Source organism: Talpa europaea (genome assembly GCF_964194135.1).
Source record: "Talpa europaea genome assembly, chromosome: 9".
Taxonomy (NCBI): domain Eukaryota; kingdom Metazoa; phylum Chordata; class Mammalia; order Eulipotyphla; family Talpidae; genus Talpa; species Talpa europaea.
Window position 1 is genome coordinate 82,810,846 of NC_140076.1, and position 56,833 is coordinate 82,867,678.

At 42.0% G+C, this 56,833-nt stretch overlaps 1 protein-coding gene across 1 annotated transcript; it reads right to left on the reverse strand.

Moving 5' to 3' along the window:
* Nucleotides 1-25,950: 25,950 nt before the first annotated feature.
* HAVCR1 (hepatitis A virus cellular receptor 1) lies at nt 25,951-50,374 on the reverse strand (the record flags this gene model as incomplete). The annotated part of the gene is made up of 8 exons (XM_084242419.1): nt 25,951-26,065; nt 27,492-27,633; nt 30,935-31,046; nt 35,761-35,816; nt 38,911-39,012; nt 41,856-41,939; nt 46,671-47,009; nt 50,329-50,374. 8 exons carry the CDS (start codon nt 50,372-50,374, stop codon nt 25,951-25,953), a joined length of 996 nt encoding a protein of 331 aa, XP_084098545.1.
* Between the last annotated feature and the right edge of the window lie 6,459 nt (nt 50,375-56,833).

Genomic DNA, 56,833 nt, shown 5'->3' on the forward strand with positions numbered 1-56,833 from the left:
TCCATTATATGAATGTCCAATATTTGTTTTTGTTTTATATCATTCTGACTTGTTTTGTTGCATATCATTTTTACAAATTGTCTCTATTTTGTTGTTGAAAATGGCCACATATCATCTTTTCTGGTGACTGCATAATATTCCATGGAATGTATGAACCACATCTTTTAGATCCATTCAGCCATTGAAGAAGATTTAGGCTGATTCCATGTCCTCGCTATTGTAAATGATGCTGCTATAAATATTGTAGAACAGATGGGGTTTTTGGTTGTTGTTGAACTCATATTCTCTTAAAGATAAACACCTAATTTGCTTCCAAATCACACTAAAAAATATTTCAATGGGGACCTCCCAGGTGGTGCAAGGGGTTAAGACGCAACCTATGAAGCTGTCCGCAACCTATGAAGCTGTCCGTAACCTCTGCAGCACGAGTTCTAGCCCCAGCCAGGGAGCAGCCCAAATGGTGCAGCAGACCTCTCCTGTCTTGCCCGCTGCTCCCCTCAGCAGTGTGTTTCAGTCAATCTGCCTGTCCTGTTCTTCACTGTCTCTGGTGACTCTTCTTACCGCCCCCCCTCCCACCCCCCACACACACCTCTGGCCTCTACCCCAGTTCTTGTGTGCATGAATAAATAAATCTTTAAAAAAATATATTTCAATGAGCAGCCTCATACATGACCCTCTACTTGGAGCTGAGAAGGAATTTCTTGGGGGTAACAAAAGGGAGTGTGTCCCAGACAAGTCACACACTAGATTTCAACAAGCACTACTGAAATTCTCCTCAGAACAATGAACTTTATGTATTAGGTAAGGAAGTCCTGGGGATGCCATGTCCAGCACAGTGACTATATTTAACAATAGTGCATTGTATACTTGAAAGTTGCTAAGAGAATAGATCTTTGGAAAAGAGTTATATACCTATCAACTGAGTATAAGAGATGTTTCCTTATACCTTTGCTAACAATATTGTCCCTCTTAAAACCTTTTGCCAAGTTATGTTATTTTGTTCTCCTTTAATTTCTTTGATTACTGATGAGTTTGATCATCTCTTCACATACCTGTTAGCTGTTTATTTTTCCCCTTCAGGGAACTGACTTTGCTCAATCTTTGCCCATTTTTCTGTTGGTGCTCTCTCTCTTCAACATTAAAAGTAATTTCTTCTACTCCATCATCTCTCTGCAAACTTTGTCCATGAAATGAAAATTTCACTGAACTTAAATCCTTGATAGTGATATATCAAAGTCCATCAAGCTTATTCTTTTGGTTTCTACTTTGGGATCTAGTTCAAGAGTTCATTTCATATCCCACAATCACTATAATATTTGCCTATTTTTTTTCTTGTTTTGTTATTTGTTTTTGTTGTTCAGCTATGACTTCAGATAGGCCCCAAAGAGGAGTTTTATAATTTCTTTTCTGGGTTTTATGGAGACTTAACTTTACCCTTCTGTGTTAGCCTCTTAAAGCACTGAATCAACCTTGAAAGGGCACAGAAAAGGGCATTGTCTATGCTTTTTCTATAACTCTATGGTTTTATTGTTGCAGTTAGTCTTAACCCCTGTGCAGCTCACTATTATATATGGTATGAGGTAGGTATCCAACTTTATTCTTTTCTATTTAATAAGCTAGTTTTCTCACTAGTTCCCACAAAATTCTATGCTTTCTTCATCATTTGCGATGCATATCTCTATTATATGTTATGTGCATTATCAGATAGGATACACAAATATATGTGAATGTGTGTGTCCTATGCTGTTTGTTCTACTGCATTGGCGGTGGGGGGGGGGGGTTCTTCTCTCTCATTCTCTCGCCAATGTTTTAATATTAAGAATGGTGAGTCTAAACTCTCCTCCTGCCTGTGGTTTTTTCAACAATAACAAAAATGTTTTAACTATTATATACTTTATATTTCTATGAGTCAGTTGTTGAGTACTAAAAGGTCCTGTTAGGAGGATGGGGGGGTGGGAAAAATAGGTAAAGTGAATCAAAAGATAAAAAACCCCAGCTACAATATATATAATATCCAGGGATGTCATGTCCAGCATGGAGACTATAGTTTACAATATTTTGTGGAATATTTGGAAGTTGCTAAAATAGTATATCTTCAAAGTTTTTATCACAAAAATATGTTACTATGTGGGTCTCCCCGGTGGCACAGCGGTTGAGCGCTGGGTTCGAAGCTGCCCACAGCCTCTGCAGTGCTGGTTCGATCCCTGGCCTCTGGAGAGGGTCCCACATGGCGCGCAGACCTCTCCTGCCGCCCGCTGCTCCCCTCAGCAGTGTGCTTTTTTGGTTTGCCTGCTCTGTTCCCCACTCTGACTCTGGTGAATTCTCTCACCCTCCCGCACTTCTGACTGTACCTAGTGCTTGTATAAATAAATAAATAAATCTTAAAAAAAATAAAAAAATAAAAAATAAATAAATATGTAACTATGTGAAGTGTGGTGATTAAGTAAGTATATTATGGTAATCATATCTACGTATCTATCTATACATACACACACATACTAAATCATCATGGTGTACACCTAAAACTAATCCAATGTCAATCATATCTCAAAAAAACTTGAGAGTGGGGAGGAAGCATGTCAATTTTTTATTTGAATTGGCTTGAATGGCCTGGTTGATTGAAGAGAATTAATATCTTCATAAATGTTATTTCATTTAGTCCATGAATTTGGTATGTGGTTTTCTTATGTTGTATAGTAGCGTGTTTAACTTTCTTCATAAAAATCCTTGATTGGGTTAATTACTACATAAATTATGCTCTTTATTGCTAATATGATTTATAACTTATTTTTATGTTTTCTAGACAATTATTTCTGAGAGGAAGATTGCTGTAGACATCTTAGCGCTTTTTGTTTTGTATCCAATTAACATAGATTACTTTTACCAAAACATTTAATAAAACAAAAGTGAGGGAAAGACCCATGAAAAGCTTGCCTTTGCAGGAACAAGGCTATTTCTTCCTCAGACACAGGAAGGACGGAAACAAGCAAGGTGACGTATACAGAAAAAAAAAAAAAAAGTGGAATAAGTGATGTAAGCAGAATAGCTCATTCCTCAAATTCAAACAGCACTGAGGGGGTTAACTCTCCTTCCGTTAAAGAAAAAAATACTTTTCTGCTAGAAAATCCTGGCCAGTCATGGTGAATCAAGGAGTTACTAAGGAAATAACCCTTTTCAAAAAGAGTTATGTAAGCCAAGAATTGCAAAGCTAAACCTTTAGAGCAAAAAGAAAACAAAGATCAGAATGAACTCTAAACAATGATTCTCCAACTACTTCCTTACCTATAAAATGAGGAGAGTCTGCTAAATGATATCTAAACTTCCTTCTGCCTCAATTTTCTGAAAATATTTATTTCAGAAAATGAAGAAATGGGAGTGGAAAAAGAATTTTAAGTGAAAATGAGTGCCCTGCTTGGACTTCCCTGTATAGTGTTTTCCCTGGCAAAGACTTTAAGACTAGCTATTCTTTAGGGGAACTCAAGAGGAAGAAGTTTAGTCCATAAAAATGCACAGAGACAATTTGGGAGTCAACACTTTTGGAGAGGAACTGGATTGCTTTTACCAGGGTCAGTTTTGTGGGCACCAAATTGGTTCTTTCCCTGCCATTGTCTCCACCCATACTCAGATATTGAAGTTATTTTCAAGGGAGTCCATGTGCTCTCAGTTTTCTGGTTTGGGAAGAGAAGAGGAGAAATGAAGAAGTGAAACTTCTGGAGTTGCAGAGCTAAAGGAAGCTTGTTTTTTCAGACCCTTTGCTGCCAATATTTTAGTCTAAGTTCCTCTTTTTTTGGGGGGGGTTTCCATACTCAATTTAAAAAAAAATCTAGTCATAGAGGATAATAGCTCATCAGTGGGCATAAGACATAGGATTCTAGGTAGTGCTTTCAAGTATTAAGAGTCAGAAATATCTCGATGTCACACCTTGAGTTATGAGTACAGCTGGGTTTAGAATTGTATTGAATTTGTTTATTAATTTTCAATATTTGTGAAAAAATACTTGCCGCAAGACATAACTTTATGGAGAAAAGTCAGTTCAACATTTGCTATATTGTCTTTAAACCAGAGGGAAAATCAATTAATATTTAAAAGAAATAAATAGTAAATTGGGGGTTATTATTAAAAATATTATTCATGTTCTTTCTTATACCTAAAATAAACACAGTTATGCTATTCTTAAAATATATGTATTTGAGACAAAGTACAAAGTATTTCTTCACTTACATGAAGCCATTTCTCCATTCCTTCAAATATACAACAGGTCCAATCTCCTCAGCAACTTCTCTAGTGTAACTCAGAAAGAAAACAAAGTCATGCCTTTGAAAAACAACAAATCTTAAATCAAATGACTCTCTCAAAATGTAAAGTTATGGTTAAGAAATAGATGGAGTAATTTCTTAATAGTGAACAAGTAATTTCTTAATAGTGAATACAAGATTAACACTAATAATAATACACAATTGAAAATAACCTGAGTCATATGCCATCAATATGAAGAGCCATACTCAATTATTGATATAATGATTCAACAACCAATATGAACCAATTGATTAAAATGATGTACTTGAATTATAATGTTGTACACCCGAAAGTTACCACAATGGTATAAAGCAATGTTACCTTAATTTAAAAAAAAAATAATAATAAGACAGTCTCCCTGGTGGTGCAGGGTTTAAAGACAGTGCTATCAAGCTACTGCCAGCCACTACAGCACAAGTTTGATCCCCAGCCAGGGAACAACCCACATGGAGCAGCAGTCCTCTTCTGTCTCGCCTGCTGCTCCCCTCAGCAGTGTATTTCAGTAGATCTGCCTGTTCTGCTCCCCATTCTGTGTCTGGTGAATCTCCCACCACCTTCACCTCTGCCTTATACCCCAGTTCTTAAAGTATGCATAAATAAATAAATCTTTAAAAATAAAAAATAAGGGGCCTCCCCGGTGACGCAGCAGTTGAGCGCTGGGTTGCGAAGCTGCCCGCAGTCTCTGTAGTGCCGGTTCGATCCCCGGCCACCAGGTGAGGGTCCCACATGGCGCGCAGACCTCTCCTGCTGCCCACTTGCTCCCCTCAGCAGTGTACTTCATCATTCTGCTTTTTCTGTTCCCCGCTCTGGCTCTGGTGAATTCTCTCACCCTCCCGTGCTTCTGACTGTACCCAGTGCTTGTATAAATAACTAAATATATCTTTAAAAAAATAATAAAATAAATAAATAATAAGAACTGAAAGGAAGGAATCAGTGTATATTTATTGCTATAAAAAGATCTCCAGGGTAGTGAGGAAGATGACCCTCATAATTTTATGTGACTATGAAGTCACAGAAGATCATGTACAACCTCATCCATTTTGTAAGAAAAAACTCACAGATACACAAACATAAACCAGAAATGATATTTTTAAATATTAACAATGGTGTCTTCTAAGCAGAAGAAATACTAAAAGATCTTTTTTCCTTTATATGCCTTTTATTTTTAATTTTTTGAAACAATTATATTCTTATAGTAAGACAAAAATTTTTTAAAGAAAGAAAATATAAAACAACCCAAAAGGCAAGTTTCTAGTCTTACCAAGTCCATCATTTATAGAAGAAAATTCTGAGTAAATCACCAAACTCCTCAAGCCTCAGTTTCCTTAGCTATAAAGAAGACAGAGAGGCTTCCTCTGGCATGGAATATTTGTGATGAGTCAAAACATCCTTGCACAAAGAATTAGCAGCAAACTAAACATGTTTCCAGGAATTCCAGCAATTCCACTCCTTGATATTTACCCAAAAGGGATGAAAACACTTCTACACAGTCTTGTACAGAAATGCCCACAGCATTACCCTCAGGAACCAAAACACAGAATGTCACAGAGCAAAATGCTAGTCAGCAGTAGAAAAAAAAATTCAAGTACTCACAGAAAAATGGGTGAATCTCAGATCTTTGAGGTCTGGTGAGAAATTGAGACACAGAAGACTACATGCCATATTGTTCAATTTATATGCAATTCTAAAAAAAAAAAAAGCAAACTTTAGTGACAGAAAGCAGATCTGTACTCGCTGGAAGTTGGAGGGGTGTGTTACCTCCCAAGAGGGGCCTGGGAAATTGGTGAAGAAAATGCACCTTGAACATAGACATGGCTGTGAGCATTTACCAAAGTGATGTGCTCTTAATCTGGGTGAATTTTATTGTATGTAAATGATACCTCAAAACAGCTGTTTTTAAAAGCCCGCAGCAGAACTTAAAGGGAAAAAAATCACCATCCCACAAAGTGTATGAAAATCTATTGTCAAATGTAAAAAAACTGTAGAAATGTAAGGAATTTTTCTTAAGAGCATTTCTTTTAAACCAAACAAAGTAACAAGGGACAGCCTTGGAAGAGTCAGCTAATGATGATTTCCTTTTGTAAATGAGGGAGTGGGTGTAAGCAGAGAGAAAAAAGCACAATTGTTATCTGTTCCTTTGATTTCTTTTAGCTGTGTATAGTTTTACATAATGGTTTAGGGGAAACTATATACCCTCTGAATTAGAAAAGTAGAGAAAAAAACTTTCCAATCTTCATCCCCAATTCCTGCTCTTGGGAATCTAGCAAAACAGCCACCGGATGATAAATAATTGGAAAAACTTCAAGTCCACATTCTGACACTTTGGAGAAACTGAGTCTGAAGGTCGTTGATTACTTCCCTGATCATGGATGTTAGTAACTAGTAGAGCCGTACTAATCCATCCGCTAAGAGCGTGACCACCCCACTCCACTGCACCCCACCCCAAGAGAACTCCTGGCAGCTAAAATACATGGTAAGAACCAGTGAGGGGGTGGGGCAGCATTCTGGGAGGAGGAAGTCTTTGGAAATCAGAAGTGGGAAAGGTGGGGTGGCCACACAGGAGAAGGAGCTGAAAGGGGAAATGGTGAGGGTCCTGAAGTCAGGACACCCTTTCACAGCTGTGGTTGATTGGCCTCTGGTGCCCCTGGCCATGGGGGTAGGGGTGCTGCACATGACAGCTGAGATGGTGCCTGGGTGACTGCTCACTGTGTCTCAGTCAGGGGTGGGGCACCGGTTTGCTGAGGGCTCCCTAAAGCTCTGCGTGGAAAGGAGCTGTAAGAGCATGGCTGTAGAGCGCAGTACATGGACAACTTACATAGCTCTATCTTGTCTGCCCCATTTCCTAGGCTGCTGGGCTCCTAAGACAAGAGAGTGTCACTCTTTACAGAGGTGACAGGAGGGAGTTGAGAGACATGCAGGAAGCTACCTCTTCACACCACTTCATTTTGGAGGGTGCATTTTTTTTTATGGTATCAGGTTTTTTACTAAATTGTTTTTTAGTGGAGCTATATTGGTGTACAATACTGTTTATGATTTAGGGGTGTAGGCTCACATATCTTCCGGTGCTTGTAACCACATCAAAGTCCCAACAGTTCACCTTAGTCCATTTGGATTCCTCCCTCCTCCCCCCGACTCCCACACTCTCCCCTGTTAGCCTCAGAGTAGGGGTTCTTTATACAGATAACTTCCATTGGCTTTTTTTAAGATTTATTTTTATTTATTTATGCATAGAAAAACTGGGGTACAGGCCAGAGGTGCAGGGATGGGGTGAAAGGATTTACCAGAGACTGAGTGGGGAGTGGAACAGGCAGACTGACTGAAACACACTGCTGAGGGGAACAGTGGGTGGGACAGGAGAGGTCTGCTGCACCATGTGGGTAGCTCCCTGGCCAGGGATCAACTCAGGCCACAGTTGTGATAGTGCTGAGATTTAACCCCTATGCCACCAGGGAGGTCCCAACTTCCATTGGCTTTATAGTAGAAGACCATGCATTTTTAGAAAATATGCACCATCATTACATATCTCTCTTTAAGTTATTAAAGATCAGTGGTATTGGGAGGTAGATCCTGCCTCTCCTAATTGCACAAGGGAATTAAATCTATGCTTAGTGACCAGTTTTTGTCATTTTCTGCATCACACACCTGTTTCATATCCTTTATCTTTTTAAAAAAAGATTGGTTTATTTATGCATACAAGAACTGGGGTACAGGCCAGAGGTATGGCGGCTGGGGGGTAGGGTGAGAGGATCAACCAGAGACAGAGTAGGGAACAGAACAGGCAGGTCCACTGACACACACTGCTGAGGGGAGCAGTGGGTGAGACAGTGCCGTACCATGTAGGTAGCTCCCTGGCTAACTGGGGATTGCACTCATGCTGCAGTAGCTGCCGATAGCTTCACAGTGCTGTGCTTAACCCTTTGCTCCACCAGGGAGGCCCCCATATTCTCTATCTTAACTCAAACCCTCTTCCACTACATTTTTTTTTTTGTCTTTAGAATCAGCTGCATATGGTATAGGATATGTCCTAATGTACTTCAATAAGTCCCCTTTACTATTTAGGTTCACACACACCCCAATATTTTACTCTTAGAGATAGCACTTTAATAACATTGCTCATGAAGTAAATTTTAGGGGAAAAACTTGAAATTAGATCTAATTAAGCACTGAACTCTTACTTCCTGCTTACAGGAAATGAAACTCTGAAAAGTCATACTATGGGACATTTATACAGAACAACTCATTCATTTTTCAGGAAGGGAATAGCATGACAAAGGCGGAGGGGGGTTATTACTGCAGATGAGAAGAAATGTAAAAGATGCAACAACCAAATGCAATCTATGGGTCTAGTATGGATACTGATATGGATGAATCAATAATAAAAAAGCATTGAGAGAAAATTCAAATAAGGACTGGTATTAAAGAGTTACCACTAGGTTTCAAAAATGTAATAACGGTGATTATTCATAAATTTTATATTTCAGAGATGCAGCTGAAATACTTAAATAAGTAAATGACCATCACTTAAAGAAGAATCTTCCTCCCTAAAAATGTCTAGGACTATGAACAAAGAAAGAGTTCTAAAAATGAAGCAAACAGAAAGCGTAGAGGTAAAGAATACAATAAAATAGATATAAAAGACAAACATATACATTTGAGAAGCTGAGAAAATCTCAAACCAGCAAAATCAAAACTAATGCCACCCCACAAAAGATGATAGTCAAATTGCTGAACACTACAGACAAAAGAACAAAAGTGGTGAGAGAATAATGATAACTTATTTATGGGGAAATATCAATTTGAGTAACAGTGGATTTTCCATCTGACACCAAGAAGGACAAAGGAAGTGGCACAACATTTTCAATAAAAAAAGAAAAAAACAGTGAACTATCAATTCTTTATCTGATAAAAGCACCTTCAGGACCAAAGGGGAAAATGCAGACATTCTCAGATGAAAGAAAACCAAGAATTTGTTGCCAGCAGATCTATCATAAAGGGACAACTTAGGGAAGTTGTCTAAACCAAGTGGGAATAGTAAATGAAGAAATCGCAGAATATTAGAAAGGACAGAAAAACATAAAGAGGGAAAATATTGCTAAATTCAGCAGTTCCCCTTATCTACTGTTTTGCTTTCTGTGGTTTTAGTTACCTGTGCTCAGCTATGGTCCAAAAACATTACCTGTAAATGGATAGGGAGAGAGCTAAATAGCTCTCTTGTAATAAATAACTTTTATTACAGCATGTAGGCCTGTATTCTATTTTATTATTGTTGTTGCTGCTAATCTCTTACTGTGCCTATTTCATAAATCGAACTTTACCAACATGTGTATGTATAGGAAAAAAGCAGTCTACACAGGATTCAGTACAATCCATGATCTCAGCACCTACTGGGGATGTGGTAACACATTCCCCATGTATAAGGGGAGCTGCCTTACAATAAATTATAGATCTTCTCTTCAGTTTTCTTAATCTTTTCTTGAATTTTATGATTGAAGCAAAATTGTAACACTGTCTGATGTAGTTCTCAATGAATGTAGCAGAAATATTTAAGTCAATTAGCTTATAAGTGGGGGCAAGTAAAGGGATATTATGTTTTATAATTCGCTTAAATTGGTATAAATAAATAAATAAATAAATAAATAAATAAATAAATAAAGGTGGGAATATCTCCAAACACCTGTAAACTATCCAAGCCACTCTAAATACTTGATGAATTTAAAAGGAGATCTCCAAGAAATTAAAAAAAAAAAACAAAAAACAAACATTGATCTGAATGAAAATCATGTAGGAGTTTGTAGGACACAGCTAAAGCAATGTGGAGAAGTGTTTAAAGTGGTTTGTGCATATATTACAGAAGAAATGTCTCATATCTGTAATTTAAGCTCCTACTTCAAGGACCTAGAAGTTGAACAAAGGAAAGCCAAATTGAGCAAAAGACATCTAAGTCGGAGCTTCCATGGTGGTGCAAGTGGTTAAGCATCAGCACTATGAAGCAATCCACAGCTACTGCAGCACGTGTGTGCAGCTACTGCAGCACGAGTTTGATCCCAAACCAGGGAGGTGACCCACATGGTGCAGCGGACCTCTTCTGTCTTGCCCACTGCTCCCCTCAGCAGTGTACTTCAGTCAGTCACCTGTTCTGCTCCCCACTATGTCTCTGGTGACTCCTCTAACCCCCCCATCTCTGGCCTGTACCCCAGTTCTTATATGCATAAATAAATAAAATTTATTTAAAAAAATAAATCTAAGTCAAAGGAATAAAAAATGAGCAGAAGTCAATAATATTAAAAACAGCCGCTACAGCACGAGTTCAATACCAGGCCAAGGAATTGATCCACATATGGCAAAGCAGACCTCTCCTGTCTCACCTGCTGCTCCCCTCAGCAGTCTATTTCAGTACATCAGCCTGCTCTGCTCCCCACTCTGTCTCTGGTGAATGTTCTCACCCCCACACCTCTGGCCTGCACCCCAGTTTTTGTATGCATAAATAAATCTTTAAAAAAATCAATCCATGTGATCCACCATATGAATAAGCTGAAGAAAAAAATCACATGATCACATAAATTGATACAGAAAAAGCACTTGATAAAATTCAACACCAACTTATGAGTAAAAAATTAAGAAGAGAACATCTCTATTAATAAATAGCCTATTCCAAAAACATAGCAAGCAATCTACATTGTATCATACTAAAAAGTAAAAAATCAAATGCTTTCTCCCAAGATTGGCAAGTATATCTGTATTCAGGATCCTTATTTAACACAGATTTTAAACACAAGGAAAGAAAATGAAAGGCAAACATACCAGTAAGGAAGAACAAAAAATGTGGAAAAATGCAAGAAATCTACAGAAAAAAAAAATCCTAGAATAGGTGAGTTCATAATATGCAAGTTACAAAATAATCATACAAAATTCAGTTGTCTTTCTATGTACTAGCAATGAACATATAAAGACCAAAAATTTAAATATAATCATTTTTAAATTGCTCCACTAAAAGGGAAAAAACTTAAGCATAAATCCAACCAAAATACATAGAAGATTTATATTCTGGAAACTACAAAATGCTGAGGAAAGCAATCAAAGAAGAGCTAAATAAATAGAGAGACAGAGACAGAAGTCCCATTCATGGAATGGGAGACTCAACACAGTAAACATGTCCATTCTCCTTCCCCAAATTGACATACTGATTTAAAGTAATTTCCATATAAACCCCAGCAAGATTTTTGTAAATTTAGACAAGATTATCTTTAAAATTTTAGAGGAAGATTTCCATTCCTAGAGGAGTAGAAACATTTGCAAAAGTAGATTAGTGGGAGGAATCAATTAACCCAATCTCAAGACAGATGACATAGCTACAGTGACCCAGACTGAGGTGCCAAGCAGAGGGGTAGACACCCTGGTCATCAACACCCAGGAGACAATCTAGAAAAGGACCCACACAAATATGCCCAATGGATTTTTGACAAAGGTGCAGTGCAATTCAGTGTGGGAAAGACAGCTTTTTCAATAAATGGTACTGAAGCCATTCGACTCCACAGACAACCTCGACCAAAAATGAATATTCAAAATGGTTCATGAACTTCAGCATAAAGCATAAACTATAAAATGTCTAGGGACAAGACTTAGGAAAAACTTTTCTGACTCTAAAGCTAAGTGAAATGTCCTCAGACTGGACACTAATAGCACAAACCATAAAAGGAAAAAATTGACAAACTGCATTCTATCAAACTTCAAAGCTTTTTCTTTGTAAAAGACCCTTTGAGGAAGAAGAAAAGATAAGCTACAGACTGGGAGAAAATATTTGCAAACTATTTATCCAACAAAGGGCTAGCATCTAGACTACATATAAAGAATCAAAGTTCAACAGCTTTTGCCTGTCAAAAGACAAGCAAACAAACCAAAAATTCCAATCAGAGGATGAACAAAAGACATGATAGAAAAGGCACTGCAGAAGCTATGTGAGTGCAAATAAGCCCATGACAAAATGTGGTTTTAGTTACCGTTAGAGAAATACAGAGTAAAATCACAATGAGGTACCATAGCTCAACTATGAGATCAGTGAAAATTAAGAGAAACAAAGAAAAAAAAAAACAGGTTGGCTAAAATTAAAAATAGTGACAACACCAAATGTTGAGAAGCCTCTGGGGCAATCCTGCATTAGCCATCATTTGGCTGGGGGGAGTGGGGGGTTGGAAATGGTACAGTTACTCCACAAAATAGTTTGCCAATTTCTTAAACTGGCAGGGATGTGGGTCCAAGCCTATTGTCAAGTAACAAAGTACAATACATGTAATTCATTCCATTTTAAAAACCACAACACAAAACAAAATTTGCAATGTGTGAGTATTTGTATTTGCTTAGACAATGTTTTGTGAGGGCATGCAGGTGGTGAGACTAAGCAGAGAGATGGAGGGAAGTGCTTTGCCCAAATGTGCTGAGAAGCAATCTCTGGAGCAGGTGGTGTGGTAGAACATTCTGTAAGACTGGAAATGTCCAGTACTGGCTGCCCTACAGGGCATGGCCATATCTAACTGTGGAGTACTTTAAATGTAGTGACGGAGAAATGGAATTTTAAATTTTATTTAATTGTAATTAACTTAAATTTTTCAAAAGCCATATGCACAAATAATGAGCGCTTGCTCTATAAATCTCCGGAGTGTAATTAGAATAGAATAGTGACAAATTGGGCCTCCCTGGTGATGCAAGGGGTTAAGACGCAACCTATGAAGCTATCTGCAGCCTCTGCAACATGAGTTTGATCCCTGGCCGGGGAGCTATCCACATGGCACAGCAGACCTCTCCTGGCTCACCCACTGTTCCCCTCAGCAGTGTATTTCAGTCGATCTTCCTGTTCTGTTCCCCACTCTGTCTCTGGTGAATCCTCTCACCTTCACACCTCTGGCCTGTACCCCAGTTCTTGTGTGCATAAATAATTAAATCGTTTAAAAAAAAAGAATGAAAAAAAAAGAATGGTGACAAGTTGACTTCCCTGGATAACATCTGGAAAGCCATACCTCATATAAAGAATAGAATAGAATTAGAATAGAATAGAATAGAACAGAACAGAACAGAACAGAACAGAACAGAACAGAACAGAACAGAACAGAATAGAATAGAATAGAATAGAATAGAATAGAATAGAATAGAATAGAATAGAATTTCTTTTTCACTAGAAATCAACTGTATTCTTTTATTGCAGAGAGAAGAATTACGTTTTGCCTTCACTCAGGGGAAAAATACATCTGAAAAATCCCAGGATTTCTTAGAGCAATTACAGTTTCTTGCTATAAACACAACAGAACTTTCTTCAAAGCACCATGGCAAAAAAATAAATAGATAAAATAAAATAACCATATATGGCACAAAACAACTTTGGAATTCAAATGGATGAAATCACATGTTTCCACCACTTTCTCATCTCATAAGCATGGTTATGCTTCTAAAGTCCACTTCTGTATGTGTGAAATGACATTTCCTATCTTTCGTTACTGTGTAAACTGCTCTCCAGGGCACTCCAACAGGGGCTGATCATGCGGTTATTGCACCTTTAATCTGTCATGTATTGTTAGAGTATTTCACAATAAACATGCATTTCTAGCATGATTTTCATAAAATCTATTTTTTGAAAGCTAAGTCTTCGCTCACTTCGAGTGTTTTCTCCATGGAGAGAAAAATTCCATTTTGAGGTTTACTTTCCTCTCAGCCAAATTACTAGTTAAAGTTGATATTAAATTGGCAGGTTTGGGGCCTCCCTGGTGGCCTAGGGGTTAAGTCTCAGTGCTTTAACCACTGCGACCTGAGTTTGATCCCCAGCCAGGGAGCTACCCACATGGCACAGCAGACCTCTCTCCTGTCTTGCAGCTGCTCCCCTCAGCAGTGTATTTCAGTCAATCTGCCTGTTCTGTTCCCCACTCTGTCTCTGGTGAATCCTCTCACCCCCACATCTCTGGACTACACCCCAGTTCTTCTATGCAAAAATAAATTTAAAAATAAATAAATAATAAATGGGCAGGGTCTACAGTCAGAAATGGCTGACCTGGGGTTTCTGGGAAGGCCAGAAGGCCTGACTTCCGGTCACACTTTGCAGTTTATCGCTTGGACACCTTCAGAAAGTCGGTCCTGAGGCATGAGGATGGCACGTGCCTGGGGCCTCCTCAGACTCCTCTGCCCTTGGAGTCCTTTCCTCCTCCTCCAAGTTCTAGAACAACCACAGACAACTGCTTCAGGGAGCTCAGAGGAGTGAAGGAGAGCAAACAAATCAATTAAATTTGTGGAAAATGCTATGAATAAAATAAACAATGGAACAGATTTAATTGTTTAATGTATTTCTCCTTTCCCCCTTTATTGAGCTAAGGCTGGTTTACAGCCCTGATATGATTTAGGGGAACAGGGTCACACATCTTGAGACTGATGTATGTTACTAGCCCCCCTCCACACAAGCACCAGAGTCCTTTACCCTAGACCACTGGGCCCCCTCTCCCTTTGCACCCACCCCATTCTCCCTCCCCAGACCCCCAATCCTGCTGTCAGATTTCCAGGGTTAGTTTTGTCAGTTCCTTGATTGTGTTCCTCTGTATTCCACATATGGGTGAAATCATCCTGCATTTGTCTTTCTCCTGACTTATTTCACTTAGCATTGCTCTCCAGCCCCTCCATGTTGTCTCAAATGGTGAGAGTTCATCTTTTTATTTCTTATAGCTGAGCAGTATCTATGTGTGCATGAACCACATCTTTATCCCCAGCTCTGTCAATGGGCATTTAGGTTGTTCCACAACTTGGTGACAGTAATCAGTGCTGCAGCAGTGAACATAGGAGTGCATCTGTCCCATTGGATTAGTGATTTTATATTCTCCAGGTAGAATTGCTGCATTCTATGGTGGATCCATTTCTAATATTTTGATGAACCACCACACTGATTTTCATACGAGCTGATTTTAAAGGGTCATTAAAATTTGATCAGGAAAGACCTTTCTGGGGAAGTGCCACTTAAGGTAAGAGCAAAAAGAGAGTCACCCATGAAGCAGGCTGGCAGCATGGCCCTGCAGAAGGAGGAAATAATCTTGTGCAAAGGTACTAAGTCTGAAACTTGGAATGTTCTAGAAATAGAAGGAAGGCCAGTGTGACCAGAGAAGAGTGGGTGAGGGGAAAGGGGTGACTCAAAACAGAAGAGAAGTGCCAGATGGTAAGGCAGAGGGAGGAGGGGAGGTTAGAATAAGGACTGTGTCTCCGTGGGTTACAGTGACATGATTTATATCTGAAGTTGACTTTGTCAGAAGTGGGAGAAAATGGCCCTGTACTCCATTAAGCCCTGCTCTTGTCAGCCACTACTGTGGGTGGCACACAAGATGTTTTCACTTTAAGCAGTCCCCGTCACCTATTCAGCAGGAGGACCAAGGCAGGCCAGAGTGACCTAAAACTTCAGTTTATTATTTGCTCTCATGTCTCTAGAGATAGACTGGCTGACTGGGACAGTGTCATGGGGGGGCCCTCATGGGGTGGGCAGACATGGCTGCAACACTCAGGTTTGGGTGCACTGTGCACCCATGTCAGCTCCTCTCACAGCAGTGGACCCTGGGGCTGGCTGAGAACACAGCAGGGCAGGCTAACCCACCCGTCAGCCTCTCCTTTTGCCTTGGGCTGCCCTTATCATGGCAGCTGGGGTCTGGGTTGGTTCTCCAGGGGAAAGCATCTCAAGAAAAAGTGATCCAAGAGGCTCAGGAGGATGCTGCCAAGCTTCTTAGAGGACCCCAGTCTCAGAAGTCCCAGGACCTCAACCTGGGCTGCCATGTCTTGACCAAACATCACAAAGACCCACCCAGACCCCAGTGGGAGGCACCTCGCGAGGAAGGGTGACCATTCACTCATGTCCTCTCTGACATGTGCCTGTCATGACCCACATCCACCCTCTCAGTTCCTCCAGGCTGGGAATCCCGGCACAGCTGAGCTGGTTCCTCTACTTCATGGTCCCCCACAGGCCAGCCACCAGCTGCTGGCAAGGCTGGAGTGTCACTGGAGGTGTCCTGGGACTTGCTGCTCACACAGAGTCTAGGAGAAGGACTGGGCCTCACCTCCTGGCAGGCTGACTGTGGGGCCTTGTCATGTGGCCCTGGCTTCATGGAAGCTAGAGAGAGGGTGTCCATGGAGAGGCTGCTAGCAAAACAGGCTGCATTTGCCTCATCTGTTGTGAGCAACAAGTCCTTAGGCAGGCCCACACTCAAGAGTAGGGGGTCTCCCGGGGGTGGGAACACACCCCCATGGGTCACTAAGAATCATCTTAGAGCCCACCACACGTGTAAGAACCCAGGGCCACCTTTCATCCACCAGGGTGGGGAGCAGGGGGCAGAGGGGTAGGGGGAAGGGCCTCAAAACACTAAATGGGAACTGATAAATATTCACAGATCAGCAGTATTTACCAAGTGCCAACTCTGTGCCCTCTGGGCCTCAGGGGAGGAACAAGACTGGCTCTGCCTCAAATCACAGGCTGATAGCAGAGCGATTCCTTTAAAGAAATTAGTTTGATAAACATGGGAATAAAAACTTACACAAAGTACAGAATGGCAGGAGGATGGGCCAGAGAAGACAATGAACTGATGAGTTCAGTGAGGTCCTGCTAAGCAGTGGAAGCTCTTGTGCAAAGGAGTAGAGGTGAGAAACAGCCTCATTTAGGGAATGAAGGACAGATACCTCAGGAAGGAGGTGGCCAAGGTGAGGGGAGTGGGGCCATGTTTAGAAAAGCTATGCAGGAGGGCGTGCAACAAGTCCTGCATAATAAGCCCTTGTGGCAGTGGCTGGACCCTTGTTGCAGTGGCTGGAGGAGAACAAACAGGGGAAGGCACCAAGGAGGAGGCCCTGCCATCAATCAACTGTGGTTGCCCTAGGCCTGCAAGGGGGAGCAGCTGTGGGAACAAAGGGGAGGTGATGGATAACAGAGAGAGTCACGGGCATAATTAATAGACTAGACTCAGCCTAGAGGTTGGAGCAAGAGCTTTGGGCAAGAATGTAGCAGGAGGGAAGAATCTAGGAGGTGCTTGATTGGTCTGGGGGGTAACAGATGCTACGTCAGACACAGGCAGTCAGGGTGCGAGATATCCCAGTCCGGAATGTCTGGTAGGCAGCTCACAACTGGGACTGAGCATCAGAGAGAGATCCAGGGCTATAGAGATTTGGGGGTTCCAGTAGACTGAGTGTTAAGAAAGAAGTAGGTGGATGAGTCCCAGGGGCCATGAACAGAAAGGAACTAGAGAAAGAGGAGGCAGTCACATGGCTAAGAACACAGGCAGGAGGTAAGAAGGGAGCCCGAACAAAAAGCACCGATCCTAAAAGCAGAAGAAAGAGGGAGTTAAAGAAGGATGGTTTGGCCAGTGGGATCAAATGCTAGAAAAAGGTCAAGTATGATAAGGATTGAGAAACATCCCCTGCACTTAAAGTGAACCTTGGCATGAGGCTGCATAGGAGTGGAGTGGAGCCAGAAGTCAGCCTGCTGGAGCTCAGAGAATAGATGGATCAGAGATGGAGATTTGGAACAGAGAAGTTTGGCTCAGGCAAGAGAAAAGGGAGTTGCTAGAGGCCCTCAATTGTCAAGAAAAAGTGGAAGGACTTTCGTTTGTACTGCTCCCAGGCAGGTGGAAAGAGTACAATAGATCGATGGAATGGAAGTAGCGTATATGACACCTTACAAAGCTCTCAGAGTTCCTGTCTGTGTCCAAAGCACAGATGCCCCTCAATCTAAGTCCTTTGCCTTTGACTGAATCCATGGAAAAACTTCCTCCTTCCACAGCTACCAATTCACACACATCCTTCTATTAATCAATATACATCCTTCTCCTACTCTTAATTTTGTTTTAATATCAGTATAATGCACACACCAGAAAAATAAGAAAATGAATAACTCAATTAAAAACTGACCAGAAGATCTGTGGAGAGACCTCACTAAAGAAGATGTTTAGCACGGTCAGCATGACCCTGAGTTGTCAGGGGATGGAAATGCAAACAGCCAGGTAATACCATTCATGGTATTCGTGTGGCTGAAACCCAGCTCCAAATCTGGTGAGCAACTGGGGCAACAGAAACTTCTACTCAACAGGAACTTCTACTGATGGGGATGCAAATGGTACAACCACATTAGAAGTGGTTGCTAGTTTCTTACGAAGTCACACTTTCCCTTAACATATAGTCCACACATCATGCCCCTTAACCTGCACACATTTATAGAAACTTTATTCATAAATGCAAACACTGGAAAGCTACCAAGATATCCTTCAAGAGGTAAATGAATAAGCTGTGATACATCCATACAGTGAAATATTAGTCAGCACTAAAAAGGATGAGCTATGAAGACATTGCAAAGGAAGAGAACAAAGAATGAGAGGAGACTTATATGCATGTTGCTAAATAAACAAATCCAATCTGGGCCTCCCTGGTCACACAAGGGGTTAAGACGCAGCTTATGAAGCTATCCGCAGCCACTGAAACACGAGTTCGATCCCTAGCCAGGGAAGTGACCCACATGGTACAGCAGACCTCTCCTGACTCTCCTGCTGCTCCCCTCAGCAGTGTATTTCAGTCACTCTGCCTGTTCTGTTCCCCACTGTGTCTCTGAATCCTCTCACCCCCCACACCTCTGGCCTGTACCCCAGTTCTTGTATGCATAAATAAAATCTTTTAAAAAATAAAAAATAAACAAATAAACAAAGCCAATCTGAAAAGGCTGCATCCTGTGTGATTCTAACTCTATGACAATCTTGGAAAGGGAAAACTATGCCAACAGTTACAAGGACAGTGGTTGACACAAGTTTGGGGAAGGAGTAAAAAGAACAGAGGGATTTTCAAGGCAGTAAAGCTATTTTGTAAGTTACTATCAAGATTGATGGATGTCATATATTTGTCAAAATCCATAGAAAGCACAATGGAAAGTGTGCCCCCCAAGGTAAACTGCATGCAACTGTACCAAATGTTGCACATTTGGGAGAGACATAGACGGTGGAGGAGACTATGTGTTTTGGGGAGAGTAGGGTGGTTGGTTACATGGCAACTTTCAGTACTCCGTGTGCAAGTTTGCTGTGCACCTAAAATACTCTAAAAATTTAAGTCTATTTAGAAATGTGTGAGTCTATCACCATCCAAAGTGTTCTTTATTTTTTTTGCAGGGACTGCCAGACAGAGCAAAGTCCATCTCAGCAGTCCACAGCACAAAACAGGGGTTACCTTCGAGCATTTTCTCACAGGGAAAAGGGACTTTCTTCTTTGCTTATTTTTGTAGCTAATGGAGAAAAAAAATCTCACTCTTGGGAGGCCCGGGGACAGTCTGCTGGACAGCTGCAGGCTGGGGTTTCTGAGAAATTTTGCAAAAGTATAGCAGACTCCAGACTTTTTGCTCCCGAGGCTGCCACTCATACTATGCCATCACCATTGTTACCAGACACAGGGCTGATCTGCTGTCACCTGGTGTCAATGCCCTTTTCTCTGCTTGGTTGTCCATCTGCCCCAGTCCAACATTGATGTTTTCCTGTCTAGTGTTACACGTTTTATGTTTTTCAGAGTGTTTGTCCCGCAACAAGAAAACATGTTGTCGACCTCATTCCTCCAGCCCTCCAGGTCAGTGCTTCTCAACCTGAGCCACACACTAAAATCAACAGGATGATTGAAAAAAATGAACACTGTCCAGCCTACCTCCTGAGATTCTGATTCAATTGTAGGATTCTGGCCATGGGTAGTTGACCAAGCTTCCAATTTTCAACAATTGGTTCCCAAGATAGTAAGGCTGCAAATGACTGGTCTCAGATCCCTGAAGTTCACTCAGGCCCCACACGCCAATCCGGCATATAAAGAGAAAGGTATTGCAGTCCCATGAAAAGGGTTTTAAGGACTTTCTTTCTTGACCCCACCCCAACACACACAGGAAGGCTCTAGCAGGCACTCTTTCAGCCAATTGATTCATAAATTTTCAGGCTGTGCATTGAGCATCTACTGTATGCAATCTAGGTGGTGAGAAAGGACAGGATCTTTCCTCAAAAACCTTATCAGCTGAACATCTCTGATAGAAAGAACTGTTATGGGGTTGCCATTTATGGTTGTAGTTTGTACAGCACAAGTACCTCAGCTCAGATCCCATTTGACAAGACTCTGTGCCCTGGTTCAGGGCTGCATCCATCAGAAGGAAGAAGGGGCCTCCTTGCTCTTGACCCAAAGTCACCACATAAGCTACGAGTGGCCCTGACTGCATGCTGAATGACTAGAGCCAAGCACTGGTACTCTGCCTGCATGTGGAGGCACTCCATAAAATTAGACAAGACACCAAAAAACACTGTTCAGAAGTGCCCATCAAGAGGATTAAATCCATCTAGGGGGATGAGGTCCAGGAGTTATTAAGAGGTGAGCTGCATCTTGAGGAGTGCAGGCCCTATGCAGACACAGGAGACGAGTCTCTGTGTCCACTGGAACAGCTATGCAGTGTGTGCGATAGAACAGGGCCTCTGATTGGGAGCAGATGAAGATTGCAGTTAACCTGTAACTCAATCAGATATTGGGTTTTTTCATTCTATCAGCGGCCATGAGGAAGGTGGTCTCTGGATAGACACAGGAAAGGCACTGCTGGCTACTAATACCAAGTCACAGTTGGCAAAACCCTAGAATCCTTGAGAATGCCCAAAGGACTGGTACAATTCCCAGAAGTTCTAAGTATTATTAGACTTTGTCTTGTACCCCAATACCCCAATACCCTATGCTCACATCTGACATCAAGGCCATGACAGACACCTCTTTAACTTTGTTGACTATCATTACCTTTGCAGTGGGTGGACCGATGATTGGGATTTCCTCATCAAACTGTTATAGGACAGCCCCAATATTGAATGGGTTCCTGGCTGTGGGTCCTCACCCAAGCGCTTAAAAGGGACTTACTAATACTCTACTACAGGCACACACAAAAGGTTAATAAAAGGTTTATTTACAAGGGAAAAGGAAATAAGGAAAATGTACAACTCAGGGAGAAAATAGGGAAATAAAGTCTTTAATGCGTCCTACCTGATCCGCCGACCTGGAAAACCCAAAGTCACTCTCAGAGCTGGCCAAACGCAGCTAGCTGGTGGAGAGCCAAAATGGGGGACTCCCCAAAGCCCACGTGTCTGCCTTTATACCAACCTGGCTGCTTAAACCCACCCTCAGGTCCCAGCCACCTTCCCTTGGGTGGTGATGGGATTTGGAGTTCCCAGTGTCTTTGGCTTTGGCCTGGGGTGGGGGTGGAGTCCACAAAGCCTGTATGGAATTAGCTTTAGGACATCCTTTTCCCCCTAACAAAACCTGGTATGATCAAGAGTTAAAGAAGCAGCAGAGTCTGAGGAGAATGTGTCCCCGATATTTCCAAAGCTGTCCATGGTCAACTGAGGAAAGAAGACTGTAATCAGACAGAGAATAAAAGACAAGTGATTGTTCTTATTCCAGAGAGCACTGTGGATCTAGAAGAATCATTTCTGCACAAAGTATGCCATGAAACTAGAGTGTTTCGTAAGGCTTCCTTATATCTGGGAGATTCAGTGAGAATTTCATTTAGCCTCAAAACTAATACTGCAATACCCACATAGGCGAAAGCTTTCAAGTTAATATGCTGAGATTTGCTTCTGGAATAAAGGATTATTACATGTTCTTATTTCTACATAGTCTTTCATGAAGTCTGAGTGTTTGGGTTGAAACGTATAATAATTTACAGTAGCTTGACTCCTGTAATTTAAACAAATAAACAAAAAATACATGGTTAGGACCCCCCATCTCACTGAATCAGATCCTCTAGCAGCAGGGCCCAGGAACATGCTCTCACATCTCAGCAGATCTACCGAGGGCCCCTCCAACCTCAGGCACGCACGGCATTGGTCACGCTCAGCTCCCTCTTTTGCTCTTACTTGTTTTAGGATCATGAACATTAAAATTAGTCAGTATTCATTCAATCATGGCTTAGATGCATTGTTTTCTAAAAATATATGTCAAAACATAGGACAATTTAACAAATAGATCGTGACCTAGCTGAAGGCAGCTCCTCCCCATCACCCCAGGCTGCAAGTCTGGAAAGAGTAGGTTCAGCCAGGCTTGGTGCCCTCACAGCCAAGTTTGGCACCCCGCCCCTCTTCTTCCAAGACCCCTCTCCGCAGGCCCAGGTCTCTCACATAGCCCCATGGAAAGCCCCTCAATCATGATGTGCCCCTACACTTTCTCCTTCCCCTGGGGCTCCTCACCAGTCACCCCAACCAAACCGACCTTTCTTATCTAGACTTAGATCAGTGGCAGAGAAGCTCATGAATGATTAAAATATAATTTGGTAAAATGTGAAATTAAAGTGTTATTTTAAGCAAAAAAAAAAAAATTGGTGATAGTCGGTTAACACGCTTTCTTTACTAAGTCTGGGGCTCTTTGCAAACCTATGTGTTCACGGAACCAGTGTCAGCCACAATCAGGTGAGATCTGAGACCCATCTCGAGCAGCCCTTCTTCCTACTCTTCCTCGCAGGCTTGTGGAAGCCACCCTCTTCCAGTCCTTGGAACACACATTCCCTTAAGACACAAAGTTGGGATCTTGCCGGGACATTGTCTATGTCAAATATTGTCAAGACATTGTCACAGTTAGTATTACTCTCTTTAACTCAAGCTTCTTCCTGCCCCAGGGCCTTTGCATTTGGGGGACCCTTTCAAGTGGCTGTGGCTACAAATTTGTTTGGTTTCAACTCAAATGTCGCTTCTTTCCCAGAGGCAGCCCCTGATGAACCCAACAAAAGCTGCACTACTCCCCACATCCTCCATACCCCCCACCCAGCACCCCACCCCAGCCCACTCCACCCAGGCACCCTTGATGCAGCAGTGCTGGAGCAGGGGTAATGTTGCCTCTTAGGAGTCCTTGGGTTTTGTGAATATTTGCAGCTGTCACAGCTAAAGGGGCACAAACCGTCCTCTGGCTGGAGAAACGAAGTTTGCTGCCAGACCCTGCAGCGTGCCCAGGATGACCCCATGGCAAAGTCATCTGGCCCCAGGTGCCTGGGTGGAGAATCCCAGCACCGACACTGTAGTGCAGCTTCTTCAGTGTTCGTCTGTGCAACAGGGGGAGGTTTCAGAGTTTCTCCTCCTAAACTAGAGCTCCTCGGGCACTGGAGATGAGACTGGTGTTTATTGCACCCCCAGCACCCAGAGGAGGGGCAGGCACACTTGCTGGTCAAATTACATCCCATCTGCCCTTGTCCTGGGAAAGCTGTAGATACCTGACCCAGACCAGCCAAAGAGCCTGTGGAAGAAAAGTTGGTTGTCGAAACGAAACCAAAAAATCTTTTTTATTAGTGAGTGTTTGTACAAAAAGACTGAATCCCACATACATTCACATGCTCAGAAAACAATCTTCACCCATGAAGGATTGGTTCTGCCACTTTCTAAACAGATACAAAAATATCCTAATTCTAAACAGACCATCTCAATTACATGGGTGTCCTGAAGACTCAAGAGGAATTGTGCAGAGCAGAATCGCAGTCATCTCAAAGGATGTGTTTATGGTAAAGAATTTAATATTAGCTAAATGCCTCTCCTTGCTTTCCTCTATTCCCACTCTACCTCCCAGCTATTGACAAATGTTTCCTATAGTGTAAAATGATAGCCAAATTACCCAATATCAACTTTTCCAAAGAGGAATGTTATTTAAAAAAAAAAAAAGTACATAAAGTAAGAGATTTAGGAATGCCACACCATTGAAGTGATTTACTGAGACCTGATACTAGATCAGCTATTGCTACAAATGCTACAAAGGAAAAACAACAAATTTGCATTTCTCTAGTGTTTTTCACTTTTCAGATTTCTCCCAAGTATCAATAATTCAAATAACCACTCTACATGAGTGTAGGTACAGAATATTCTCTCCAACAGAGAGATGATTTGCCCTAATGTTATCCAGTGTTACTGATAAGAGTAGGATTAGAACTCAGATTTTATTCATGATTCTGTGTATCACCTACATTTCATCATGTCCCTGTATACTGTATCTCCAAATGCCCTGGGAGTGTCAGTTGTCAAAGCACATTAACATCTCCAGGAAGGAGATGGAAAACAGAGCGAGCGTCATAAATCCAAAGTCCCCAAGTCACAAAGCAGCTAACACAGTGAGCAAGCAAAGAAGGACTAGGGGGCAGAGGAAATATGACCCCTTTAACAGAGCCCTGGTTTCATATAACGCAGCTCTCTCTAGAGAAGTCACAGATCTGGTTTGCACATAAAATCTTCACATTTATGCAAGTTGCCTCAAATTTAAGAGCAAATGTCATAGTTGCCACAAAAAAATTAAGACCAAATTATGGGGTTCAATTTGAGAACCTGCATATTTCATGCTCGTATTTGCCCACAGAACCTTTTTGTAGAGGTGCCATTAATTTCCTGGAACTCTCTGAACAGTGTCAGAAATGTTACTATAGAACACAGGCGGCCTGCCCTACAGACCACTACAGTGCAAGTAACTCTAAGCCCCCAGCAAGAGTTATTTCAGGATTTACTCAAATTGAAACTAGTACCCAGCTGTGTTAACATTTCCTTATAGAAAGGTTTCTGGTGACTAAAAATATCCTTTACATTTAGCCTTTGTTAAACTCTCTTGGCAAAATCAAAAATTAAATTGTGAATAGTATTAATATTGATTCAATATGAAAAGCTCTTGATCTTTCAAAAAAAAATCCTATGTTTTTGTGTTTAGAGAATTTGGATGCACAGTAACACTATCAGACATTATTTCAATAGCAAAACAAGTCTTCTAAGACAGAAAACCTTTTGTATCTACTCCTGCCCTTTCTTTTATTCTTTTTGAATAAAAGAATATTTTGCCTCATTCTAAAAATTAGTTCAGACAGCCTGACTGTTGTGTACATAAGTGTGGGGAACTGGAGCACAGATGTAGCAGAAAGAGCATAAATGTGTTAAATCACATGGCAACTGATTTTCTCCCACTGGTGTCTACTTGGTCAACTGACTACTTGAGTTTCTTCCAACTGCTAACATACCCCTCCTGGTCCCAGGGAAAGCACCTAATGCCTTGTATTCTCAGAGCCATGAGTAAGCCATATCCACCTATTATGGTAAAACCACATTCACTTCTATTTCTCCATAGGGAAGCAAAAACCTCTACACTTTCATTTGGCAGGACCTAAGAAATATAGCATCTGGAGTTACAAGATAAAAAAAAAAAAAAAAACAGGAGATAACAATGAAATACTTCCAAGTGAAGTTAAGTCCCAAATCAGATGTGCTGATTTTAAGTCCTATCTGTAGTTCTTAAGAGTTGTGATAACTGGTTAGAAGTTCTTTTCCCATCTTCCCGGTGTCTATTCTTGATGGGTCCAGGATTCTGGGGTCTAAAAAAAATTAAATTCGAGTGTTCTTTTCAGGTTTGGGAGAAGTTCAGCAACCAGAAAGATTGATCCAGCATTAGTATAAAAAGTTAGGCTCTGTTACCAGTGAGGTGCAGCTCCCTGATGAGCTCAGCCTACTCAAGATGGTATGTTGATGGTATGTTGATTCCAGCCATGTTGACACACCATTGGAAACTGACACAGAAAAATGGCTCTGAACTTTAAAAGGAGTCTGACATGGTGATCTCTGCTTGTAGTCTTCTGCACTTAAGGCCATGAAGTCTGAGAACCACTGAGTCTTAATCCACGACATAAGGATTGTCCTCAACAATGTAGATATTGTCTGCTGCTCGGTTACGCATTTCAGCTGCATTTTGCAAAGCTCCAATTGGAGGGCGATTCACAAAAACCATGCTGCAGAGAGAATGACTCAAGTTAGGGAAACAGACCACATCCAGTTTTAGCAGAGCATTTGTTCTCAGGTAGGGCAGAGAATTTACAACACCTAGAGTCACTCAATTTATGAAATGAATTGAAGCTTCCAGAGTGGCAAATATTATGTTGCAGGAAAGCTGTTTAATAAGCAGAAAACTGGGCCTCCCTGGTGGTACAAGGGATTAAGAAGCAACCTATGAAGCTATCCACAGCCACTGCAGCACAAGTTCGATTCCTGCCCAGGGAGCTACCCACATGGCACAGCAGACCTTTCCTGTCTTGCCCGCTGCTCCCCTCAGCAATGTATTTCAGTCAATCCTCCTGTTCTGTTCCCCACTCTGTCTCTGGTGAATCCTCTCACCTCCCACGCCTCTGGTCTGTACCCCAGTTATTGTATGCATAAATACATAAATCTTAAAAAAAAAAAAAAGCAGAAATTCCAAGCTGTATTCAAAAAACTCAGACTAGTCTCCTGCAAAAGACTCATGTCATAGAAGACAAAAGGTGAAAATCTAAGGCAGATGTTAAGCATCCAACAAAGGAACTAAAACAAGTTTTGTTTCTATAACTAAAACAACATGCATATCCTCAAAGGTGGCTAAGAGAGGTACTTGGCTATGTTTTCCCAACTGTCAGGGAAGGTTATTAAATCTATTTAGTGGTCCACATCCTGTGTTTAAGATAAGCATAGAATGCAAAATAATTAAAGCATACTGGACATAGTAAAATAGTAGTGTTTCACATAAGTATGTATTGGATAATGGTGTTAGAAATCTTACTGTGTCTTAATGTCCAAATGCAAAAGCCAGGATTTAGGTGATTTTTCTAATCTGCACACTCACGTAAAGTGTGCAGAAAGGTCATGAGGGTTTTGATACAGCTACTGTTTTATCATTTGTATATGGTGACTGTTTAGATTACCTAAGTCTGCCAAGAAATGACGTAGGTCATACTGAGTCATTATTCATCTCTGGTCTTGAAATGAACCAATCATACATGTGTGAAAATAGTTTAAATGTCAAATAACTCAAAATGTGTCAGGTTTCATAAAGCTGCCCGCAAAGTGATGTCAGATGGAATGCTCGTTTGTATTATGTCTTCTTCTGCTCTTTTATTCTTTTATAACATTTTCTACAATAAGTATTTTCCTGTATAATTGGGTGATAAGAAGTAGATCTTTTAGAAAGCTAGCAATGAAAGGACAGAAAGCAACTAAAAGGAGAATGACTATATTTCATGTCTTTCTGCTATGAGGAGTAATTTTTTCTCCCATTCTGGGAACCACATCATCAAAAACTTGTATAAACATGGGTTTGGGAATCTGAAAGTCCTAAGATTGAGACTTTTACCTGTGGAGTGGTATAAACTTGGATGTAACTTAACATTTCCAAGCCTGTTTTCTGACCTGTAGCTGAGAGTAACAATAGTGCCCATCTGTGGGATTAATGCTGTGAAGGGAGTGACTGCGATCACAGAAACCCATGCTTGGCTATTGTTCTCTGCACATGCTGTGGTTGGCTCATGGGCCTGATCAGACACAAGGAAGACTATGTGTGTGCAAACAACAAATGGCAGAGAACTAGAATCATGGATGGCAGGATGGATCTTGAATCAGAAAGACCTTGCTTAATGCCCCATCCATTCCTAATGGAGAAGGCTACTGGGATTTGGAAGGAAGGAGTGGTCTCCTATCATGTGTGTAAGTGGAGACCACAGTGCCAGGACACAAGTAAAGGGAATTTAGGTTTAAGTTGGGTAGTAGGGTGGATTTATAAAAACTATAAATTTGGGGGCCTCCCCTGGTGGCATAGGCGGTTGAGTGCCACGCTGTGAAGCTGTCCACAGCCTCTGCAGCACAAATTCGATCCTGGATGGCCGGGGAGATACCCACATGGCGCAGCAGACCTCTCCTGTCTCCACCACTGCTCCCTTCAGCAGTCAGTCTGCCTGTTCTGCTCCCCACTCTGCCTCTGGTGAATCCTCTCACCCTCCCGCACATATGACCTGTACCCCAGTTCTTTATGCATGAATAATTAATCTTTAAATATATATAAATAAACAATAAAATAAAATAAAAACCATAAATTCAAATTCCTATGAGGCCAAATGACTAAAGTAAAGAGCAGAATGGGCTGGGATTGGAATAGGGGATAATGGAGGCTGTTGGAGAACTGGAGGCACTTGTCTCACTTCAGGCTGTCTTCAACCTGGAGTTGTCTTCATGAAACTTTGCAGAGCTCCTTCAACTCCTTCTGGCTCAAACATCCTGCTACTCTGGTCTATATTTCCCCCTGTTATTTATCTGGAAACACTAAAAGAAACTTGCTGATTTGCTTATGAATGTTTGGTCTGGGGCCTCCCTGGTGGCACAAGGGTTTAAGTAAGGAGCAGCACTATGAAGCTATCTGCAGCCACTGCAGCACAAGTTCAATCCTCTGCCCACCAGGGTGGTGACCCACATGGTACTGCAGATCTCTCTTGTCTCACCCACTGCTCCCAACAGCAGTGTATTTTAGTCAATCCGCCTGTTCTGCTCCCCAGTCTGTCTCTGGTGAATCCTGTTACCCCCTCCACTCCCACACCACTGGCCTTTACCCCAGGGCTTGCATGCACAAACAAATAAATATTAAAAAAAAAAATCTGTCTGTATTGTTTTATCTCTTTGGACTATATTAGGCATTCAATAAACATTCAATATACAAAGCACTGAATGAAATCAAAGAAAAACCAAGCATCTTATTCAAAGGTTCCAACAAACAAGAAGCTGATTTAGTTCTCCTCCACTAGGATTGAACTGGTCCCTCAGTAGTGGCTATGGTATAATATCTGGGAATTACAAATAACTAAGGATTTCACTAGAAGGTGAGGTCAGCAAGAGATGTGCTCTTTATATGAGGGATTTCAAGCAGATCTGAAGAGATAATTCTCCAAAGAAGACACACAAATGGCCAACAGGCTCATGAAAAATGCCTATCGCCACTTATCATGAGGAAAATATAAATGAAAACCACAAAAAGGTAACATCTCACCATGTCTGAAAGAATAGAAACAACAAATGTTGGTGAGGTTGTGAAGAAAAAGGAACCCTCCCACACTGTAGGGAGGAAGTAGACTGGTTCAGGCCCTGGGGAAAACAGGAAAGTTTCTCAAAATATTAAAAATGGATCTACCATATGATCCAGCAATACCACTCTTAGGTATCTATCTAGAGAACACAAAAAACACTAATTTGAGAAGATATATGCACTCCTATGTTCAGTGCAGCACTATTTACAACAGCCAAGATTTGGAAACAACCTAAGTGCCCAAAAACTGATAAGCTGACAAAGAAGATACAGTCTTTATTACATAATGGAATAATACATAGCTATAAAAAAGATGAAATCTTACCACTTTTGACAACATGGATGGAATTAGAAATAAGTCAAGGGAGAAAGATAAATACCTGATGAGTTCATTCATATGTGGACTACAGAGGAAACAAAAAAATGACCAGACAAAACCAAAACAAAACAAAATCTAGGAATTGACTGCAGAGCTGAGGTCAAGGGGTAGAGATGAGCGAAGTGGAAGAAAATCAAGGAGGGTTATTGATATTTGAAGATCTGTGAACCTGAACTCCTAAAACTTAAAAAGTGATGTAAACCAATATTACCTCAATCAAAAATTTTGTTTTAATTTAAAAATTTGTATAGATATATTCTAGATTTTTCAGGATTCAGAGCTAAAGATGGAAAGTTCAGGGGGAAAAGAAAAAAGGGACAGCGAATTTTTTTTTTTTACTAGAGTAGAAGCATCCAAAGGCATTGACACAAGCCTTCTGACCTACCTGAGTTGCTGCAGCTTATTCCTCAGGCATAAATACTCTAAAGTGGGGAGGAGGTGAAGAGAAAATAAACATGTCAGCCAAAGAGTTCATGAGATATTTGTTCAAACGAGAATGTTATTTCTGCTATTATTGTAACATGAACAAAACCTATACAGAGGTCAGAGGCTGAAAAATAAATTAAGAAAGACATTAAAAAAAAAGAAAAAGTAAGGGATCCATGCCTGGTTAAGTCCTTTGGAATCTGTAGGACCTATGCATGCCCCTTGCAGTTAAGTGTCTCCTGTTCATTCATGGTTTAGGATGTCCACCCAAGCACTCTGGCTTGCTTTAATGAACTGCTAACCCATTCTGTTTAATTTTAAAATAGGAGGCTGTGGTTCTTTCATAGGTGGCAGCTTACACATACACCACACACATCACACCACATACACACCCCACACAACGCCAGACACACCACACTACACCCACACATACCCACACAGCATACACACCAAAGACACCACATTATCCACACAAAAACACACACACTACACCCACACCATACCATATACACCACACTAAACCCATGCACACACACTATACATACCAAATGCACCATACCACACAACACACACAGTACACCCACACCACGCATGCTCACCATACTACACACACACACTTACAAAGCACTTTGTTCAGTCCTAGCCCTTTGCCTCTTCTGTTAAGGGGGTGTTAATCTCACATAACCCCTCATGGGGCTGGAAAGGGGACAAGAAAAGTCTTCCTCATTACAACAATGTGTTGTCTTCCAAATCCAAACTCTACCTGATAAACTATTACTTAGGATTCAGTTTCTCCTATGGAGAGTTTAAATTTCATTTGTATTGTGACAAGTCAATGATTTTAAGGGAAAAAGAATAAAGTTAAGAGCCAGGGAAGTTACACAAAACCCAATTCACAAGCTGTATGAGCTACTTGAATGCAGGCAGCTGGTCCTGACCCTTGCCTGTCCCCAGGGGCACAGTCCTGAAATGACTTACTTTTGGCAATCTTGACAAACAAAAGGATGAGCAATACCGCGATGATTATACTGACAATGATGGTGATCAACTTAGAGGTGATGGTCCAGGAATTCTTTGCTGGCAACACACGCTGAGGAAAGATCAGAGGATCAAAAAAGCATCTTGTTAGTTATGGGGAAGAAATGCTTCCCAAAGAGCACATCCACACGTGTTTGTCTTGCCTGGCCCTTGGCTGCTCCTGGATCCTGAGGGTAAGTAGGTGGCGAAGGATGTAACCAGAGGGTAGAGTCCCAAGACAATTCAAAATACAAGATGTGCTTTGGGCTGGTGAAAATGCTTTCAGATCTTGCTTGGGTGGTGTTTGCATACATGTATAGGCTTGTCAGACCTCAAATTGAACACTTCAAGTGGGCACACTGTATTACATACAAATTATACATATTTTCAGAAGTCTATAAGCGACTTCCTTAAATAGACCCTTTTATGATATGAAAAAAGAAAAAAAAATTTTGTTCATCTGTAAGTTGGCTTGGTGATGTTGTCTGATGTTTTCCAATATGCATCCAATCATTGAATTTGGGACTTGAATACAGACCTTATTTTCACTATAATACAAGATTCTAAACTCTGATTATATAAATGGACCTGAAAGTGGCCACTCACAGACATGACCCTGAATAACAATTAACTTAAATGCTGTGCAACTGAGTAAAAATGAGACTTTTATTTAATCTCCTAGGGCAGTACATAAAGCACCACTGCCTCCTGGAATAAGCTCGAAATATGCCAGGCATCATGCTTGAACACTTTCCATGACTTAGGTCTAACCCCCAAGCATTCCCACAGGGTAGGGACAGTGGAAGATCAGAGAGCGGGTCAAGGCTGTCCTCATGTAGAAGATTAATCTCTGGAGTTAGAAACACAACTCTTCTACTTAGTAGTTACTGTGTGACCTGGACAAGTTATTTAACCTCTCTGAATCTCTGCTTCTGTGCCTGTCCTCTGCAGCTTAAATCAGGTTCTTGGGAAAGGCCAAGTCTATTAACATTAGGAGGAAAAGGAAGAGGCTAATTTAGCATTTGAATCATCCTAGTTTAAGGGCAGAATGGCAGGGGTCTGGGAGGAAAAACTATCGCAATCCCCCTATCTACTGGGGTAAAATGGCTAGAAGGAACACATGTTGAGGAAGCCGACCTTGCTTTCACTTTTTAAAACATTCTGTTACATGAAAACTGCATGTTCATTTTGGAACGTGCAGTTCAGTGTAAAGATAGAAAAACAAAAATGAATCTTGACCCTAACATCCAAAAATAACCACTATTACTGTTTTTCCTTATACATTCTTCCAAAATGTTTTCCTTCTGCTGTTTTTCTTAATATATTAATATATTCAGAAGCTTGACTACTACCTCACATCATGCACAAAAACCAACTCAAAATGGATTAAAGAACTAGACATAAGACCTGAAACCATAAAATATATAGAAGGAAATATAGGCGAAACACTACATGACATGCACTTCAAAGACGTCTTTACAGACGCATCACCCAAAGCAGTGATAGTGAAGGCAAAGATCAACATCTGGGACTACATCAAATTAAAGAGCTTCTGCACAGCAAAAAAGACAATAGCCAAAACTAAGTGAAACCCCACCAACTGGGAGAAAATTTTTGCACCCAACACTAATGATAAAGGACTGATCACAAAAATCTACAAAGAGCTGATGAGACTCAACAAAAACAAACAAAATAATCCAATCAAAAAAATGGGCAGAAGAGCTAAAAAGAAACTTCTCTGAAGAGGAAATACAAATGGCCACCAGGCATATGAAAAAATGTTCAACATCACTTGTCACTTGCAATCAGGTAAATGCAAATCAAAACTACAATGAGATGCCTTCTCACACCAGTGAGAATGGCACATGTTAAAAAAAACTAGCAACAACAAATGTTGGCGAGGATGTGGAGAGAAAGGAACTCTCCTACACTGCTGGTGGGAGTGCAAACTGGTCCAACCACTATGGAGAGCTGTGTGGAGATTCCTCAAACTATTAAAGATAGAGCTTCCATATGATCCAGCAATTCCACTCCTAGGTTATTTACCCAAAGGACACAGAAACATTAATTCCAAAGGGCACCTGCATCCCTGTGTTTATAGCAGCACAATTTACAATAGCTAAGCTTTGGAAACAACCCAAATACCCAAAAATAGATGACTGGATCAAGCAGATGTGGTACATATACACCATGGAATATTACTCAGCTATCAAAAATGATAAACACATGCAACATGGATGGAGCTGGAAGGGATCATGCTCAGCAAAATAAGCCAGAAAGAAAAAGAAAAATACCAGATGGTCTCATTCGTAACAGGAATCTAGCAAACCTAAATATGGACCAGGAAAAGAATAACTATAAGAAAGAAAAAAATCAAAATCAACAAATAACTATGAAGCAGAGACACTCTTTGGGAGGGTGGGGAAAGGAGGGATTGGGGTCAAAAATCGGGGTTGCAATTGTATGGGGAATACAAAAATAAAAAAAAGTAAAAGAAAAAAGTACAAAAAAATAAATAAATAAATCTTTTAAAAATATATACTAATATATTCAAAATAGATTAACAGAATATATACTATTTTAAAAGTTTTTTCCATATAACGTTAACAGTCACTGTCTTCCCAAGTCAGTAAGTGTACTGCAGTAACTACATTCTATGCAATCTACGGGCCTGCTTTGCAGGCTAATGATTCCCTGATTCTTGTTGGTAACATTTCAAAATTACTAATGGCAGCAATGAATATTCTTTTTTATACAACTTCATGTCTTTTTTCAACATTCTCCTTAAGACAGAGTCCAGAAAATTGACCTACTAGGTTGAAATACAAGCCAGTGTTTTTCAAGAATCCTGGAGGCATCTTGAAGTGCTCAGTTAAGGCACAAAAAGCCAATGACTTCCCCCTGCCTGTCCTGGACTTGCTTCTAAATTGCTTCTACTTGCTGCTAACACCTATCTGCAGGTAACTGAGGTCAAAAACACCCTCACTTTCTGAATGGTTGGTGATTTTCATACGCAATGTAAAAGTCACACTACACAGTGACATGGCCCTTGCATTGTGGCAGCCTGGATACTCAGTAGGCAACTGCAAATCCAGCCCACAGCCATCAGAGCCACCAGTGCCCATGCTAGACAAGGGCTTGCTGCCACTCCTCCAGCTTGGCCTTCTCACTGTCAATAAGGCCTTTTGCCCCCACTCTCAATAATCCCACCAGGCCTGAACGGATGCCCCCTTACTATGGCACCTTCTCACATCTCACTGGTTGTGATCAGAAGGATTATCTCATACTTCAAACTGCTTTTGCTTCCAAGAGTTATTTACATATCATTAACAAACAAACAAAAAATGGAGTTTCTCCTAAGGGAGCCAAAAGAAAATGTCCTATTGAAAAATTGGCCCAACTTATTCATCAGGAGGAAACTTTGAGAAGCATCATGAAATGAGGGCCCCTTAGATTTTTCTCAAGCTTACTGGGAAAATGTGAGAACATCTTACAGAATCACAAAGTGGTGTAACAGCTGGATACCTTAACAAGTCATTGCATAGGGAGTGCCCTCAAAATCTCCATATAGGATGACATATGGCTTCTAAAAAGATATTAGGGGCATACAGGCACCCTTTCACTGATGTATTTTTGTTGCAATGGCCTCCACTTTACAGCAATTCAAAGCATGTCATTTCCTTAAAGACAATTGAAGTTTTCCTTGGTGGGCTATATTAACTCATTCTCCTTAAATTAGTTCATTTTTTTTTTTTTGCAATGTTTGGCCAGGAGAAACCTATAGTATGGTGTGTGTGTGTGTGTGTGTGTGTGCACGCACGCATGTGTGTGTAAAGTAAAATATAAGTAATCAAGCATCTGATTAGTTGAATCTGGTCCACTTAGGGAACCCTCGTACACTGTTGGCAGTATAGACTGGTCCGGCCCCTATGGAAAACAGTATGAACATTTCTCAAATATTAAAAACAGATCTACCATGTGATCCAGCAAGTCCACTCCTAGGTATCTACACAAAGAATGCAAAAACACTACTCAAAGGGATATAGGCCCTCCTATGTTCATTGCAGCCCTATTCACAACAGTCAAGTTATGGAAACAACCTACATACCGAAGGACAGAGGAGTGGATTAGAAAGTTGTAGTGCATAAATATACACATACACACACATATACATACATACATAATATACATCATATATATATATATATATATGTGATGGAATACTACTCAGCTATGAAAAAAAAGATAAAATCTTGCCATTTGCAATGACATGGAGGGAACTGGAGATTATACTAAGAGAAATAATCCAAAGGAGAAAGACAAATACCAGAGGGTTCCACTGATATGTGGAATATAAGGAAGTAAAACAAAGGGTCAGACAAAACCAAAGCAGTAATAAACCCCAGAAATATGACAGTAGAAATGAGACAACCAGAGGGGAAAGGGAGTAGAGAGCAAAGTGGGGTGGAGGCACAGTGGACTATAGTGGAGGACTTTGGATGCCTTCGTGTTTGGTATGGTGTGGTAACTTGTATCCAAAAGGTGTGATCCTATATCTTGGGATAATATACATATTGTTACCTCAATAAAGAAATTGATTCGCCTATGAATTAATTAATTAAAGCCTCCCTACTTAACAGTCAAATTCTTTTCTTTCTCTTGTTTGTGTTTTTTGAGACTAGATCAATATGTGGGTTGGTTTTGCAGAAGTAATCTCTAAATGTAACTTGCATCCAAGGAGATATAGAAGAGAATCTGGCTAATAAAATAGGAAGGAATATGCTTACAGTTTGATTGGTATGCCAAGGGCCATCTGAAGACTGTGTCACAGTGCCATTCCCATCTGCTCAACAAGAAGGAAAATTAATTAAAATTACAAAAAATATTGAATTTCCACTGCAGACACTAAATATATTCACATTGCCTTCTGGCAATGAATGAAAAGTTGAATAATAATGTGACCAAATGCTGCGGGCATAGCAAGAGCCCTATCAGGTGGCCAGCGGTTATTCATTTATCCTTCGTGTTGTGCTTCTTAACCATTTTTCATGGACCCTTCATAAACAGCCCCTCTTTTCTTCTTTATGGAAACACGTGCATGCACACAAAGTATTCAGGGAAGTCACACAAGCCTGGAGTGGGAACTTTTAAAAATGTCACCTAAAGGTAGGGAATCATGGCAGCTGTGAATGTATCCATCAGTGCCCAGAGGCCATACACACCCAGAAACCAGAACCCCCTCATACAGAATGGACACTTCATTGGTGTTACAATCAGAACATGAGTAAAATATAAACGACTGGTTCCTACAACTCCTATTTTCTATGCCGTGTGTCTAGAAGAGGAACTCTAGAAGGTATCTGTTGTAGCAACCTCAAAACCGACAGGCATTATACCACCTCAATCCCATAAAGGATATGACGCCTTTCTATCTTGAATGTTCCCATCGCAAGGGTGTTTTTGAAAACCCTATGTGTAACACAGGACATTTGAGTTGACCTTCTTAGGCAACCACAGGTCAAATACAGAATTCTCTTTTTACAGAGACTCTCCCCTCTACTAAGCTTTTGACAGCTCACAGCAACTTCTCCCAGACCATTCTCATAAATGAGGAAACAGCTGAATGGGAAAACAAAGTGCCCATTCCAGGACAAGAAGCTCTGCTCAGGACTGCCACATGCTGCAGTCCCATGAAATGAAAACTCTGTAGGTCTACAAGATATCCCACCAGGCAAGGCTACAGAACCTCATGGTGATGAAAGTGGACTGTTCATCGTCCCCTCCCCAAATCTTTACATTTTCTCTGTTTACCTTTTACTTAGTTTGAGACTACTTCTCAGCCAAAGGTAATATTAACCTAGGTTTAGGCAATAACTACAGTGTAGGTTGTGAGTGGCTAGTGCTATGACCGTCAGTAAGTCCTCCAGGTCTGGAACCGCAAGAACTTGAGTCAGCTAAAATTTGAGTTCAAATACTGACAATGCCCTTAAGCCATGTGACCTTGATTGGAGTGTGTGTATGTATGTGTGCATGTGTGTGCATATATGTGTGTATATGTAAAAATAAATGCATGCAATATGTGTTTATTTCTAGGTGGGGTAACCTTGAGATCCAAACAATTAACAGTACCCATCTCATAAAGTTGCTAAATTTGATAGTGCACATAAAGGACTTATTATGTGAGGGAAACACCACCTATTCTGAATTACTATGACATGATAAGGAGAGAAGCCCCAAGGTAGAACACCTCCTTGGGAAGTACAATGCACTTTGCAAACCTCTTTTCCTTCAGTCATCACAAACTTCTGGTGGGAAAAGGAACAATTTCCCCACACGCACACAGCTAGTGAGTGGAAGTTGAATTGGAGACTGTCAGTCTCCAAAGCAGAACCGTGGGGTCTCCCTTATGTGGCAACGGCAAGAAGTAAGAATTGAATTTATGTATTGAAAGAATTAAATTTAATGGCCCACGTGATCATGTCCTGGGCCCTGCATGTGTCCGTGGGTGGGAACCGTGTGACAGCCCTTTCAGTCCCGCATTGTTGGCTTCCAGGAGGCACCTACTCCCTAGAGACTGACTCGGGAACAGTGAGGATTTGGCTTCAGCATCTTAGACACTCCGCCAAGAAGACGGCAGTCACCAGAACCAGGGACACAGATGCTCTAGTGTCTGTTCCACTCTGGAAAGCTCTACCTTGACCAGGTTTCAGTGACATGGTATTTCAGAGAATGAGTCCACCACGCCTACTGCCTTGCTCCTCACTCCCTCAGGGTGTGGGGTGCAGCTGAGCCGGCTGCTTTTCCCTTGTGTTTTTATCTATTTTCACTTGTTTTTGTGCCCAGAAACAGTCCACAAAAAGGATTCCATGTTCAAAACCAAATGTCACCATGATCTCATCCCAGCCCTCTGTGAATCTCACAGCAGGGCCACTTTAAATTAACCAGTTCCCAGGAATGCTTGGCCAAAGGGAGGCCATGCAGGGGACCCCCACAGACTGTCCAGCCCTGAGGACAATGAGTCAGACAAGACACAGGAGGAGTCTTGCCCAGCCTGACCTTGTCTGGATTCAGCAGAGGTACAGGGACCCACAAAGGAGCTTTGCATTACAAAGGGGTTCAGCATGGCACTCCCCAAACTTAGGGCTATGGGGCAGAGTTCTCTGGGAAAGATGACAGAATTCAGCATTGCCTTTCTCCACCACAGGAAAGACAAGTAAATCCTACATTTCAAAAGAGTAGGGATTATATGGGGCCTGCCCAGAATGGAGACAATGGGGAGGGGGACAGGTGGAATCTGGGGAGGGGGAAGCAGGGCCTCATTGGGACACACCTCTGCATGCTGGGGTGGATGGCTTCAGCCAGTCTCAGAGTGGTGTGCACCAGCCTCACAAGGCAATGAGCTTCCTGGCTGTGTTCAGGGTATGAAGCTTAGCTAAAGAATAAATATAGGTGACCACGTTGGTCTGGATACTAGAGGGCTGGATTTAACTATTTTAAGGTCCTAAACATCAGGGAGCAAGTCCAGTACTAACTTTGTCCTCAGAACTAGCTTATTTGTTTTAGAAAAATGGGGATACACATGCAGACATTCCCAAATCCTCAAGCTACCTAGTCCAGGCACACGAATTCTGGATACTCGAAGAGTTAGAGCTACAAGTGTATCTATCACTTACTGCCTTTTAACTATGTCTTAATTCTTCACCTCATTTCATCCTCACAAGCATTCTACAAGATTGCTGGTATGCCAGCCATTTTACAAATGACAAAAACAAATTCAGAGAGTGTAAGTCATTTGTTCAAGTCACACCGCTGACTAGACTCCAGGATTGACACTCAAGTCAGATCTGTCTTATTCTAGATTATGGGCGCTCAACAATATGTCAATGGTTATCAAAAATGGAATGCTTCCAGGTGTTGAGGAAAGGAGATGAAGTTACCTGTCTGGCAAGAGCACAGTGTGGAGCTGGTAGACTGTGAGGTGCTGGTTTCCAGCGGCGTGGTTGACTGGGTTTCTGTTGGTATCGGAGAAGGTGAACTAGCTACAGGAATGAAAAGAATGGAAGAATTGTGTTCTATTGTGGAGAAGGACAAGATTTTTTTAAAACCAAAGTGACAAATTATCATCAACTTGCCATCCTGACTCCACCCAGTTCCCTTGAAGGCACCCTCTTATCTACCCACTTCCTGTTGCTAAAATCCCCTATTACAAATTTACTGGAAGGGGGCCCTGAAGTGTCTTGTAATCATCATTATAGGTATTTCATTATCATGAAGAAATCTCATCCAGATAATGATCTGGATAGTTTATCAATATATTGGACCTTAACCCCCTAGCTCCTTCTGACCAGAGACTCATCTTCCAGTTCTCACCAAAAAGTGGGTGAGAAATCACCCACTTTTTGAAATCACTTTCTTTCTTGAAATCACTCCTTTAACTGCTCTCAGGCATCTCACCTTCCCTTCCCTGAAGAGGAGATCACTAGCTGCTTCACTGGCTCTGTTTTCCTTCCTCTGAGAGCATGACTGAAGTGTAGAGCAAGTTGGAGGTGCTGGAAGGACAAGTGCTCCCAAGCTTCCCTAGCTTCTCATCAGTGTCTCAGATTCCCCTTCTCTGCCGTGGTCTTTACATTTCAACATCACCTTTTCTCATTTCTGAACTGTTTCCCTGTTTTTCTCTAAGCCTGAACATCCAACCAGGAGGTGATTCTCTTTAAGAACTAAAAACAGGATAGCTGGGCCCCCACCCTGGTGGCCTAAGGGTTAAAGTCTCAGCACTATCAAGTTCTCACCACAATGCCTGAGTTTGAACCCTGGCCAGAGAACTAACCCACACATGGCACAGCAGACTGCTCCTGTCTTGCCCACTGCTCCCCTCAGCAGTGTATTTCAGTAGATCCACCTGTTCTGTTCTCCACTCTGTCGTTAGTGAATCCTCTCACCTCCCCACACTTCTGGCCTATACCCCAGTTCTTCTATGCAAAAATTAAAATAAATTAATTAAAGAAAAAAATAAAGAACAGGACAGTTCAAAAAAGCATGTGACCAGGGTCTTTACTCAACTTAGATCTGTGCCAAAGACCATTTGAGCTTAGCTTCTTTCCCAAGTTTGGGTCTTTGTGGGCATCTATCTTGTTTTTTCTCTGCTCCTTCAAACTTACATCCAACATCATGTGGATGTTTGTGGCAAGTAGTAGGTACTAGAGGCCCCATAAAGAAGGATCAGATGTAAAGATAAATGCCCCTGCACTGGATTGGCTCCATTGTTCTCCCTGTTCAACAATAGCCTCAAAAGTTTTAGGAAAACTTTCAGGATAAGGCTCCATTAATACCGTCTCACAGGAGGTCACATGCATCTATAAAGCAAGACTCTTCTGAATCTCTGCTTTAAACTAAGTCAATCACTTACGCATGTTCGCCCAGCCTCCTGCGCTAATCCGCGAATCCATCCACCTTCCCAGGCACAAACTATGTTTTAAGAAGCTGAATCAACATGGAGAAAGTCAATAGATTCTCCAGTGTGCTCATCTGCCTGGAACAAAGCATTTTTCTTACAAACTTTTACTGCTTTAAAACCCCAGTTTTAACCCAAAGCCCTTTCTCCAAACTCAGCTCTGAGCCTAGTGCTTCAGGTCCCTGCTGGCTAAATATACACACGGTTGAATGGGCGCCGAGGGAAATCAATGTGTTCCATTCAATTGTTCTGGTGAAGGGGTAGTGACATTTCTGTTATTCCTTGGAATCCAGTCACTTCAAGGGGTCAAAGGGCTTGGGAGGCTTTGAGAAACTCCCCAAAGTTCTCTTTTTTTCATCTTAGAAATAGGTTTAAATCTAAATGTGTCCTCCGAATGACAAACTATTATATCCTCCACAAAAACATCCAATTATTCTCCGTTTTTTGTGTTAAATCTGAATTCTTGTCTGTCAGTAACTGGCCGTATGAGCCATGTGGCCTGGACTGAAAAAATGGACATGTATGTTATAAATCCCTGAATCCCTTCAATCCGATGTTTACTTTTCATCCGTATAAATACCACCTTTTGCAACTTCTAGGCTACATAAATAAGTGAAAGCAGGTTAAAGTGAAACTGTGCAAGTCATTGATTGCTCTGAAAAGATGGAGTGATTCTATTGATAAAAAGGCATTGTCAGCGAGGATGGCAGATCAAGACAAACATCTCAACATAAGCTCAGGGTCTGTGAAAACAGCACAACCCAGTAGTTAAAGCACAGGCCCCAAATTCAAGTTAATGGAGGCTGAATGCCCACTTGACCACTTGTTATGCGGATGAGCTGCAACACTGAACTTAGATCCAGGGCCTGGGTTTCCAAGGTGACAACTTAGGGCTGATCCACACCCCCCAAGCACAGGGCTGTCGGAAGAATTAAATGACAATACTGGTAAAGCCCTAAGCGTGGTCCCTGGCACACAGGAAACAGAGTTACTGAAATCTCATTTTCAAGTGGAGGGTCCCCTTCACACTGGAGTAAGTGACTCCTACTCAGAACTCCTGGGAAGCACAGGATGGTCCTCGTCTGAGCCCAGGTCTCTGGCACTCCCTATTGTTTCCTAATAAACTTGGGGTCCACGGAACCAAATCCACATCTTCACTACATGTCCAAGAGCAGTGGCCTGACCTTGTATTTTCTAGGGGGCTAATAATGAATCCCGTTGATAACTGGACAAGAAGCTATGGTCACGCTCACTCTAAAAATGTACAAAGTGCAGATATTTTGGGTAGGGGGCTCACAGACCTGTGAAGCCCATGATGGGAGCCCAGATAAGAAACCTGACCTGGATTGTCCCTCTGCCTTAACACAATGCCCTCAGTGGTCTACATTGCCTCACTGGAAGACCTCTGGGCACAGAAACACAGTGCTTTACCTGGCTTGAGGTTCTGCGTGGGTGTTGGCGTTGGAGGAGCAAAGGTGGAGACCCTAGGTGACGTTGGAAGGCTGGTGGTTCCAGCTGGAGTCAGAAATCAATATGAAGTAAGGATTAGTCTGATAGCAGGAAATAGTCCAAGAGCACCCCAGAGAGACTCTCCCAGGCAGGACTGGGCCTTTCTGTCCCAGGAACTCAGAGTTCCTCTCCTAGGTCATCAGACACCATGACTCTGAAGGTATATAGACAGGCCCACAAAAAGGAAACAGCTGTATTGAAATGCATATGTTTGAGGTTGAGAATTGGAAAATGATACCTGGGATTTGCATTGAAGCTCTTTGCAAAAACTAGCCATGCATATCAGACTTCTGTATCTTCATAAACATCTGTGCAGGAGGGGAACTGGCTACCACCTGGAACTGTCTTTGTCCTACCCTCAGTGGTGAATGACGAAGAGTTAGACCTTAGCTCTCAGGCCCAAGAGTTTACCAAATAATAGTATTTGGTGCAGTCGTCTGCTGGCCAAGGGGAGGAACAGAAGGTTCCTGCATTTGGCTAGAAGGGACCATAGGTGATAACTTCAACTCATGTCAGTCGGAAGTGGCAAAGGACCCCAAACCACCTACTAAAGCTCTCAGAGCTCCCCAGAGAGAAAGCTGAAATTATAATTAAGTTCAACACTGTATCTGATACACAAGCAGAGTCAATGAAGGACCGAATCTAGATTACTTTTTTTTCTCACCAGACACATTTTTTCCCTGCAAAAAGTTTCTTAAATCTCAACACTACTAGCTATAAAAGAAGACCTCAGGTCCCAGCATAGGGGATAATTGTTTTGAAGACACTTACCAAGCATGCAATTTCATTTGAAATCTACTCAAGTTTTGCCTTTAAGAGGAAAAAATTTTTTTTCCAATAAATTTTGTTTCTATCCCATACACAGCATTAGTCTGAAGCAGAGGTTAGTAAAGCTTCTGTAAAGGACAGAGAGTAAATGTTCCAGATTCTGGGGTCCTGTGGTCTCTTGTAATCACACAACTCTAGGTGGGAAACAGCCTTAGACAATATAGATACCAATGAAACTTTATTTATAAAACAGTTGGTGAGTCTCTTTTGTTATCTAATACAGCCCAGGTGACAGTTTGCTGACCTTGTTTTATTTTATTTTATTTTTTAAAGATTTATTTATTTATTTATACAAGCACTGGGTACAGTCAGAAGCGCGGGAGGGTGAGAGAATTCACCAGAGCCAGAGCAGGGAGCAGAACAGGCAGACTGATGAAATACACTGCTGAGGGGAGCAGCGGGCGGCAGGAGAGGTCTGCACACCATGTGGGACCCTCCTCAGGTGGCCGGGGAGCAGCCGGGGATCGAACCGGCACTGCAGAGGCTGCAGGCAGCTTCGCAACCCAGTGCTCAACCGCTGCACCATTGGGGAGGCCCTTGCTGACCTTGTTTTAATGTGTAGTCAGAGGCTTTTAAGAATCCTATCCAATCCCCTCCCTCCAGTTTAAAATCCAGGCAAGGATCAAGAAGATGTGGTACATATACACCATGGAATATTACTCAGCATTCAAAAAAGATAAACACATGCAATTTGCAGCAACATGGATGGCGCTGGAAGGGATCATGCCCAGCAAAATAAGCCAGAAAGAAAAAGAAAAATACCGGATGGTCTCACTCATAGCAGGAATCTAGAAAACTTAAATAAGGGACCAGGAAAATGAATAACTATAAGAAATTGAAAATCAAAATCAACAAAAAACTATGAACCAGAGACACTCTATGGGGGTAGGGGGCAGGAGGGGAGGGTTGGGGTCAAAATAAGGGGGTTACAATTGTATGGGGAATATAAAAATAAAATTTATGATAAAAAAAAGAAAAAATGAGTACAGAAGAATTATACCTTAGTATAATAAAGGCCCCATATAATAAATTCATAACCAACATCATACTTAATGGTGAAAAGTGGAAAACTTTTCTAAAATCTGGAGCAAAACAAGGATGTCCACTATCTCTACTATTATTGACCATAATACCAGAAGGCATAGATAGAGCAATTAGATAAGAAAAAAAAGGCATCTATTTTGGTGTATTTTTCTCTTTTCTTTTTGAACAAAGAAACTTTATTAGAGGGTCATTTTATTTTACACCTCAGTTTGCTTAAAGTGAGTTTCCAAGAATCTATGGAAGATGTGAGAATTTACTGTGCTCTACTTTAAGGTGGCCAATGATACGAGGGTAACAACAGTTATCAATCGCAACAATAGTGATAAAATAATGCAACAAATGTTAAATAATAGGAAGATTTTTCAGCAAAGGTGGAATGTTCTGGAATTTATAAAATGTATGGAATTTCATCAGGTAGGTAGAGAGAAGAAACAAAAGAGTATAAACAGCAATGATGGACAAGTTCTCTGTTATGCCTCTCAAGAGTCAACATAGTTCCTATTGTGCTTTTTAGCTTTGTGGGTACCCTGAATGGTCAACTCAAAAATTAAACTTGCAAACTTTAAAAAAATAAATAAATAAAATAAAATCCAGGCAAAGGATTGATACTGACGCCAGCCTCAGTTTCCCTCAGTCAATAAATGGAAACAGAGTTTGAGGAAAAGCAAAGTGGTTTAATTTGTCGACAAATGAGGAGGGTAGCAGACTAACATCTGAAAGACAACCGTCCTCTCCTTTGGCAGAGTGCAGGGATATTTATTCAAAGGGGAAAAAGGGAAGGTGGGCTAGGGTCTGCAAAGGGAAGGGGGAAGGAGTCAGCATGGAGACAGGTGGGCACCAGCTTGCTTTTTTCCAACCACTGCTGTTTAACTCCTTTTCTTTGGATTGCAAGAAGACAAACCTGTCAAACAAGAGGGAAATTGCAAGAAATATGGGAAAGACAAACTTGTTAATGCTTATCTAAGAGGCTGGTCATAAAGAAGGCAAACTTGTCAAATGGGGAAACATTGCAAGAGAGGGGAGAAGACAAACTTGTTCATTCTTATCTGCAAGACCAGCCATTTGTAACTGCATCAGGATGAGGGACAAAAGCAAGCATGAAAACAGTCTGCCCCAGGAATGATGATAGAAACAATAATCTGGAGGAACCTGCTCTCCCTGCCAGTGGGTGAGACCTCCCTGCTGGCCAGCATGTCCCCTGGAAGAAGTGGGGAAACTACATAGAGAAGCCGTGAGGAAGCAGAAGCAAAGGGTGGGCGAGTGGAGGGATGGTCCCACTTCGCACAGGACCACTCAGGGACTTTGTAAACACCTGCTTCGAAGCACTAGAAAATTCTCCTGTGAGTTTCTTTCTATGTCATTTTCTTCGACTCAGCCACACCAACAATATAATGTCGCATCTCCAAATCAGTCATAACGAATCTCTCCTCAATTTCTCCTCTGTCTAGAGTGCACAGTATGGCTGGTTTCTCTGGGCTTCTCTAAACTGCCTCCCAGACAGAGTTTCCCTACAGTCAGCTGTTTTCTATGCCAGAATTAACCTTATCTAACTATTCTTCAGAAGGGAAACAAGCCAAGTCCAAAAGTTAGGAAATTACAAAGTCAAGTTCCCCTTAATTTAAAAGGAGAGACTTGGCTTATTAAAAGTACAGGTATTGGGCCTCCCTGGTGGTGCAAGGGGTTAAGATGCAACTTATGACGCCGTCTGCAGCCACTGCAGCACAAGTTCCATCCCCGGCCAGGGAGCAACCCACATGGTGCAGCAGACCTCTCCTGACTCACCCACTGCTCCCCTCAGCAGTGTATTTCAGTCAATCTGCCTGTTCTGCTCCCCACTGTCTCTGGTGAATCCTCTCACCCCCCACATCTCTGGCCTGAAACCCAGAGTTTGTATGCATAAATAAATTAATCTTTAAAAAAAAGGTACAGGTATTAAGTCCTATACTCCACATCAGAGTCTCGGGAAGAGCGCCAGGGACCAGGAAATCCTCAAGAACTGCTCCTTTTACCCAATGGCAAGGAAAACTAGGTTGTCCAATCAACAGGGAAAAATGTAAACTTTCCAGATGTGGAGGTTTCATGAAGTTCTTAAAAGCAATTGGGGAACAATTATAGGCATGCACGTTTTCATGTTGCAATATGATCACCTTAATTTTTCAACAAGTAATGTCTGTGATGTGATGTGAAATATGCATGAGGGAACCCCCAGTGGTGTGTGTGTGTGTGTGTGTGTGTGTGTGTTGGAGAGGAGGACCTGAACTATTGCTGATGACCTGATGGCGCCCACAAGCTTCAAGCTCAGAGATGCATCTAAGCCACAGGGCCTCAATGGGCTGATACCTATATTATCCATTTGCAAGTCTCTTCTCCAAAATTGCTTTAAAATGTTAACAAAGGACATTCTAACATCCTTCTAAGACAGTTTCAGTGGGGGAGGGGAGGGTGGGGAGGCAGTTCTTTAAGTTGAATAAATTCAGCTTGATATGGTAATGCCCTTTTGTCTTGTTTTTGTAGTTCAACTATATTCTTTCTTACATTCTTTTTGAAACTCATTTGAAAAAACATTCATGATATTTCACTAGGTGATAGTGGCTGCTCTTTCATGCCCCAGTAGCATCTTTGAAGCTCTGCTTTGGGAAGATTTTGGGCTGCCTGGAAAGAGCCTCCAGCCTCAGGTCTTAACTCCAGGTTGGTCTTAACACTTCATGCTCCACAAGTAAAAGCAATTCTATTTCCCAAGAGTTATTGGAGAACACGATTGTCGAAACCTTCCTTTTTAACCGCAGAAGACAAAATAACTACCAAACAGAAAACTCTATGTCCGCTAACCCAGGGGAAGGCCAAAGGGAGAAGCAGACATCTCACCTGGTTTGATCTCCAATGACAAGGTGAGCTTCATGTCATTAAACCAGCCCGGGTGCTCCACTCGGCAGCAGTAACGACCACTGTCAGCCTGCACTGCTTTCTCTATGGTCAAAGATACATTCCCGTGTCTGATATTCCCTTTCAGATCATAACGCATGTTCCTGCGATGACTGACACGGGATCCATCCGTGGAGACGATCTCCTCTGTGCACCAGGAGGAGGGACAGGCCCCTCGGCCCCAGCACATGGTGGTGACTCCAGATCTGGTGGAGTAGGTGCAGGGGAGGGTGACCGGCTGCCCCTCCACCCCCCTCACTGTTGAAGAAGAAACAACAGCACCTGCAAATAGAGAGAAAACAGGTGGGAGAACTATGGGGACTACACCTGAGGGGGAAAATCAAATACTGTCCAAAAATAAATGACAATGTAAGAAAATTTTAAAAAATTATAATTATATTTAAAAAGACCTCCATCTTTTCATTTTAAATATACAGTTGCTTTATTTTCTTACATGGTTGAAACGCTTGAGGAGCACATGACTTTAAGTCTTGACTCTTAAAATTTTACTATAAGCATTTTTTGTTATATTGCCCCCCCAAAAAGCAAAAAGCAAAAAGATGTTTAGTCTTTATTGTCACCATTTTGTTTGATAGAGTTGTAGATAAAATGTAATTTAAACTTTTCTGTCATTAGGGTTCCTTCCTAATTCCTAAGACAGAAATCAACAGGTGAGAGGGAAGCAATATTTTCAGACTCGATGACTGGGACTGAATTTCTTTCCAAAAGATTTGAACCAAATGACAGTCTGGTCAGCAGCACACTCCTTACCCCGTGTACCATCTCCATGAAATATGTTTTAAAATTTCTGTTGCATTTAAGGTTTCGATTCTCAATTCTTTTTGCAACATTAAAGACTGCTCTTACTAGGCAAGTCACCTCACAACGCCTCTCAAAAAAAAAAAAAAACAGCTAATCTCTTGTTTGAGGTATTGTTGCATTGTTGGCTTGAAGGCAAAAGCCTAGTAAACACTTCAGAAAACAAATTTTAGACAATGGGTTTCTAAAACCTCCTGGAGTAGCTGAGGTTTATCATGGGCTTGAGGGTCAGTTCAAAAAAATCCAAGTAACAATCCTTTCTCCTAACCTGTGACAGCCCACACTGAACAAGGTCCACTTACCCAGGAGAGCCAACAGAAAGGAAGAACATCCACGAGTACTAAGTTATGCCTCTTAGAATATGATCCAGCAGCTCCTCTCGTAGGTATCACCCCCAAAAAGCAAAAGCACTAACTTAAAGGAATATAGGCACCCTCTTTCACTGCAGCAGTATTCACAATAGCCAAGGGATGGAAACAACTTAAGTGTCCAAGGACAGAGGAGCAGATTTAAGATAACGTGGCACATACACACAATGGTAGCCTCAGCTACAAAAAAAAAAAAAAAGGGAAATCTTGCCCTGGAGGTGATGATGCTAAGTGAAATAACTCAGAAAGAGAAAGACAAATACCAATGATTTCACTTATATGTGGAGTCTAGAAAAACAAGGGGTCAGATGAAAACAAAACAATAACACTTGATATCTGACTAGATATCTGACTATAGAACTGAAGCAAAGGGGGAGCATGGCAAGTGAAGGGGAGGGGGTCCAATGGACGATGGTGTAGGAGTGTGGGTGCCTCGTTGGTGGGTGTAGTAGCAGACATAGGAAGAGGCGCCATCCTAGACTTCTGCATCACAGACACTGTTATAAACAATGCTGCCTCCATTAAACACAAAAAAGTTTTCAAATAAAAACTACTCTTCTCTGGGTGAAGGTTCTAAAAATATGTTGTCAAGTGTGGAAAAGATAGCACTTAACAGAAATCTGAGATTTCTCTTAACTAACAAACTACTCATACTTGAATGCAGCTATAAGTTTGGGAGATGTTCTGGGAATAAAATGCCTTGTTACATAAAATAGAAATAAACTTTTTCGGGCCTCCCCGGTGGTACAGCGGTTGAGCACTTGGTTGAGAAGCTGCCCGCAGCCTCTGCAGCGCCTGTTCAATCCCCAGCTGCTCCCCGGCCACCGGAGGAGGGTCCCGCATGGCGCGCAAACCTCTCCTGCCGCCCGCTGCTCCCCTCAGCAGTGTACTTTGGTCCTTCTGCCTGCTCTGCTCCCCGCTCTGGCTCTGGTGGATTCTCTCACTCTCCTGCGCTTCTGATTGTACCCAGTGCTTGTATAAATAAAATAAATAAATCTCAAAAAAAAAAAAAAACTAACCAATCATTTAAAAAAAAAAAAGAAAGAAATAAACTTTTTCTAAAAAAAAAATGCCCTGTGTTTGGCAATTGGAGAATCTAGTTTTAAACAACTCATGTATCAAATTAAGTAGTAGAAATGATAAATACTTAAGAACGGACACTTAATTCAAATGCTGCATTTCAAAGTTTGTGAAATGCAGATAACTCAGTCTTTACACACTAAATTTTAGTTCTAAATGTACATATTAATAAAGAAAAAAGAATGAAAAATCATCAACAAATAGGTATTTAAGCAACAAGGAAATAATAAAAACAACCACAAGCTATGAACTGAGAGGAAATGACAGCAAACCATAGAGCTGACAAAGAACTTGCGTTTGTATTTGAAAAAGAGTTAGCAAGGGCCAGCATAAAGAACTCTTACAGTTCATTAATGAAAAGAAAGCTCAGTGTAAGGTTTTTTTTAATTAAAACAAAACATTTTTTCCACTGAAATCCTTTTGTTCATGATGTTTCTTCCTAATCTTTATTTTTAAACTGAAGTACAATTGGTTTCCAACAACTTTGTTAGCATTTTGGACATATAGGATCCCCCTTCTTAGTTGTAGTCACCCACCATCCCCACAAAGCACCCAGAGTCCTCCCATATGGTCCATTGTGCTCCTCCTACCTTCCCATCCCCCCCCCCCGGATGCCTCAGATCTATGGTCACCTTCAAGGGTTGGCTTCAAACTTTGTCTTTGTCTCACCCTTTGCTTGATTTCTCTCTTTTATTTCATTCCACCTAATACCATTTTTAGATTACCAATATAATTTATGCTAGTTGTAAAAATCAACTTGTAGAGTATAATAAAAAATCAATTCCCCTCCATAATCCCATGTCCAGAAATTTTAAATAAAGAATAAAGAATTTAAATTTTAAATAAAGAATAAGTTCTTTATAAATTTTGGAACAAGTCAATGCCTACATTCTCTTCCCTGCACCCATATCATAAAATGTTTTGAATTAAAATACATCTTTTTAAAAAGAAATATTTGTACATGAATAAAAATCAATCCATCAAAACGCACAAAATGATCCAAGCAAACCCTTTTTGCCTGACCATTTCTCATCCCCACTCCCACCCTTTGCTGACAACTGTTTCTATCTCTGAGACTTGCTTGCACAATATCCACCACCCCTTTTCTTTGGAAACACAATGGTAGCAGGAGACACGGCTCCATGTCAGGCCTCCTTCACTTGCCCTGGATTTTGTGACTCAGTGTTGAAGCAAATTCTTTGGGGTAAGACTTCATTTTCTTTACTCATGCACTGAACTTCTAGCCAAGTCCCAGCAGACCCCAGCCCCGCCCTCCCCCCAGCCTTCCCCCCACATCCCTGGGGCTTCTAGCCCCAGCCTACCTATTCACTTACCTGTCAGCAGGAGTAGAAGGCTGGCAATGATTACCTGCAGATGCATGACGGCACTGACCTAAGCAAAGAGAAAGCAGATGGGTCTGTGTGGTCCGGGCAGAAGGTAAGGAGCCGGCCCTGTTCTCAGATTGCCACTTCTCCTTTCAGCCTGAGTGGGGGAATCACATGGGCCTGCTCTCTGGGGAGGAGACTATGCACATGGCTTCGGGCCCCTTTTGACTCCCGTGGCCCCAGCCACAGACAGGCAGGCCATCCTGGCAGGCAGCACTCTATCCCCAGATAAGTCCTGGAGCTGATGCAGGGAGCTAACAGCCAGGAAACCAGGGGCAGGCTCAGAGGGGGCTACTCCAGCAAAGACCCACTTCCAGGGCCTCCCCTGGTGGCACAACGGTGGAGCGCTGGCCTGCGATGCTGCCCGCAGCCCCTGCAGCACCGGTTCGATGCCCAGCCACCGGAGAGGGTCCCACATGGCTTGACAGACCTCTACTGCCACGCCCCCCGCTGTTCCCCTCAGCAGTGTATTTCATCAGTCTGCCTGTCCTGTTCCCCGCTCTGGCTCTGGTGAATTCTCTCACCCTCCCGTGCTTCTGACTGTACCCAGTGCTTGGATAAATAAATAAATAAATCTTAAAAAAAAAAGAGAGAGAGAGAGACCCACCTCCAGGGGCAGAGTTACCCGGGGCCTCTGAGATGGCAACCAGCTGACCTGTATTGGGGTCAGCTAGTTCCTGCTTGGTGGCCCCAATGGCCAATCCCCCACTTCCATCATAGAGCCAAGCTTACTATTAGCAAAAATGCAGCAAGAGTGTGAGTGTGAGTGTGAGTGAATCATTGTTTTCTGATCTGCTACAGGAAGCAGTGACTAAGACCCTGGCTTCCCCAGTGACATCAGAAGATGTGTTCAGGGCCTCGCTGGTGGCGCAAGCTGTTAAGCACAGCACTGTGAAGCTACCTGCAGCCTCTGGAACACAAATTCGATCCCCAGCAGGCCAGGGAGCTACCCATATGGCACGGCAGACCTCTCCTGTCTTGTCCGCTGCTCCCCTCAGCAGTGTATTTCAGTCATTCCGCCTGTTTTGCTCCCCACTCTGCCTCTGATGAATCCTCTCACCCTCTGGCTTCTCTGGCCTGTACCACAGTTCTTGTATGCATAAATAAATAAATCTTTAAAAAAAAAAAAAAGGAGATGGGTTCACGTCGCAGCTCTGCTACATTTGTAGCTGGGTATTCCTGGGACTTACACATGCCTCTAAGCTTTGATGTCCCCATTTGTAAAATGTCACTAAAAATATTCACTGTCTCTCTCCCAGATCATTATAACAAGCAAACGGGCTGTGGAGACATTCACAAAGGGAACTTAAATATGCATCACAAATCCTCTCCCAGTGTGGGGGAATTGACGACATAGCTGACTTGGTACCAAGAACCCACATGGTTTAGTCCTCACAGAACCTGGGTCAGCACTGTCAGTACCCCTTCAGGGAGGAAGAAGTTGAGCTTGAGGGGTGAAGTGAGCTTAGACTCCAAACCAGTTCTTCTGACTTCTGCTCTTAATCATTAAGCCACAAGCTGTGGAAGCCTGTCAGGTGCATCATTAACTACCCTCTCCAAAACTCAGTCACTTCCTCCCGGGCAGTGGTGGGGGTGGGGGAAAGGTCTATCTGTAGCCTTTTGTAGCCCCATGACAAGTGTATGGGGGGTGGTGGCCTGGGCATGCTATGGTGAGGGCTCGGCACACACCCCAAAATGCAAACCCCCTATGCCAGCTGCCTCTGCATTCAGAAAAGGCCCACAAATCCTGATGCTTCAAATTGGTGTCCCCACCACACCCACAATTTCAGATTTCTCCTTTTAATTCTGATCCATGCTGACAGGCCATCTTCTCAGATAGTCTTCCTGTCCTAGCTGAACCATCCCACCAGTCACTCTTTCTGTGTCATTGGATTCCAGTTCTCTACACAGCTTTTTTTTTAAGATCTATTTATTTATTTATACAAGCACTGGGTACAGTCAGAAGTGCGGGAGGGTGAGAGAATTCACCAGAGTCAGAGCGGAGAGCAGAACAGGAAGACTGATGAAGTACACTGCTGAGGGGAGCAGCGGGTGTGGCAGGAGAGGTCTGTTGCGCCATATGGGACCCTCTCTGGCAGCCGGGGATTGAACCAGAGCTGCAGAGGCTGCGGGCAGCTTTGCAGCCCAGCACTCAACCGCTGCGCCACCAGGGGAGGCCCTACACAGCTTTTATTACCCCTGTGTGTATACATACATAAATTTGCGTGTGTTTGTGCATGTGTGCATATATCTGTGGCATGGTGTCCATCTCTTTCCTCTTGCACAGTACTACCTGCTAGAATGGTCTGTGATTGCAGTTTTTCTACAAGGGTGTGTTATGTGGGTCCTTGAAATGCAGCTAGGATGACTGAAGAATTTTATTTTTTTCACTTACTTTGCTTTAATTTAAATATAAATGGGGGGCCTCCCTGATGGTGCAAGGCTTAAAGACACAGCACTATCAAGCTATTGCTAGCCACTGTGACAGGAGTTCAATCCCCGGGCAGGGAGCTACCCACATGACACAGCAAACTTCTCCTGTCTTGCCCACTGCTCCCCTCAGCAGTGGATTTCAGTCATTCTGCCTGTTCTGTTCCCCGCTCTGTCTCTGGCGAATCCTCTCACCCCCTGCACCTTTGGCTGCACCCCAGTTCTTGTATGCATAAATACATAAATTTAAAAAAAAATATTTAAATGGTCACACAAGCTACTGTCTTGGACCAGGCTAGAGCATAACCTCTTTGAGGCTGAGCTCCATGCTTTCATTCTCTGCTCTGCCCCTGAATCATTGACAGAGACCCAGTGGTGGTGATTAAATAAACTCAGAGCACAAAGGCATGGGAGAAACTATTATTTGACTAAAAGGGTGGGAGGGAATTAGAGGAAATCCATAAAAAATTGACATGGGAAGTTCACAGCTAGAGGAAGAGAGTAAAGGCATGAAGTAATGAACAAGAGCCAAGGCAGGGACAGAGACCACTATGTCCACTAATTGCATGTTCCATTGGATGGAATCTTCTTACGGTCCTTGATCATCCATGAGAGACCCCACTGTGCCCTCCAAGATCCCAAACAGCACAGATGTTTTTAAATTTGAGCTGCACAACCTCCATGAACCATTTCTTTTTAGAGTCAACTTTGTTATCCCTTAAAGGATGCAGTCCAGTTAAAGGACAAGGCTTAAAAGGCACCAAATGTGAATTTCCAGTCACTTTCTCCCCATGAAAATTGTACCCCTGCACATTCATAAGGGTAACAGGGTGAGGCACACTTTTGAGAAGGGACACTGTGGCTGCTAGGTTGACAAGCAAGCAGATCTGCAGGGAGACAGCTGCCGTATTTCAGGAGAGTAGGGCAGAGGAGTAGCAGTGGAGGTACTCAATCACCACCCAGAGCTCCAGCTTCAGCTGCTTAGAAAGAAGAGCAAACAGGGTTTCCTGAAGCTTTTGAGGAGGAGGAGACTAAAGATGACTCCATCTAAGTCAACCGGAAGAGCTGAAGGTGCCAACAATGAGATGGGTTTGGGATGAGACACTCCGGATGTTGCCCAAGTTGAGTTTGCGATGTCTCTACCAGGTGGAGACTGGTGGAGTCAGAAGAGAGGTCTGGGGTAAGAAGGTATATTTGGGTATAGAGGTGGTATTTTTAAGTCTTGTACCTGGAAGAGATGCTCAAGAGACACCTGTGGCTAAAGATTAGGCCGGGGGAAGCCACAAAAGGCTGAGGTTGAAGAGGCACCAACGCGCAAATAGAAGCAGACTGAGGAGGTAGGAGAAAAAGCAAAAAGGAAATGGCACCTTGAAAGCCAAGTGAAGCATCAGTGAGGAGACATCAGAGTAGAAGCAACAACCATGCAGCAAACATTGCAAAGGCAGGAGATCCAGTTTGTCTGCAGGACTGAGCAACCTGGCGGTCATCCGTGACCTCAGCAAACGCCACATCGGTCAAAAGTGTTGGGGCAATTTCTCATTTCCCTTGTGTAGGTTACAACCCAGGGAAGAATTCACAAGGAAGAGGAAAATCAAGAGAAACTTGAAAAGAGGAAAATTGTTTAAGGAGTTTTAGGGAATAATAAAAGGGAAGGAGTTAGGGTATAGGGTCAAATAATTTTTAAGATAATTTTTTTTTAAAAAGTAGCATGAGTGCATGATCTGGAGATGATGGAGAGGAGGGAAAAATTTAATTTGGGAAAGGGAAAATATGTGGCGCAATGGAGGAACAGAATTCAGTGCTCAATTAGGAGATTCCACTAAGACACAAGCCGGGGAAAGGACTAGGGCCTCCCTGGTGACCTTCTAGTGACTTGAAGATTTCCCTGTAGGTCATGGTCATGAATGTGAGTGAGATCCACAGACTGATGTTCTTGAGCTACTGCAGCTGCAGCTGTGGGGGAGGAGGAGGACAATCCACATCTGAGGAAAGCTATTTTTATTTTACCTTTCTCAGGTATTTTTTTAATGAGCTAATCAGATATTGATCCCACCTCAAAAAGCACTCTGGCTTCCCAATGCCAAAGTCCAAGCTGGCGGGCTTCCCCACTGGCCACACCCTTCAATCCCAAGCCTCACAAAACTCCAACCAAGCCAAACCAAACTGCTCCTCCCTGTTAATCTTTGCAAGCACAATGGTTTCTAACACCGAAGAGATTACTAGTATCAAACCCACGGAAGTCTGATGCCAATACTGGCCCTTTATGGAATATTTCACAGTAGAGGACCAGTTGCTGTTCACAATTTATAGATCATTTCACTTGACAAGTCACACAAGTCCATGAGCAAAACTATAAATAGAGCTATGCTCTAGACAAACATATTCCTGTTTCTAAATGTCATATAATACTTGCTATAAGAAGAGACTCGGCCGAGATACGTGCTGACTCTGACACCATACAACACCCAGGCCAACCTCAACAAACAGTGCATCCCACAGGCTCTGGACCAGGCTGCTATGCTTTGGCTTCCCCCATATCCTTCCTGCTGACATTGCCCAGGAGAAGCTAAACAACTCAGACATAAAAACCCATGACTGTTAATTTTTCCCAACCGAGTTTTCCATGTGTTCATTACCAATGAGAACTAAGATTTTAGAATTTACTTCCAAAACTAAGGTGAAGGTAAACTTCCAAAGCTAAAGAAAGGTAAACCCACTCTCTAAAGCTTACTTCCATCATGAACCTACTCACCAAGTTCCCATCAGGACTGAACATTAATCCAAGGTAACAAAGGGAAAATGCCATTTCTTGTTTGTGTCTTTCCAGCTCAGGGGGTAATCTAGGGGGCACACAGCACTTCTCTAGGCACTGTCCATAACAATAGCCCTTTTTAGGATACTGACCTATCTCAAGCAGCCAGATTTAAGCTACCTATGAAATATAAACCACGGATCCTGTATTCTAAACACATGCATTCAAAACTACCATTTTAAAATAAATTGCAAGGGAGAGAAACAAAAAGAGATACATTCTGGGCCTCCCTGGTGGTGCAGCGGTTAAATAAAGCGCTGTTGCCAGCCACCGCAGCAGGAGTTCAATCCCCAGCCAGGGAGCTGACCTCTCCTGCCTTGCCTGCTGCTCCCCTCAGCAGTGTATTTCAGTACATCTGCCTGTTCTGTTCCCTACTCTCTCTGGTGAGTCCTCTCACAACTGCACCTCTGGCTTACACCCCAATTCTTGTATGCATAAATAAATAAATCTTTTTATTATAATTTTATTTTTATATTCCCCATAAAATTGCAGCCCCCTTATTTGACTCCAACCCACCTTTCCCCGACCCCCCCGCCCCCATAGCGTGTCTCTGGTTCGTAGTTGTTCGTTGATTTTGTTTTTTTTCTTTCTTATAGTTATTCTTTTTCCTGGTCCCTTATTTAGGTTTTCTAGATTCCTGCTGTGAGTGAGACCATACGGTATTTTTCTTTTTCTTTCTGGCTTATTTTGCTGAGCATGATCGTTAAAAAGAAGTCAGGAATATAGATTTTACCAAAGAAACTACAATAATCTTCCCGCTACTACTACAAACAGGTTGGTCCGCAGCAACAACAATGGTAACTTGCTTAGGTTGGGAGTGGGGGTCAACAAACCTAGTCATCCCAAAACAAGCCTACACAATAAAATCCACCAAAAGCAATATACTAGAGTGTGTAGCAACAATATCTTTCTATGCAAATTGTTTCATACTTTACATAAAAGCAAGGCCACTATGTCACTAATGAGAGTACAGGAAGGAAAAAATCCACACTGAAAGTCAAACAGTCTTCAGTCTTGGTTTCACCTGTCTCTTCTAGTAGGAATCTAATATCAGATACATCATTTTTGGATTGTGAGACTAACAAGTCATGTTTTACCAATGGTCAGAAGCAGCTGAAGAAACAACTGTTGGAACAAACTAAATGCTGTTACATGAGGCATTGGACTTCCAAGACTGCGTGTGGCTACAATGACCGGTGACCACCTAACTGG